At 40.9% G+C, this 72,089-nt stretch overlaps 2 protein-coding genes and 1 long non-coding RNA gene across 6 annotated transcripts in view; 2 read left to right on the top strand and 1 right to left on the bottom strand.

The window, feature by feature from the left end:
• The first annotated feature begins 749 nt into the window (after window positions 1-749).
• On the top strand, window positions 750-32,819 carry LOC116056903 (multidrug resistance-associated protein 9-like). Of its 3 annotated transcripts, none has more exons than XM_035999110.1 (32): window positions 750-803; window positions 10,427-10,483; window positions 10,757-10,908; window positions 11,046-11,192; window positions 11,442-11,589; window positions 12,025-12,261; window positions 12,674-12,847; window positions 13,381-13,528; window positions 14,689-14,837; window positions 16,495-16,602; window positions 17,067-17,285; window positions 17,552-17,623; window positions 17,856-17,980; window positions 18,258-18,330; window positions 19,339-19,542; window positions 19,972-20,106; window positions 21,214-21,313; window positions 22,726-22,776; window positions 23,743-23,835; window positions 23,978-24,081; window positions 26,057-26,239; window positions 26,441-26,667; window positions 27,069-27,206; window positions 27,430-27,619; window positions 27,725-27,814; window positions 28,534-28,723; window positions 29,175-29,334; window positions 30,285-30,363; window positions 30,651-30,764; window positions 31,136-31,300; window positions 31,382-31,509; window positions 31,972-32,819. In XM_035999110.1, exons 1-31 carry the CDS (start codon window positions 765-767, stop codon window positions 31,472-31,474), a joined length of 4,164 nt encoding a protein of 1,387 aa, XP_035855003.1. In that variant the 5' UTR covers window positions 750-764; the 3' UTR covers window positions 31,475-31,509; window positions 31,972-32,819. The 3 variants fall into 3 exon arrangements, 2 of the variants coding, with proteins under 2 accessions (XP_035855003.1, XP_031165179.2); XM_031309319.2 differs by lacking the exon at window positions 750-803 and adding an exon at window positions 5,448-5,806; XR_004896791.1 differs by lacking the exons at window positions 31,136-31,300; window positions 31,382-31,509; window positions 31,972-32,819 and having other exon boundaries at window positions 28,534-28,631.
• A 16,285-nt stretch (window positions 32,820-49,104) lies between these two features.
• Window positions 49,105-58,593, bottom strand: LOC118494668. The gene is made up of 3 exons (XR_004896793.1): window positions 58,582-58,593; window positions 53,663-53,668; window positions 49,105-49,234 (listed from the first exon to the last, which is right to left on the bottom strand). It is a non-coding gene; the product is annotated as an uncharacterized LOC118494668 (long non-coding RNA).
• A 4,095-nt stretch (window positions 58,594-62,688) lies between these two features.
• Window positions 62,689-72,089, top strand: part of LOC116056913 (multidrug resistance-associated protein 9-like) — a 36,975-nt gene continuing 27,574 nt past the window's right edge. The window contains exons 1-13 of one of the 2 annotated variants that reach the window (XR_004896792.1): window positions 62,689-62,860; window positions 65,071-65,127; window positions 65,401-65,552; window positions 65,704-65,850; window positions 66,100-66,247; window positions 66,684-66,920; window positions 67,650-67,823; window positions 68,180-68,327; window positions 69,466-69,614; window positions 69,853-69,960; window positions 71,084-71,302; window positions 71,568-71,639; window positions 71,872-71,996. Coding sequence is in view for 1 of the 2 variants with exons in the window: in XM_031309337.2 (XP_031165197.2) it covers window positions 65,077-65,127; window positions 65,401-65,552; window positions 65,704-65,850; window positions 66,100-66,247; window positions 66,684-66,920; window positions 67,650-67,823; window positions 68,180-68,327; window positions 69,466-69,614; window positions 69,853-69,960; window positions 71,084-71,302; window positions 71,568-71,639; window positions 71,872-71,996 (1,730 nt within the window). In the remaining variant the exon portion in view is untranslated. The remainder of the gene's footprint in view (window positions 62,861-65,070; window positions 65,128-65,400; window positions 65,553-65,703; window positions 65,851-66,099; window positions 66,248-66,683; window positions 66,921-67,649; window positions 67,824-68,179; window positions 68,328-69,465; window positions 69,615-69,852; window positions 69,961-71,083; window positions 71,303-71,567; window positions 71,640-71,871; window positions 71,997-72,089) is intronic. The other variant, XM_031309337.2, reaches the window with a different exon arrangement.

A 72,089-nucleotide genomic window follows, 5' to 3' on the forward strand; every position in this document is an offset into this window, starting at 1 on the left:
GTAAAATTTGTATTTGGTTAATACAACACAGAGATGCCTGTAATTTATTTTCACAAGGATCAATAAATGCCAAACTGATGTTTAAAGATGCTCTATTTTGAATTGACTGCAATGCGTAGATGAGGACACAATTCAAACATTTTTTTTTAATTCCCTTTTTGAGATAAAATTCTGAAATTTTGCACACCAAATCTACAGTGATCTTCGGATGTTGTGAATGTTTTAAAGCACTGTGGGCTCCATTCATGATGAATTGAAAATCGGAATACTATTTTTGTTGAGAACAGTCTGAAGATGAAGTTGCCCAAATTTGGTGTCAATTGAAACAAAAATCTGGGAGGAGATAAGACGTTTTGCAGTTTTTGCAAAAAGTAGAGTGATGGACTTCAAAATTGCCTCTAGGTAAATGCAGAGTACAGTTTCTGCTCTACTGGGGCTACAGTTTGGCATAAGTTGCGACGAAGTTGAAGAAGTTTAGAATTTTAAATGGCTGTTGTAGTGCCACCATCAGGACAATTAGCACACAAATCGCACTGAATGCATGTGGCATAGGACTGGACTTGTATGCAAAGTTTGGTGAGTTTTTGTGCATAGGAACATGGATTTCTTAGGAAGAAGAAGAATAATACAGGCAAATACAGCTTTGCTAATCGGCCCCTAACAAGAGCTAGGCCTGGAGGTGAGGGGGAGGAGATTGTCCAGAGGGGTGAGTAGTGGTGGCACTTTCAGGAGATAGGAGAGAGAAAACACAAGAGAGGGGAGAAATGAGTGAACAGAGGAGAAGAGAGCAGAGGTTAAAACGGGTAGAGACATAGTGGGCTGGGGAGGAGAGTGTATGGTTTGGGGACCTCAGTGTTGCTTCTCTGCTTTTTGCAGACCATCTGGTTCTGTTGGGTTCATCAGACCCTGACCTTCAGCATGCACTGGGGTGGTTTACAGTCAAGTGTGAATCGGTCAGGATGAGAGTCAGCACCTAGACAGAAAGCGAGTAAGAAGAAAGAAAGAAGGAGAAAGAGCCTAAAAAAACTTGTCTTTCTTTTTTTTTTGCTGTTGTGGCTGCATTAATACGATAAGCCCATCATTAGTAAAGTTAAATCAAATTAAATCACCATATCATCCAATTTTGTGTTAATTTATTTTGCCAATATAACTCAGCGTGCCCTCTTGTCCCAGTCACTTACACACACGCAAGGAGCACTGCATGTGAAAGAGAGGGAAAGCCCTTCCGGCTTTGTTGGAACCATTACACAAGTTTTTTTTTGTTTGTTTATATACCACGTTGGTTATACTAATTAATCTTCAGTTTTATGTTTGAGCACTGGGTGGAGCATTGCCTTTGGGAAGGCATATAGGTAATTAACAGCCAGGGATACACAGGTGTGTGGCTAAGGGGAAAAGCAGACAGCTTTTCACCGTGTCAGGTTTGTGTGTCATTATATGATTGCTCGATTGTGTTTTTTGCCTTCCAGGCAGCTAACCCTAACCTTAACCCTAAACATAACCATTGCCTGGAAGGAGACGCTGGGGGCAAAAAACACCAAAGACCTATATGATTTGTGTGCAAAAGAAAATGAATGGAACTAAACCAGAAATGAAATGAACTTGACTGTATTGCTTGTGCTACGGTGAGCAAGCCTTCAGGAAAATAAATGGGTCACAGCAACTTGTGTACAGTAGCGTCCTGGGCTGGACGGCTAATTTGGTTTAGTGTCCAAAGTTTGGAAGTGCTACTTTGGAGTAACGTCCTGGTTAGATGGTTACTGTTGTGTATGTTAGCTTCCTGGGCTGGACGGCTAATTGTGTAGAGCATCCAAGGCTTGGATGGTTGTTTGTGTTTTTCAGCAAAATAATTGTTGTTGCCAGTTGGGTAACATTTGGTTCACATAACCATTGTCTATGTCTGTCAGTCTATACATTGTGATCTATTCGTTTTTTGCAAGTGCTAACAGTATAACATGGCAGACTTTGAGGCAGAGGAGTTACTGGGATACTTGAGTAACCCTTGAACGTTTGGTTATGTTGAATAGACAGGAAATATGGAAATTGTTTGAGGATTTTTGGAGTTAGAGGTTTCAGAGGAGGCTAGGAAAGCAGAGATCATGTGGATTCTTCTAAGTGTCTGCACTGATGAATATGCAACTAAAGAGTGGGAGTGTCAGGAAAGAGACGAAAAGAGGGAGTATGAAATTAAAGAGCTTGAGTTGAAGATGGCTCAGAGTTTTTCCTGCTTGTCTAGTCACCCAGTCTCAAGGAAAAGTTGTTCTAGACCCCACAGCGAACCATGATGTGGTCGCTCCAGAGTCCGCTGTGGAGGAGCTTAGTCCAGAGGACCCACATCCACTTGATTTAGCCAACACTGTCTTTGCCAAATGGTGTAGATCAAAGGTTCCACCTCCAGTGGATTTGGCAGACACGGCCTTTGACGAATGGTGTTAGGGTGAGTGAGCTGCCCATGTGGAATCAAGACACACTGATTAGCACAGAAACAGGGTCTCACTTTAAATCTTCTGAGAGACAGCTTGTACTGATGAAGGGAGTGAAAACCTAGCTGAGGGAGTTTACCTCACAGATGTTGTGCAAATGAAGAAATGGGGACATCCTACTGACGAGTGGAGTGTGCATGACCAGGTTATAGTGCTTCATGGCAATGTAGAGGAAAGTCGTGCGCATGCGTTGCTATTGGGCAGGTCTTGGGAGAGAATAGTGGAGAAGCAGCAGCTGAAGCTGGATGGTAAGCCAATACAGGTGCCATCAGAGTGGCTGGTTGAGGTTCAAGTTTTGAAAGCGGAGTTCTTCACCTTTTTCCACAATGTCCCAGGGTGCATGGCGTTAGCTGACCAAGATATGGATGTAGGCCATTCTATCCCAGTTCAGCAACCTCCATATAGGTTACCACTCTTTAAGCTAAGGATCCTGAGGGAGGAGTTAGCTTATGTACTCCGTATTGGAGCAGTAGGAGTGTTGGGTATGTGTGGTTTCTACTGGAGAATTGTTCCTGACTTTGCTGTTGTTGCTGAGCCCTTGACTGATCTCCTTTAAGAGAGAGGCGCTGTCACGGATGCCATTTTGGGAACCTCCCTGCAAATTCACCTATGTCAGGGCTCGACAGTAACAGTTGCCCGGTTGCCCTTGGCAACCAGATTGAGTCAATTGCCAACCGTTTCGTGGCCTCTGGTTGCCCCCTGACAACCACCTCTTCAATTTTTGTGTTTTTTTTTAATATATAAAAACTAACCAAAACTGGAAAATCTTATTTTAAAAAAAAAGTCTATATTTGATTTGGTTGTCTCTGTAAAGTTTAAACACTACGTTCATGTGCAACACAACATTTCAGCTGTTGTGCGACCGCTTTCCACACACAAGCATTTGCCGTGAAAAGATACAGGCAAATCAATTTTCTGTTCACGTTAATGGCCCATGTTAAAATCCGATGCCAATATATCCACCAGACGGAATAGCAACGTGGATTTCGGTGCCTCATTACGGTGCCACTTAAATGTCTGCACTGCTCTCTGATGCTCCGAAACAGACGTCAAAGGCAACAGAAACATCGCTGCATGTCAGTGCTACTAAAAACTAATAACACGTTACACTTGGCAGCAGGTAACGTTAGCCTACCGTTAGCTGCAGTAGTAACTGGATTAAACACAGTTAAAATGCTGACAGCTAAACGGTGTAAAAGTGTCTGTATTTCACTGTAGAGGGTCCAACAGCGGGACGTACAACAGTCTGCTGCTAAAGCTATGAGCTAAAAGACACAAACTAGCACTGGGGTCCGTTTCAGAAAGCAGGTTTAGTGAAAACTCTGAGTTAGTTAACCCTGAGATGAGGGAAACAGAAAGAGAGGTTAATCAAACCTGAGAGAGAGGGGGAACTCCAGCCCTTCAGAAAGAGAGGGAACTTAACCTCAGAGTCAGTTACTATGGTAACTTAACCTCAGAGTCAGTTACTATGGTAACTTAACCTCAGAGTCAGTTACTATGGGAACTTAACCTCAGAGTCAGTTACTATGGTAACTTCACCTCAGAGTCAGTTACTATGGTAGCTGAGCCTGTGAACCTAACCTGGTCAGGAGCAGGTTTTCTTCTCTCAGTCTCCTCCCTCTGACACAGCTCTCTTTCATTTCCTCATTCATTCATTCAGTCTGTATCAGGCTCATTTTAGACCAGTTTGTTATCTGCATTAATAAATAAACAGGGTTGGTTTATTAACCATGTTAGGCAGATTATAAAACGTTTTTGTTCCGAACATGGCATGTCCTTGTGTCGACGATCCCGTTGATGAAGAAGCTGTATTACTTCACAGGGAGTAAAACATACGTACGTCGGGAGATGATATTGAGGCCCCGGCTATAGATGTATTTTCATTTCCATATAACTACCTATTTGAGCGGTATGGTTTTTCTTCCCAGTCTATCAGTTATGTATCCTACATAACCTTATCCATCCTCATATCACTAACGTCACCCATCGTGGACATGCTCTACATCCCAGCAGATTATTTGTGTCGCATTACGTTTTTTTGCAAACGGCAGTTTTCTTTACATGGCTCCATTCATGCTGCCTTTTTATTGTGGTGGTGCATGTGCTTAGCTCTGAGTCAACCTACTCTGAGTTGATTGAACCAACTCGAATCAGCTGTTCAGGAACCCAAAACTCAGAGTTTCCATCTCAGGGTAAATCAACTCAGAGTTCAGGGTTAGACTCCTCCTTCCTGACACGGGCCCCAGGTCACTGGTCACTGCTGTTGTCGGAAAAACAAAACAGACGGGACTAAATGTTGCGTTTACTTAAAACTAGTAAACCTCGTAGTGCCTTCAAAGTTATTGTAAAATACCCTTTTCTCATCTGTTTTTGTCTTTTAACAGCAATTTACTGGTGAAAGAAGTAATTATTGTTAAGTTAGTTATTGCATTTTTAATAATCATTTAAATTCCCCCCTTTTTTGTGCTGATCCGAAAATTGATCAGATCCGGGACTCAAAACCGTGATCCGAACCGTGAGTTTTGTGATCCGTTGCACCCCTATTTGAGAGGGATGGAAAATTATATTGCAAGCCATTATCTCATTGTTTCATTATTAAAATGTTTGGTATAGTTACATAAGAAATGAATTGCTCCAAATATAGGCAGTTTAAAACATGGCAACCAAAAGCTGATGCCTGGTTGCCAAGACGGCAACCACTTTAAAAGTTAGCGTTGAGCCCTGTATGTGAGTTTCCGGTGTACTTTTGGACACTCTTGTAGTGTTTCTTTTCCTGAGAGGAAAATTTGATTTTTGATAGTTCTGCTGTTGTTGCAGGTTTTATCAAATTGTGTAAACAAGTATGTGTAAGTACGACTATGTAAAAATGGTGTGGAAATAAAAAAAAGAAAAGAGAAAGAAAAAAAGAAAAAACATACAAAATGGTGTAGGTGTCATTTAGTTTTCTATGTTTTTTATTATATTGGGGGAGAGATGTTATGATATTAATATTAGTCTTCAGGTAGTGGGCAGGGTCAGACTGAAGTGACATGAGGGGGGAGTGGTTGTGTGCTGATTTAACCCGGACAGTCACAGGTGTGTGGGAGGATTGCGATTTTGGAGAAGGCTACCTCCCGCTGGGTAGCAGAGGTCACCAGCTGAAGAACAGTACTGAAGACAAAGGACTGAAAGACCTGATTGTTTCCCCCACCACAAACTTTTGTACATCTTTTAAAACTCTGAACTGAGACAGCAAAGGAGGAGCGGAGGAACAGAGCCAATTAGGCTCCGGAGTGGCAGAGGCAGTCGTCGTCTCCCGAACGCTAAACTATGCAGAGCCTGAGGTGAGTCAGTGACACCACGTAAACCCCTCCAGAAGTAGGAAAGAGTTTCACTGACCTAGTCTGGTTAAGTCTCACATTGAATGCAACACGTAGGGAAAATGAGATAGAGGGATTTGTTTTGTTACCGGCTAGGCTAACCAATAGTAGCAGTGATCTTTGTGGTTTTAACGAGTCCGGTTAGTTTAGCACGTATGTAACAGCTCTAACGCATATATGTAATGTTTACGGAATTTAACTGAAGTAGTGCTTAAAGCATATGTAATTTTTACAGCTTTTAACTGAAGTGCTTAAAGCATATACGTCATATTTACATGATATAACTGAAATGCGTAGAATAGAAATTAGGTGTTTACATGATTTAACTGAAGTGCTTAAAGCAGAAATGAGTTATGGTTACATGATTCTGAGTTGTTTAATAAAACAAGCAGAGAAGTAATCTGGAAACACACTGGACCTGCCGCATCTTTAAATTGCTTCTTGTTTGTACCTGCTTTCATATAGGAATCTATAATCTGTTCACTGGGTACCAGCAGGTAGCCGTAACATAGTGAAAGATGATAGAAGTCACCCTGGCTTTGTTATGAGATGATAAAAGAATGTCCTCCTAATTGGTTAATGTAATACACTTTGTATTGTATTGTTTGATCATACCTACAGATAAAGTAATATATATATATATATATATATATATATATATATATATATATATATATATATATATATATATAAATATAAATAGAATAGAATGTGTCTTTTATGATCAAACAAAAGAAACTAAAACATTAGATAATCTATTTATATACTATATTTACATACCCTATACAACAGAATAGAAATAGCCCAAAACATGTCATTTTACAGAGTGACATGACATGTTATGCTACTGTAATGCAATTTATATGGAAGAATAATAAAAACATAGCATGTAGTCCAGGGGGTAACTGCAGGCCTACCCTCTTCCTCCCTGTCATCTTCATCTGCCTCCTCCTGATCACTCTCTGCCTCTGTCCCTCTCTCTGAATCTGCAGCCTCCTCTTCATCCTCATGGTCAAGTCTTCCTTTCCCTCTTCTCTTTCACTTATTTCTGCATCTCCTTCTGTGGTCTTCTCCTGCTCTGATCCGCCTGGTGTCTCCAGTTCACTGCCTTCTCCTTCATTTCCCTCCTTCTCTTCCTCCTGTGTACTACTCAGAATTTCTTGGCTGGCAATATCCCCACTTTTAGGCTCCAGCTAATATCTCCAGCTACTCTGGCCTGCAAAAGTCAAGCTGTGAACATCTCTGGTTATCCTTGTATTACATTACACTGTAGGGCCCTGTAGCTAATAAGTAGCCTAACAAACATAAAATCACAAGAGATTTATTACATGCACACAACAGTTATGTTTAGACTAGCCTTGTTAATCCTATTGTATTTGTTGTTTTCCCAGTTTGACAGTAAAGGATGTCACCTGGTTTCATTTGTGCAGCCTTATTGCCGTGATATGTGAGAGGAAGTGGATTCTGCTGCTTAACTAATCAAATAAAAATGAGCAAGCACTGTGTAATGTGTAGCCTACGTAACGCCACCGAAACGGCGACTCGCTGTAAACGTTATGAATTCAAACATGCCAGGTTTTAATTTTTAGTTTTTAGCTCAGTCGCTCCAGTCTTTGTTGGGATGCAGGGCCCCCACACCACAGCAGACTCGCTCTGCGAACGCCGCTCTGTACGTTTGACGCAGGGACGTAGCTAAGTATTCTTAGGGGCAGAGGGCTAAGATTACATCCACAGTTATTTTTTATGAATTATAATACATGTATTGTTTGTTTAAATGTTTTGAGAAGCTTGTGGACATAGTGGTGGTTTGTTTTTACAAGTACAGTTTTTGGAACAGCAAAGTTAGGGTGGCAGCTGGGGGGCAAGGCCCTACAGTGGGGGGGTCAGCTTTTAACTTTCAGGCTTTTAACACAAAATGATGTGCAATGGTTCAACCAGACTGACAATTAAAAGGGTAAAGAGACAAAGATACTTCTGAGCAACAGTTAAATAAGAATAGAAGAAATCAGTAGTCATTGGTAAAAGTGTTTGTTTTAATGCCTATAACAAGCTGGAAGGTGCATTGCTTTAGCAAAGCTATCCTTCAAACGCCACAATAGAAATAGAAGGTTAGTTTGGGGTTGGCACTATTGGAATATCAGCTGAACATACTGACAAATCACAGTTCAAACCTATTCAATTTAACTGCTGAGTGGACTGCAGAGTGCTCAAAGTAAAAGAGCTTTTCCAAAATATTTAGAGCCCAATTGCGCCGTTGTAGTTCAATAATGACCGATGGCCACTTACCCTTTTCTGGTCTCGAAAACAAATTCAAAATCAAACTTCTAACAGTATTCTGTCCTGTCATGCAACACTGTGTGGACCAATGCTGGGCAAGTTACTCAGGAAGTGTAATACGTTACTTTTTACTTATTACTCCTTAGTAAACTCCTAGTACTAGTAAAGTAATTATTACCTTATTACTTCAGGGTTTCCCCCAGTGTATTTCGAGCCTGTTGGCCCACCGGGCCTAAGTTGTCCTCCACCAGGCCTAAGCCACCGGGGAAAACAACTTGAATGTATTTTTAAGAAGTTTTTTAAAATAGTTACAGTGGGGCGGCTCGGTTGGAAACCCCCCCCCAAAAAGAAACTCACAACCTATTTAGCCAGCTCCTTTAGAACTCATTTCACCTTATTCAAACAATAATTAACCTTACAGGAGGAGTCAACAATTAACTGCAAAACATTCTCCATTTAGCCTTCGTTATGTTACGAAGACTATCACACACCACATTCACACATTTTATTTTGTTGAGTTTCACATAGGGTTACATTATGAGAAGGACCTGGCGACGCAGATTCCCATCACCATAGTAACTTGCTGTGCCTGCGTGCACACGGCGAGAGAGGAGAGGGACTCTGCTCTGCTCATCATGTTGGATGTCATTGATGTTCCCACCTATATCAAAGCCTTTATATAATGACAATACTTCCAGCTGTTTAAAGTAGCCTATTCCTCTCTCCGTCAACCTCCAACCTTTGTTTATCTTTTTGGCTAGTAGCCGACGTGACCTGCCCTGGCTTACACGTCATGTTATCAGAAAGGCTACCAAAAACAAATCACATTTTGGTAATGCAGCGTTACTTGGATTAATAATATAATCACTGTTTTGGAAATTGTAATCTGTTACACTACATGTACAGGTGTCTGAATTAAACTGTTTGTATCTATGTTAAAATAGCCATTATTGAAGGAAAGAACAACATCATCAATATGACAGCAGTTATGAGCAGCTGATCCCAGACATTAGAACAGTAGTGTACGCTACAGGTGCTATATGACATTCAGAATCTGGGCCTGGATTGCCTGCACACGGCTCTCACCTCTTCTTCTTGTTTTACTGCTGTCAAGCATTGGGGAATAAAAAAAGATGTTTTTTGTTATAAAAGTAGCAAACACCTTTAAGGAAAACTTGTGCAACTAGTGTGTAGGTTGTGTGTGTAACGAGAGAGAGAGAGAGAGAGAGAGAGAGAGAGTCCTCATAATACATTATAACACATACAGGTGTTACACCTGATCAGAAATACTCCATGCAGTACATTTTGCATGTAAGGTTGTAAAGAATTGCTTTTTCAGCGCTTTTTGTATTTTACTGTGCAGTAAGGGTTATATGGACTCATCTTTATGAATGTGCATTTCATTTGACTGTAGGAACTTTGACACAGTATGAATGGAGGTGAGAGGCGATAGGAAGGGGATGCTTGTAATTCATTGACACATTGGATTTTCAAATGTTATTTATGAAGCACGAAAGACTGGACGTTATGTTTTGTCATATGTTAATAATAATAATAATAATAATAACAGTTGTTAAAGAGAAGCAGTTGTCAATGATAATCTTCTCAGGCTCCCTACAACAATGCTCATTAACCCTCCTGTAAGTTTGGATATACAGAGATGTAAAAAGGTGTTAAAACACTAAGTAAAAGTATATGAAGGTAACGTGTCAAGTGATGAGCTCAAGAGTTCAACAGTCTCGGGCCTGCGGGGTGAAGCTGTCCCTGAGCCTGGTGATGTGGTACCGTCTGCCAGACAGCAGCAGGCACCCTGCAGACCCAGTATAAACACTTTGTTAGATTATATTTAAATAATGCTGTTTTTATTTCCTCTGTGACATACACCACTGCTCTCTCAAAGTTTGATCAGTATTCTGCCTCTGTGTTTTTGATTGCACCATGTTGTTAGTTACATTTGTGATATTTGACCAAGTCAAGTATCTGGACTGCACTTGTAATGCCTTGAGACTTGTCACAACATACAGTTATAATACATAAACACATCCTAAAACATCCTGAATGCCTACCCCAGCTCTTATGGTTACTGATGACTCTGTTGTGATGTATTATGAAGTTTCAAACACATACATGTAATAATCATGATGTTGTTACACTTGTTACATAGCAGAATGATTCCAGCCTCCTAAATGCTGTTAAAAAAGTTAAAAAAGTATCTGATAAATTATTCTTCAAGCAATGTTTGTACTTGACCTAGCCCTTGTTGGCGAGTAAAATAGTGACTGTGCATGCTTGCTGCCCTCGGTACAGGACAAAATGATGAAAGGCTATTCTTTGGAGAAGATGGATACTCGAGGAGTCTCTTTTGTAAGTATAGAACAAACAGCAGCTTCCACCAGAACAATCCACCTCTTCACATGTTGCTTTCACTGCCCGAGGCCTTTCTCCTCTCCTATTGTTTCTCTTACATCCTGTGTTTTTGTTGCCGATTTGTTTGATCCACTTTTTGAGACTCTTTAGCTGGAATATTGACAAAAGGCACCCTCGCTCTCTAGCTACCATTCCGTTTTTCTATTCGTTTCAACTCTGCCTTTCTGTCTGATTCCTTCACTCGGTCTCTTTGTGTTTATGACTCTTAAGAACGAAGATAGTTTCCGACGGAGAACTGGATCTGTGGCCTCCAGTCCAGAACATACCGATATGGACAACGGTGGAATAGCCTCCCCTACCCTGTTCGGAAAATACCACCAGAGCCTTCAGACCCTCAAACCCTTCCGCTGGTCTTCATCCCAGTCAGTATCATGTCGGTTTTGATGCAATTATAAATATTATGATAAATCATTTTAAGGTAACATGTCTACAAATACTCTACTTGGCTGATTCTACATATTTTTACCCATTGCATTTTGGGTGATGTTTCCATGTCTAGGTCCCACCCTTTGGACAATGCAGGTTTCCTGTCCTTTACGACCTTTGCCTGGATGACCCCCATGATGTGGGCTTTGTTCAGGAATAAGCTGGACATGAGCTCTCTCAACCTGTCTACTTTGGATGTAGCTGAAGCCAGCGGAGAAAGGTCTGACACTCTTCTTGCTGATTCATGGCGGCCCCCACGTTTCTCTTCTGCCATTTCATGCAATTAAAGTACCGATTATGTATAAACATAAGACCTGGCAAGCCTGGTTGCTGAAATTCACGTCTAGGAAAGGAAGCATGACAATGCTATGAAATGATCAAGAACAGGGGACCTGTGTAGTGTGTTTCAGGAGTTACTGATTTACTTTAGTAATACATTAACAAGGCTGATTGTGTGCGTTGTATACAGGCTCCACAGGCTCTGGGAGGAAGAAGTGGCAAAGGTGGGCCTGGACAAGGCCTCTGTGTTTCGAGTGGTCCTTCGCTTTCAAAGAACAAGGCTGATTCTGTCTGTCATTGTTGCTGTCCTTGCCATGATGGCAGCGTTTCTGGGCCCGGTAATTTTCTTTGAATTTGAATATTAATAATACCAGTGCTTCCTCTGTTGGCCGGATCCAGTGGCCTTTTCTCAAGTTTGTCCTAATATCACATTCATTGTAAATGTGTCGGAAGAAGTGTTTAGATCTTTTTCTTAAGTACCAGTAAAACACTTTAGTAGTACTCCACTACGTGGAAAAGTCCTGCATTTAAAAAAAAAACTTTTTACACAGTACACAAGTATAATCAGCTAAATGTTGTTAAATATAAAAAAAGTATCTGAGTGCTGAGGGGAGGTGATGGTGGGTTGAGAGTGCTGGGAATTTACAGTTACAGAGCAAGCCAAAAAATTCAACTTTAGTCTTTATGGCTGACATCACAAAGGTTTTTTTGTGACTGATCAAATGAATGGTTGTTGAATGCTTAAAGCGTTAAAAACCTCTCTGTCCTCTCAGGCGGTTCTGGTCCATGAGATCCTAAAATACGTTGACGGCCCGGAGAAGTCCACAGTATTCCATGGTGTTGGTCTGTGCTTCGCTTTGTTCACATCAGATTTCTTCAAAGCCTTCTTCATGTCCTTGATGTGGGCGTTGAACCTGCGCACTGCAGTCAGACTGAAGGGTGCCTACTCTGCATTAGCCTTTCAGAAGGTCATCTCTCTGCGGATGCACAGCGGCATTTCAATGGGAGAGGTAAATACTGGGTTACAAACATAAGGGTCAATGATTATTTAATGCAGGATGCCTACATTTCTCTAGGAAAGCAATTGTATACATCGGAATCGCTTTGTCCATCATTTGTGATATAATCTTCTATGTAATATATCTTGTGGACAGTAGAAAGTAGTGTAGAATTTCCATGGAGTTTAACAAGTAAATGGAGGTATTTCCAAACAATGTATGGTAGCAGTTTCCTGCTGCTTGGTAAAGCCAAACTTCTTTGCTATAAATATCTTTAACTCACCTACTCTGACAGTTGGTATAAGAAACTTTCCTTGGTAATGCAATCTTGGCAAATGTGGTTTACAGTGTCTCTCTCTCTCTCTCTCTCTCTCTCTCTCTCTCTCTCTCTCTCTCTCTCTCTCTCTCTCTCTCTCCTGTCCAGATTATTAGTGTTTTGACCAGCGATGGCCACAAATTATTTGAGGCAGTATTGTTTGGGAGCTTTCTAATTGCCACCCCAGTGCTCTTTATTGTGTGTACCATCTATGCCTGCTACATTCTGGGCTACACCGCACTGACTGGAGTCAGCATCTACCTCATCTTCCTCCCTGTACAGGTCTGTACATTACAAACTGCACATATAGTTCACAAAGAGACATATTTTCATAAGCAGTGTAAACTAAATCACAATCAGAGCTAAAAGGCAAATATGATGAGCAAGAAATACACTGAATTATTCATAATGGTCCAATATAGACCATGACTTATTTGTAGCGTGTGGACTGGTAAAAAACATCATTACATAATTTGATTATAAAGTTTTTCTTTACCAGGTTATAATAATTTCCAACTAATCTTTGTTCACTGTCATCCTGACCAATACCGAATTAAAGGTATGTGGTATTTAAAGGCAATGACTATGTCTAATTTCAGACATAAAGGCAACAAGGACAATAAATCATGTGAGGTTCTCAGTCCTCTATGTCTCGCCTTATTTTGCTGCTAGTTGGCAAATATTTCAAGCTTTCCATGTTACATGTGAGGTATTTTCCTCAACTACTTTAGCCCCAAGGACAACCCTAAAATAACCATATTTTGTGGCTTGTTTTCCATTGTCACTAATATTAATACATTTATTTCTGCTTTCAGTTTGGCTTGGCCAAGCTCATTAACATATTCAGATCGAAAAGCATATTGATAACAGACAGCCGTGTTCGTACAGTGAATGAGATTCTCAGCAGCATCAAACTTATCAAGATGTACGCCTGGGAAGATTCCTTTGAGAAGAAGATCGCAGGTATGAAGTTAAGCAGCTGCATGTTAACTTTGTCTTCCAGTCAAACACGTTTTTAATCTCTCTTGTATACCACATATCAGGGGGCATCAATTATACTGTCCCATTTGTGAAAACACAAAACCAATCTTGAAAGATGTGTATGCTGCTTTCTATGATTCATTGTCCATAAGTTGGGATTTCTAAAAGCAAAGTTGAAGGGAAAGTGTGTGCACCTTTACAGGATTCTGGAGATGGTGGAAAATGCCAACACAGATGGCAAAGTAGTTTAATTGAAACAGTATGTTTTAATTAGTTAGGCTGTAGGCACCAGGCTGGAGATGAGGCTGCACATACTTGCCACCACCTTCCTACAGTAGCTACCTCACCCATATAGAATGGTCTGCTATATAGATTCAAAACGCGTGCTCCGTGGGTGTGCAGCAATGTGCTTCTTGAAATGTAGCTTCATCTTAGTGGCATCTTACCACTTTGTTTGAATTTCAGGAACTCACTACATTAGAAGTTGCTGCAGCCATCAGCCTCTTAAACCTTTGTTTGTTTGTGAGACAAAGCTACAAATGTATACATTTTCTTTTTTTGTAGTTGGAAACTTTTGTATTGGTTTTAAACATTAGTACAGGTTACCAGTGATGACCAGATATGAAAATATTCCTCACACAACAAACATAGGGCAACCCATGCATCAGTGCATGCATACACAATATATGCCCATATAGACATACATTTTCATCACAAGCACCTATATTGATTTTCATAATCATAAGGCATTTAGTTTTGATCATGTATGGTCAGTTGTGGGCTTGTAGCGGGCGGGATATGGGGCTTGTCCATGTGTGCACATTGTACAGTTGATATACAAATTGCATGTATGTGTCTGTGCATGCAGTTTTTTAAATCTGATCTTTTGGAATGGACTCCACACAGCTGTGTTTACACATTTAAATGTTTTTAAGTGAAATTATATATAATTTAAATTCTATTCTAAATTCCTATTCTAAATACAATCTAATACTTTTGAGCAAATAACATATCCCCAGCTGCTACAATGAAGGTGCTCAGTGGACAACTGTGGGCTGAAATGTGATTGCACTGGAAGATCAGCTAATTTGCAACAAAACATATTTACCAAATATATGTATGTGATGTTGCCTCTCTTACAGGCTTAAGGAAAAATGAGAAGAAGGAATTTCAGAGGACCAGTTACGTCCAGAATGCCAATAACAGCATCACCAGCATCGTCCCCGCCCTTGCCTGTATTCCCACCTTCATTTTACACACTATGTTGGGTTTAAAGCTCAACACGTCTGATGTAAGTACCACAGTAGTACAGCACATACTGTAAAACAACCTTTGCCGGTCTGAGGCATAAAATCAATGAGTTAAGATGATAATCTTTCAGTTTTGTCGCCACTGATTCATGATGACTAAACCGGAACAGGCTACAGACAAGTGCTGCCCACTATAGCATTGTGATCCATTTAAAGGGGTGATAGAATGATTATATAGGGTATTTCACACTGTTCCTTAAGGTCTCCTAATAGGGTATGTAACATTGGTTGGGCTGAAAATGGCCGGGTGCTGTTCTATGCTCCCTAATGCAACCCTATGAAATGCCCTTGATTGAAAGTAGAGGTTTTCTGCCTTATATGGTATGCTCATGAATATTTAGATGAGCTCTGCGCTGATTGGTTGGTTTACAACAAGCAAAGCTCCAGAGCACAGACACATGGGGGGGGGGTGAACAACGCACAGCCCAGCAACACCATCCCTTTTCTTCCTTTTGAGTCTGACTTTCTCAGCGCCACGTTTCCCTTTTCCTTTTTGGCTTTCCATCATTAGACTGTCTGTTAACATTACCGATAGACTTTCAAAGACACACACACACACACACACACACAGACACACCGCTGCCTGCAAAACACACACACACACACACACACACACACACACACACACACACACTGCCCGGTCTTTTTCCAAACTGCGGCCGCTGCCAGCGGTCGGGAAGCCCGCGGCGGGCAGCGGGGCAGCGAGCTGCCCGGTCTTTGACTTCCAAACATGCGGTCGGGAAGCCTGCGGCCGCTTCCCATTTTGGAAGTAACGTTAATAGAGAAGTGTGTGTCTAATGAGTCCCGCTACTGCGGCCTGCCGTACGGGTTGAGCAGAGGCTGCACAGTTTAACCGGCCCTCGCGGCCTCGAAACACTACCGGGCCCACCGGGAAAAGTCCCTACTCTCCCACTCGCCACTCCGCTACTGGTTAAGCGTATATCGGGGAACATGCCTGCCACACTCGCAGTTACCCGGTAACTAGACCACCAACTACGCTGACCTGACGGAGCTCCACTATCGGCAGCTCATGGTTCTCTGTACACAACGCACACTCATCTTTTCTGGGGTAACTGGAACAACAACTAGGCTACCGCTTACCTGGAGCTCCACGACCGGCAGCCCGCGATGAAATGTGAAAAGTGTCAACATTCCCTGTACAGCCTGGAATACTGCAGTTCATTTTCAATATTCTTGAAAAACTTCCAAACTTTCTTCTTTGTAATTCCCGTGGCAATGCTCAGCTCGCAGCTAAATTAGTGTGTCAGATCTGCACGAGCTACATTTAGAACGCCAGCTGGTCTCAGAACAGTGGGTCTGTAGCTATGTAAATTTTGGGGCGTGACAGAGGTAGAGACCAGAGCCAAATAAGGTACGGCCACCGAGTTAACGTCAACTATGAGCTTTGTTGAGATTCGCCCGTTTTCAGCAGCAGTTTCAAGTTGTGAGATTTGCAGAGAAAAGAGATGTTAATGGGACTTTGAGGTTCTATGTATGTCCTATTTACCCACCAAAGTGTTGTTATTCAACTATGACAAGGTCAACTCAGTTTTGCATTCTATCACCTCTTTAAAACAAATGTACAACCAGTACATCGGTGTTGTATAGTGTTTGAGCATTATTTTTTGTTATTGCCAGGCCTTTACCACCATCGCCGTCTTCAACGCTATGAGGTTCGCCCTAGCTCTACTGCCCGTAAATGTGAAGTCCTTGGCTGATGCTGCTGTATCACTAACAAGACTCAGGGTAAACTTCTCTCTTTGTGTCCCGCTCAGCAGTTATGGTAACGGTTGTTAGTACTATGTCAATTTATTTATATAGCATGTTTAACGTTTACTAGTAGTAGTATTCATTACTGCTCTGATCTTACATAACGTTATTTCAATTAGGAGAGACTCATTAGAGGGAACCATTACTTATTAACACGTGCACAGATAAAAATGACAGTCAGACTTGGCCTCAATGCTTCTGTGGTCATTGTCTTAGTTTTACACTTGCCTTCAAAAGTGACTACTAACTGTTTCTTTTCTAAAACCAGATGGAAATTATTTTTATGTCATTGTATTTCCATTTTTCTGTGTGTGTGTGTGTGTGTAAAAATTAAAATGCCAGCATTCATTGTATTTATCACTGTTGCAGATCTCATTAGAGGTAAACATTGTCCTTTTAAATACCTTAAAGCTTTTGAATGCAATGTGTGGCTGTTTCAGAAAATATTGGTGATCCAGAATCCAGAGAGCTACCTGATCCAGAGAAAAGACAGTGACTCAGCCATAGTGATGAAAAATGCTACATTTTCCTGGAGCCAGCCAGAGTCCCCACCTAGCTCAGCCAATGGGGTGAAGGGACACAAAGCGGAGGAGTTGTCCCAGAATGGGAAGACTGAAACCTTGTCAACCCTGAGAAACATCTCCTTCACACTGCCTAAGGTGGGCTTCTAGTTTAATTTACACTGGGGTGGGGTGTATGTCCCCACTACTTTTGTAAATGCAAATTTGTTAAAAATGTTCTAAAAAATGTGCAATTTTTTTTGAACATGAGCAGAAATCTTGCTGAAACACATCTGAGCTATTCAAGTCCAGGTTTTTTTTATAAATGAATTAAAAAGCATTACATACAGAAATGTGTTTTCACCTGAGCACTTATGTCCCCACCACTTTTCAACTGTGAGTTGACTGTGTGTTATCTCCTGTAGGGCAACCTGCTTGGTGTCTGTGGGAATGTGGGGAGTGGAAAGACGTCGCTGATTTCCAGCATTTTGGAACAGGTTGGCTCCTCCTTTTGTCTTTTTGTCATTGATTCACTTTTACAACATTTGCAAGTCTCACATCAAGTTTGACATTTTTATTGGCTGTTCATTTTCAACATTTTATTGTCTGCCACTCTGTTACGTAAAAGGACACTTCTTATTTACATTGTGTTACCTCGAAACCTGATTTAACTGATGCTATGTAACACACAGCATTTCTCATGGTGGTCTGCTTGTTTTCATATCTTAGATGCACCTCCTGCGGGGCTCCCTCACAGCTGATGGGACGTTTGCCTACGTTTCCCAGCAGGCTTGGATATTCCATGGAACTGTTCAAGAAAACATCCTGATGGGGGAACCCTTTGACCAGTCCAAGTATATAATCACTTAACCCACATACATTGTTAATTATGTTAATTATGAATGTGGAAACAATAGGAGGTATTATGAACTAAGAGGATGCTATTTATGATGTTCATACGTTACCACTGTATCTCATTACTGCATTGACACAGACCATTAAAACCAGGTCAAATAGACCATTATCTCACAAATGTTTAACTGGGATAAAGTTCCTCTTATCTCTGTTAGTTTGCATCAGGTAGTCAAACAAGAACAGAGGTCATCTCTCTGACTTTGTCTTCCTCCACAGATACAACAGAGTTGTGGATGTCTGTAGCCTCAGAGCTGACCTGAACATCCTCCCATATGGTGATCAAACTGAGGTAGGAGCTCTCTGCTGAACTCTCACCTCTCCAAACTAATAGTTTTTTTATGCTTTGCAATGGTTTCTTACAAGCGTAGTGGAACTCTTAACACTTACACCCTTGGATGTGTGATTAAAAAAAAAAAATAATAATAATAAATAAGATAAAGACCACCAAACTTAGTACAGATTTTGTCTGTGGCTGTGAAGTTAGTATTTTTCAGCAGCCATTTGATGATGTCCTAAACATGAATAGGACATCATCAGAGATATTTGCACCTTGCTCACCAAGTCAGCTAGCTCTAGTGACCATACACAACATAGAAATCTAGAAGAAGAAGAAGAAGAAGAAGAAGAAGAAGAAGAAGAAGAAGAAGAAGCTCTGTTTTGTCTCAGACTGACATCCAATCAGCGACGAGGAATCATTTGTCCAATACGTACCTACATCCAATCAGCGACGAGGAATCATTTGTCCAATACGTACCTACATCCAATCAGCGACGAGGAATCATTTGTCCAATACGTACCTACCTTTTCCGGTTTGAGTCTCATCAAACGCTGTTGTGTTTTGTGAAATGTTTTGTTAACCTCTGCCAATGATTTGACTTTACTCCTACTGCCACTCTTCCATGGAAGTAAAAATACAACTAGATGTTCAGGGAGACAAAACTATCATCTACTGTGCAAAGTGCAGAACGTTTACAAACAAATCGTATTGTTCACGTCTGAGTCATAACTTTATTACAAGTTGAATACCAGGCCTATTATTTAGGCAGTTTGAATTGGGCATAATCCAACTTGCAACTCAATTTGGGATTAGGTCCAAGTCTGACTGGTGTTTCTGAGTTTATTTGAAGCTGGGAGTACTTTGTTGTCTTCACTGTCAGTTTCTTTATGCACTTGCGCCATCTTTTTTTGTGTTTCTATCTTTATTTATTCTACATTGTTGTAAACATTGATTGTGTGATGTACCAGAGCCTGTTGCCAGTGTTCTCAGTAGCTTTCTGCTGTGCTGTTTTGTTGGCAGATTGGAGAGCGAGGGCTGAATCTGTCGGGGGGACAGAAGCAGAGGATCAGCCTGGCCAGAGCGGTCTACTCCAATAAGGACATCTTCCTTTTTGACGATCCACTATCTGCCGTCGATGCCCATGTGGGGAAACACATTTTTGAAGAATGCATTAAGAAGGAGCTCCAGGGAAAATCTGTCATACTGGTTACACACCAGCTCCAGGTGGAACATGGACTTATTCATCATTTCATTCTCTAGCAGATAATGAATCCTAAATAGCCTATTATTAAACATGACATTTCTCATTCAAATGTGCACACTTGTTTATACTTATAGTACATTCTGTCTAAGTTTTAACATCAACATATTTAAAAATCATTTTACATTAGAAGATCTATAGCATCCTATTGTGGTAGACCCCAAAGTAAAAGTAAATCACACACCAGGAAGTGGTGTCTGTTTGCTGCCATTAGTATTTCCTTCATCATGAATTGTGAGCAGTATTGTAAACCACTCTAGATAAGAGCGTCTGCCAAATGCCATAAATGTACAGCATATGTACACATGCTGTTTAGATTGTGTTGGTGAGACCTCCGACCACGGTGCTGGGATGATTTTGTTGTCATGGTTGTCCTCGCTTGTGTTTGCCAGTATCTGGAGTACTGTGATGACATTTTAGTTCTGGAGGATGGCGAGGTGCTGGAGGCTGGGAACCACCGGGCCCTGATGAAAGCCGACGGACGCTATGCTCAGCTCATCAGCAACTACCAGATGGAACAGTCCCAAGTAAGAAAGCTGCAGTACAAAACTCAGATGTACTGTTAGCTCTGCTAGTATGTGTCTTTCCTTATTGTTTTACTAGCTGTGAACCTGTTTTCCCAGTTATTTATTGTTTTACTAGCTCAAACTGCTACATGTAAGCTGTTAATCAAATATTGAGATGTCAGAGGTTTATAGAAGGCAAGAACTTCATGTCTTCTTAATGGGCTCAAGATAACGGTTTGTCTACTTTAAGGTCAAAGTGAGTTATTTTGAACTTGTCCAGACGTAAGAGCAGTCACGTGCACACATAGACATCAAAGGTGGCTTGAGCACATGCACTTTTTCATCCTCGAGAAAAAGTGGTTATTTTAAAAAAAAATTTAAACAAATGAATATATATATATATATGCCAGTTTGCACACAGCTTTCCTGTCAAACAGATATATTTATTGAATAAAACAATCACCACATTGATATGCAAATTAGGCATTAACTATTTAAAATGCAAATTTTTAATTAAAGTGCTAATTTGCATACATATGCCAAGGCACTGCAGGTGACAAGGATAAACCAAATAACTGAAACATATCCGCACAGAACTTCCCCAGTTAATGACTTACATCAAGAGTCTTTTCCCCTGAAATGTTATGTTGAAATATGCAGAATAGCTTGTTTGGTTAATTTAAAAGAAATCTATATATGCAAACAGGCGGAGGGGAGTTGGCCTAAAAACATCTAAATGTGTTTTTTGGAAGTTTTCTTTCCACTATAGTATAGGAAGACATGGAAGCAAAATAGACCAAAATCGCTAAATTGACCACAACATGAAAAAGTGTGCATTAAACAGTAATTGTTAAAAAGCTATGTCCTTCTCCTTGGTGCAGTCAATTGTTCTAAATATATACTTGAAACTAGTAGCATAGAAAACAGTTTCCTTTGCTGTAGGCTACTCTTGTGATACACCTAGTGACTCTGTGTGAACTGATTATTTTGTAGAAATCTGCGTGAGTATATATATTTAACTTGTTTAATTTATAAATTATTTGCCCTTTTTCACATGAGCCCCCATCCCCACAAATGTCTGTGCATGTCCCTGCTTACTATGTCTGTGTTTTTGCTTGGTGTTTACAGACTCAGAATGAGGAGGAGGAGGAAGTGTCACCCAAACACACTGCCCAGCTGAAGGATGTTGGGCTAAGAGAAAGCACAGACGGCGGGTTAGTGAACCCAGGTATGGAACCCAGGAAAAGATGTTTGTTAGTGTAGTGATCTAAAATAGATTATATGGGTTAATTTCTAATGCCTCGATTCATCAGAAGAAATCTTAAAGCTATAGTGCAGAGTTTCTGTAATTCCTACTCCTAATACGTTACGAAACCCATTACTAATCTGTTCAACAGCAGTAAGGCAACATCCGTGTCTGACCTCAGTCCCTTTTCTTTTTTTAGCACTCCAGCTAGGAAAAGCCCCACCAATGGTTATCTGTGTTTGTCTTCATCGTCGGTCACTTTCTTTTTTGGATTTTAGTCCTTCTGCTGAACGTGTATAGCCTGGGAAAACCCTGACAAATTTGAGATTTGCTCTGCAAGTCCGTCTGGCCAAGAGCCCATTCAAGCACATTTCAAATTTTTCCAAATCGAGGCACCAAATTACAACCGTTGAGGCGGGCTTTACACGATGACGATAGCACAGCGACGTTGAAGCACGTCGCTCTGATTGGTTTTAGGTCTATCCAATTACGCCCAGAGGCATTTGAGCGGAGTCTGTTGGTGACGCCCCTTTGGAAATGGGCTATGAATGAAGCTTCCCCAGACCCACTCTCAGTTACAACTGAGAAGGGTCTGGTGTCAACCAGGCTAGAACGTGTAGGTCTTATCAAAGCAATGCAATCACTGACTGAAACATTTCGTGGCCGCTTCTTTGGGTTTTCAACCATGCCTTCACCTGTTGCAGCCGTCCTCTTCATCTCCAAAGTTGAATGCGGCTATTATCCTTTCTATCACTTGAGCTTCTGCGCCCAAAGTCACCAGACTACACCATTTTGTAAACATAGCCATACTGAGAAATACAGAGATAGTTTTGTGGAGCTGATAGGCTTAGCTAGCTTTGTATAAACTCATTTGCCAATAGCTTAATGTAAGAGACGTTCATTAATATAAAATAGTCCCCCACTATAGCTTTAAAATGAATGAAAACAAGGCTGGATTTCAATATAGAGTTTAATATTAAGACACGTGTAGAACATTCAATTGTAACTGGTGGAAATGGATGCCTAAAAGCAGTGTACAGAGCAGAACCAGTCAGAACACAGTGTTGGAATATTGTAGGATAGATGCAACATGTTGCTTTACTTTTGGCACAATTCTCTGTGGAGCAGAATGTAATTTGAAAAGTAAAGTCTTGTTAAAGAGCCAATATATAACCAGGAGGAGGTAAGGTAGTGCCAGCAGTTGTCGAGGTAACAGAGAGTCTATGGATGACGTAAGGAAGGACAATGAACAGGCAACAGTCCTATACTCAATATATTGTTGTTATTGCATTATTTGGGCATTTATGTCTTTATTACAGTCTACACAGTATGGAGATAACAGGACTTTCTTGTCATTTTATTTACATTCCCCCCACATCTGTGCTTCCTTTCAGCATTTGACATGTCAGACGAACAGGATGATGGGACAACAGCTGACCAAAAATGTGAGTCTACAAAGTCCACTCATTAAATCATAATTCTGATGTTGGTGCAGGGTCAGCCATTTCAGATGTAATATATCAATATAATCAACAAAGGTTTATCTTATCTTATCCAGTCTCTGCACTGGTGTGAGACTTATGGCTCTTACCCGCGGTGCCCCGTCCTCCATTTTCCATTGCAGATTTACTACCGCCTCATGCGTGAGGCGAGCGTGGCTGGTTGTCATAGCGACACCGCAGGAAACTGCCGTGACCTAAAGCAACACACACAGAACGTGGAAGATGTGTTATTTCTGATTCTCAGCATAGGCGAGTAGAGTCGAGGCGAGTCGAGCAGATACCATGTAATGGAAAAACACCATTATATGGTTCCATTTTAATGTGGGAACCTGAAAGACAAAGGGTGCTTCACAGCTTTGGAAACCCCCTCCCCCCACACCTTTTCTCTCTAAAGATCTCTATTTTCAAATTTTTAGACAACTATTTTTGTCACCTTTAGCACCACACTATGAATGCCTTCAAGGAGAGACTATGTGTGGCGCTATTCCCATATTTCAACAATTATCATGTCACGGCCCTTTCTACGATGGTTTTCGAGTGTGGCTGTTCGGAAGAGCTATAAACACTTTTGTCTTCTGACATGTCATACATACTATTTCTTTTTTAAGCATATGAATTCAGAGAATTATTGAGTGCAGCTGTTTTAAAATCCAGACAGATGGGTTGTTTTATCATCCTAGAGTGTGTATAAATAACGTAATTATGATATCTATGTAGTGTGAATTCTAGACATATTGTGTTTACACTATTGTGAATGTAGCAAATGTCTGAGTCTTCAGTGAAGCTAGTGTACAGTTACACCTTTTTTTAAATATTCCTTATATCCAATCAGTCAGGACACAGGCTGATGCAAAAGAAAGTCACTTTGATCGTGCTATGGTTCTACGAAATCCTTTCCTTCCTCTTAAGCTGCTGTCAGTGATCAGCTGGTCAGTCAGGAGTCTACCACAGAAGGTTCCATCTCCTGGAGAGTCTACCATCAATACTGCAAAGCAGCTGGAGGTCTGATACAGCACACACACACACACACACACACACGCACACGCACACGCGCACACACACACACACACATTGGCATGATTCTATGCAATACACAATTCACACATGGACAACCCAGTTGATGATGTTGGATGTGCTGCTGCAGGCTACATCGTCTGCTTCCTCACCATCCTGAACATCTTCCTGATGATTGGCTCCACAGCCTTCAGCAACTGGTGGCTCAGCTTCTGGCTGGGGCAGGGTAATGGGGTGAGAACTCTCTCTCTCTCTCTCTCTCTCTCTCTCTCTCTCTCTCTCTCTCTCTCTCTCTCTCTCTCTCTCTCTCTCTCTCTCTCTCTCTCTCTCTCTCTCTCTCTCTCAGTTGAAATGTGAATATTTTGAGTGTGTGACTTCCCACAGCTGAAAACATACGATTCTTATGCTCCAACAGCACTTTTTGACAGTCTGCGTATTAAATCTCTCTCACCATTCTGTGTTACCCATCTTCCACATGGTTGTCGGTGTGCAAAAACGTTTCTTTTTCCTCACCACTTCACTGTCTAGTTTACGGCTGCCCACCGTTTGGTGTGTGTTGGCAGCGATGGAGGAGTGCCTTTAGAGAACAGACAGAACTAAACTGTCTGTGACTAGTTTCAAGTTTTATTGGTCATATATAGGTTAACACAGGGTCAACGGTGCAATGAAATGTATTTGACGAGTCAGCTCAGCAACAAAAGCATGAGTCAAATAAAATAATATAAAATCACAATAAGATTTTAGACAAGATGGGATGACATAAATAAAATATAGTACTTTACATATATGAAAATGAGTATAGTGTGTAAAAGTAAGTGACAAGTTTATCCAACAGTATTGCACAAATAAGAAAAAGGAATGCGATACAATTTGGGATATGAGAGAATGGAGTGAGAAAACAAATATAGCACTATTTACATGCATGAAAAAGAGGATATGAACAGATATAAACTCTTTCTATACTATACCTACACTCTGTTTATTTAATTGCCAGCTCACACAGCTAAACTCAACCATGATGATGACCACCTACGAAGAAATTATCTTTATTAAAACTGTTGACGTTAACTTAAGAACTAAGAAATAATGGTGGTCAGTCAGATCAAGAGAATATACATGGTTGAGTGGACTTGGGCTCCTATGTGATGAAAAGTCATACACCATCCAAATGATTCCTGCAGAGGGAGACAGGAAGTCATTTTACATCCCTAAGCACAGACTTGGCCATCTCCTCGTTGTCCGGACATTACTGTCCTCTGCCTGCCAGTCCTCTACAACACAGCCAGTCAATGAAATTCCCAAATAACAGTTGGCAGGCCACTTAATATTGTAATCTGACCTTAACAGTGTCAGATGGCAATGTTTATTCATAGTGAATATCTGAAGAGAACCTCTTGTCATCTCACATTTGTTCTCTTTTGCAATGAACTGGCATGGATCCAAATCAGACATTTGAGTTTCTAATGTGTTTATATTACCCGGTACTTACTCTCATAGTAACCTCACATAAATGGACATTGCAACACACAGATTGTCTCTTTAAACAGTCATTATACATTGACTTATGTATACTGTGATCCACAACAGTGTATTGACTAGTCACACGAGCAGATGTATTTTATGATGAAGTATGTGTTATTTCCACATATCTGCACACTATTCACAATAGGATAAGAAATAATTTCTGTAGATATAAAATGTAATGTGTTGATAAATGATCTCTCTGGTCCTCATCTCGTTTAACATCATATATCCCTCACACGCTACGAGTTAAAATTGGTCTCACAGCACGCATCCCCACACCACATCTCAATATTCTTGGACAATTATGTACAATAATTCCTGCAATAGTTATCAGCTACATGAACAAAAGTGTTATTTATTCACTGTTGCTACTTGTATTCATACTGTACACTGCACTACAATAGAATTCGTGCAATTCATTGAAACAATCTTTTCAACCTAACTTGTAACCTAATCTGACTTACTTCTACTTTTTATTTATGTCTGTAAATACTTAACACTTTTATTATTTATGTCTTATTGTAGATATGTTACTTATTTACTGTATATACTAATTGACTTGCTCTTTTCTTACTCTTATTTTACCTTGAATGTGACTGTGAGCAACTGCAACTAAATAATTTCCCTGAGGGGATCAATAGAGTATTGTGCTTCTGATTCTGATATGTTCTCTGTGTTTTCCCAGTCATCCAATGGGACAACTTCAAACCAGGGCGACATCTCAGCAAACCCAGACCTGCACTTCTACCAACTTATTTATGGCGTGATGGGTGTTGTCATGGTGATACTTGCCGTCATCAAATGCTTCTTCTTCACTTGGGTCACCTTGAAAGCATCCTGTAAACTCCACGACACCATGTTCACAAAGGTACTGTTGAATGGCTGACCCCCAGCCATCTATATACTATCAAACATAGATAACCATATTTACTCATTGTGAGTAAATTAAATATGATAAATTGAATATGATGAATTAAAAAAAATCTAACCATATAACAACTTGGTTGGGGTTTAAAAAGGATTACTTCTTTCAGACCTGGTAGAAGCTCTATAGTTTTCTTTTTTTCAGATTTTCTCCAGTCCCATGAGTTTCTTTGACACGACGCCAACAGGCCGCATTCTCAACCGCTTCTCCAAAGATCAAGAGGAGGTGGACATTGCGCTTCCCCAAAACATGGACCCTTTCTTTCAGTTTTGTCTCCTGGTCACCTTCACCATTATCATGATCTCGGCTGTCTTCCCCGCCATGCTGGTAGCTGTGGTTGTTATGGGAGCTTTGTTCACCCTCATCCTCTTGTGAGTTGATACCTGTTAAGTCTTAACATGATGAAAATAGATTTCTACAGGGACTATTGGAAATAACAATCGTTATTCATAATCTGGTATCTGCTAATTATACATTTAGTGAATTTAGTAACATTCATGTCATTTGCAATTATTTAGATTTTTATTGAAATTGTTGCACGTCTTAAAGCAGGCACCGCCCACGTAGCTCACCGGGTGTGTACCATTATGGCTCAGTCGTAATCGCAGTGGCCAGGTTTGAGTCCAGCCCTGGGCCCTTTGCTACATGTCTTCCCTTCTTGTCTCTCTGTTTCTGTCGAAATAAAAGCATAAGATGCCTATAAAATATATTTTGAAATTTTTAAAAAGAGATGTTTGAGGTATACTGAATATCAGTTGTGATTCGTCTGCAGTATATTCCAGAGGAGTATCCGTCAGATGAAGAAGATGGAGAACATCAGTCGCTCTCCCTGCATCTCTCTCACCACCTCTACCCTGCAGGGCCTTAGCACCATCCATGCCTACAACATAGAAGATAGCCACATTAAACTGTAAGATACCAGAGTTCCTTAACATAAAATACTCTATATTTTTGACATTTCAGGCTCGCTGAGAATGTTCTGCTCTGCTTTCCATCCATGCAGTGCAAAAGCAGCAGGTTGTTTTAGCTGCAGTGGCTCAGATCCTGGTCTGCATTAGAAACAGTTTTACAGATCGTTGTGTTTAGGCAGTGCAATGTTAACAAACCGTTGCATGTCCTCTATCATGTTGTAGGTTCAAGTCACTGAATGACATCAACTCCAACTACTTTTTGCTGTTTAACTCCGGGACACGTTGGCTCTCCTTCTGGCTGGACTTCATGGCCGCGACCATGTCCTTGTTGGTGTCTCTGTTCGTAGTGCTCAGCAGTAACGACCTCATCAATCCGGCTTTGAAAGGCTTGGCCTTATCCTACACCACACAGGTACATTTGGACAGCAAATAGTGAACATTTGGTTTATTTTTTGTAAAGACTCATTGCAAGCGACTGCAACATGTGTGTGTTACAGACTGTTTATGTGTTGTCCAGCTGACAGGCATGCTTCAGTACGTAGTGAGGCAGTCGACGGAGGTGGAGGCCAGATTCAACTCGGTGGAGCGGCTGCAGGAATACATCACGGTCAGTCTCTAGACTTCTCTGCCGTAAAAAAATAATGATTGTTTATACACAGCAGTGTTGTAGTCAAGACGTCCTAAACCGAGACCATCACCAAGACCAGAGTGTATCGAGACTTTGAGGGCTTGAGACCATGTCAAGACCAAGACCCAGGCAGGGTGAGACCTAATCAAGAAGATCAAGACCAGAGACACCCACAGAAAACAAAAGACCTCCTTATGGTTTAGGTAGCCAAATGTTATTACCGACGATTTGGCTGACATCTCCCAGACAGCCAGAGCTTCTTCTCCTGTTTCTTCCGCATTCACTTTCTTGGGAGTGCGTGTTAAGGGGGCTGGGAGAGGGGGTCAACAGTTACAAGTTTCAAATTAGTAATGAGTCAAGTTATTGGTTGCATTTGAAGCAGGATGTTTTACATTCAACCACAGTAATGATGTTAACACAAAATTAGACAATGCACAGGCAGTTCAGTGATATCCCTCCAGTTGTGGTCTTGACCGGTCTTAAATTAAAATACACAGTCCTCTTTATCTGAGACCGGTCTCAAGACCAAGACTGATCTCGGGTACTACTGATACACAGGTTGTTTGGCTCCATCCATCTGTCCTGGTCGTCTTGAAACTGTCCTTTAAACTCAAGAAGGGCAAATGCTAAAGCAATTTGTGCTTCCACTATGCAGTAAATTATCATATGACACATCTGTTGTTATTGATTGTGTACAGGATTGTAAGCCTGAGGCTCCCAGACACATAAAGGAGGCTCAGGTCCCAAAGGACTGGCCAAAGAGTGGAACCATCACCTTCCAGGACTATAAGATGAGGTACAGAGAGAATACACCCATTGTCCTGAATGGGCTCAATTTTCTCATCCGAGCTGGAGAGAAGCTGGGCATTGTGGGAAGGACAGGCTCTGGTAGGACACTGACTCCAGCTCTTTTTAATCATAACTTTGTATATCATACAGCTTAAGTTTGGTTTGTCAATAAAATGTCAAGATAAATATAGATGATTGATTGATTGATTGAAGAAACTATTACTAATTATCATAGAGTGGAATCTTGAACAGTCCTAAACACACACAATTTGTATTTGTATCACATTTAACTATGTCATATTACATAGTAAACATACATACGAACAGTAAATCACAAAACCTATAGTCTATATTGCTCAATGTATCTAATACAAATGTTGATGGCTCTGTGTTGCAGCAGCATCTTTGGATTTAAATGTGTAAATGAAAGAATTTACTGGGATTAGGGTGTTGTTTTGTTAAGCCATGACTATACGGTGCTGAGGGAAAATGTACCTCTGTAAAACATTAAGGTTACTATTCTTATGTCCTCTTTGCTTTTTGACTGCAGGGAAGTCCTCTTTAGGCGTGGCTCTGTTCAGGCTGGTGGAGCCAGCAGCAGGAACCATCCTGATAGATGGCGTGGACATTATGGGCATTGGTCTGCAGGATCTGCGCAGCAAATTGTCTATCATCCCCCAGGATCCTGTGCTATTTATTGGAACAGTCCAGTAACTATAGCTAACCCCTAACTCCACAGAGCTCTATGTTTACACTATAAACTGTAGAAACAATGGGCGTAGCATGTAGCATCACCCATTGGTTTGTGGACTGCTGTTTTAAAGCCTCCAGTTAGTCGGTACAATCGCCGCCATCTTGGTTTTTTGCAACCGGATGTGACGATTATTGACAAGAGGGTTGAGCTGGGGAGGATGACGCGGCCAAGCCAGTGTTGTTATTGGTTCCAATGGTAGTGCGTTAGCTAAATGCTATGGTTGCAGATTATCAATTGTGTATAATAAGTGTTCCAATTAACTTTAATGAAGTGAAAACATACAGTGGGAATTCCGTTTAAGACGAAAACTAGGACAACACCCAAAACAAGTTGACAGCTATTTTAATGTACTTATTGCAATGGATACACATTGCTAAGCCTCTATATTGATTGACAGGTTGTTGTGTAGCCACGCCCCTAAAGCTTCCCCCACTTTATCGGAGGATAAAATAAATGGGACCATAATTCATAAAATGAACATCATGTTGTATTGAAGAGGACTTGAAAGTAGCGATTGAGGCAATAAACTCAATATGATAATGTTTAGTGAAGTAGTTAGTCAAGTTAGAAGTAGGATCATTTTCCCATAGACTTCTATGGAAACTGACTTCTTTTTGCAACCAGTGGCCCCTGCTGGAAATTACGTAGAATGCAGGTTTAGGGAACTTCCACGTTGGCTTCACTTCTCAGGCCTGGAAGCTTCGTCCAATACTTTTTACAGTCCATGGTTTACATAAAAACACCCACTGTTCTCACTGTGGTGGGTTAGTCACTGACTTATCAACTGTGATAATGTGTGTGTGTGTGTGTGTGTGTGTGTGTGTGTGTGTGTGTGTGTGTGTGTGTGTGTGTGTGTGTGTGTGTGTGTGTGTGTGTGTGTGTGTGTGTGTGCGCGCGCGCCTACAGATACAACTTAGACCCCTTCAATAGCTACAATGATGAGGAGATCTGGAAGGCACTGGAGAAGACCTACATGAAGGACTCAGTATGTTCGCCGTACTCTATGAATCACAGTACATTTACAGTTTAATTACAGTGTGTGGTCATTTATCCAGAGTACAAGTACCTCAAATGTAAGGGTAGTACCTAAGTAAACATATTTAGTTGCATTCCACCACTGAACTCATGTAGTAAAGGATCTTTTCATCTAACTCTCAGCTCATGAGTGTATTTCCCAAAATGTCAATCTATACATGTAATGCACTGTTTATCGAGGTTACTTTTAGAAGTGATAATAGCCATAGTATTATGAGTATTATTTTGTTTCCTCAGATCTCCAGACTGGAGGGGAAACTACAAGCACCGGTGCTGGAGAATGGGGAGAACTTCTCCGTAGGAGAAAGACAACTAATATGTATGGCTAGAGCACTACTCCGCAACTCCAAGGTTTGTACATGCATCCGCCTCTTCTGATTTCTTTTTCTTTACACACCTTCCAATTTTACTGCTACTGAACAGCCACTGGATTAGTACTGCCACATATCTATGTGTTGCAGCTCCAATCAAACTGGTAACTGCTTGCCATTTCCCTATTCACATTTGCATCAATGAATGCACCATGATCAAAATATTTGGCCAGTTTTTTACTCCTACAGTATGTCATTCTCAATTGTGTTCTTTTGTTCTGTATGTCAATTTGTGCAATTGTACCTCCCCCCCCCCCCCCCAAAACCCTCTCCACCCTATGCCTTTGTAACTCCCCCACTTTCCAGCAATTCTATTCGTCTACACTAACTATCCCTCCTGTTGTCCAACAGATCATTATATTGGATGAGGCAACGGCATCCATCGATTCAGAGACAGACGCCTTGATCCAGAACACCATCAAAGAAGCCTTCCAGGACTGCACCATGCTCACCATCGCCCATCGTATCAACACTGTGCTGCACGCAGATCGTATTCTGGTCATGGACAACGGAGAGGTAACAAACAAACCCTAATACACAAAAATAAAGTGTGTGTGATCCAAAACCTAGACTTACAGTAGGTGTTCTGTCTGACAGGTGGCAGAGTTAGACCATCCAGATGTGCTGAAGCAAAGACCAGACTCTCTGTTCTCCTCACTCCTCATTGCTGCTAACACTGTGAACACCTGAACTAAAGAGGCCCTGTGGCAACACAGCACAACTACACACTAATAACTGTAAAATATTAATGTTGTTTTTGGGTTGTCTGTCTGTCCCATTCTTGTGAACACAATATCTCAGGAACGCCTGAACAGAATTTCATTACTCATTGACTCAACGATGAACTGATTAAAATGTGGTGGTCAAAGGTCACTGTGACTTAAAGGCATACTATGTAACTTTTCCCTCTTTGGTCCCCCTACAGATTGTCTCATTGGAACTACAGATTGCGCGGCTGTAGTTCCAATGAGACAACCTGTAGGGGGACCGAAGAGGGAAAAGTTACATAGTATGCCTTTAACCTAAAACATTTTTGCCCATAACTCAAGAATTCCTACGCTAATAATGACAACATTTTACACAAATATCTACTAGGACAAAGTGATGGCATTTTGTACCCAAAAGGGCAAAGGTCAACTTCACTGTGACATCATAATGTTCTATAAATATGTTCTATAGTTCTATATAATTATTTAACACCATAATTCAGGAACAGAAGGCGAGACATTTGGTCGGATACTGAATTGGTGACACTTAATGTGTGTGCCCACATTGAAACTGTGGTGATGTATAGATCTTCTGTGCTGCCGGGTTAAAGATCTGTGTGAAGCATCTATGTTTAGGATTAGTAGCTTATTTGCAGCAACATCCATGTTTGAAGCAATGTCTATGGTCATGGCTACAACTTTGTGTTCTATCAGAATCAGCTTTATTGGCCATCATGTAAACACATACAGGGAATTTGAATCTGTTTTTGTTTCTCTGAATGAACTGAAACACTAATAGACATACAGCAGAACAAGAACAACAAAGTTTAACAAAACTGGTCTCAATCGCTAGTCCTCTTTATACTGCATGATTTTAATTTTTGGTCCCATTTTGGAGTTCTCAGTCAGATCCACAGCTCGCTCCTCCCTAGCTCCACCCTCTCTTCCAAATATGGTCACTTTTGGCTCCATAAAACCAAGACGGTGACGGCAAAAAAAACAACTTTAGGCTTCAAAACGGTAGTCCACAAACCAATGGGTACCATCACAGTGGCTATGCCCACTTGTTTTGATAGTCTATGATATCTCCCTATAGCACAAATCCAAAATTTGCCTCAAGAGGCTTCACAATCATCCTCTATCCTTAGACCCTCGGCTGAGAAATAACTCCCAGGCTTTGATCTTGTTCTTCTGTGAAGACTTTGTTTATTCACTGGAATCATACATGTCAATATAGTGATAACTTCCTTTCACCAAGAAATAAATGTATAGCTTTTATAAATACCTTCAAAGCATTTACTACATATGAATCTGGACAGATATGGATGTAAATGTAACTTGAGTGGTTGGTGGAGGCATTCAACCACAAGACGGTAATCCTGAAACAAATACATGAACAATGTTATTTCATAGGATTTTTATAGGAGTGAATATGAATGTATGTTTAAAACATTATTTATTGATTTTCTATGACTTTGTTTGCTGCGTCTTTGCAAACTTCTGCATGTGAAGTTTCAATCTGCTGGGTGAATATGCCCTACATATTCAATACATGTTGAAATGGTGATGATGATGATACTCATGTAACATAAAGTGACTGCAGACAATGTTGCAGCTGGTAATAAATTATGGAAATGTGTAAGTTTCAGTTCTGTGTGCTGTTTGCGGTAATCAGTGACACATTTTTCTTCTTCCTTGTTGTTGCAGCCATTACATAACTTTGTTTTGTTTTGTTTATATACCACATATAGGTAATTAACAGCCAGGTGTGTGGCTAGGGGGAAAAGCAGACTGTGTCAGGTTTGCGTGTCATTGTTTGATTTGTGTTCAAAAGAAAATGAATGGAACTAAACCAGAAATGAAATGAACTTGACTGTATTGCTTGTGCTACAGTGAGCAGGTCGTCAGGAAAATAAAGGGGTCACAGCACCTAAATGCAGACATATTGTGGACATTGATTATTGGCACGCAGAACACGCGTCCAAGCAAGTTCTTACCTGGTCCCACCTCATTGGCCTAATGTAGGGGTGGGTAAAAGACTCTACAGGCTTCATGTGAGTTTTTGAAGTTATGGAGATAATGACAAATGAAGCTCAGCGTAAATTCTTTCAGGAAGACGTCATTAACCCTATCACTACTCTTTCTTCTTAAATCAAATCAGCTGTTTAGAAGCGATAATTTCAGTTAAACCAATCAGACATGGCCACGAAATTCAAGGGCCAATCACAGCATTACAGGTCTGCTTTAAATCTTCGGTCACAGCTCATCCTCGCTTCTCTGCAGTCTCTGGCCAGTTCGATGCAGTCCATGGATACACGGCTGCAAGCTGTTGAAAGCAATTGCTCCGCTACTCAGAGTCCGCCTGCGCCGCACTAGCTCTTCGTGACTGGATCCGCCAGTTCTCAGCCAGCCCTGTTGCCGGCTGAGGCTTACTATTTTCTAGTGATGGCGAACTGAAGCTTTCTGAACCAGTGAAGCTTTCAATCCAATTGTATCGAAAAAAGGTTCAAGACTCGAAGCTTCAGAACTCTATGAGCACATCTGGTGGTGGAAGTTAAGGATAGCATTGTGTCACAAACGTTTTCACAGATAATATCCATGAATGTCTTTGAGTCAAAGATGAATACATTTTGAGTATGAATTCATGGATAAATAATGACATAAATAACTAAGCCTATTTGTGACCTTGCATAAATAAAAATGTAATTGCCTTCTCCACAAACAATAAAGTTAGGATTTTGGTTGTGAACTTGTCTTGTGTTCGTAAACAAATACATCAATTTGGGCGGGAAATGAATGAAGAACACATTGCACACACATTTCTGTGATTATATTGAGGACGTAGCCTAGAGCAACATTGTCTCCTCAGCCAAATAGGTGAGATAGGCAGTGCAGAAGGCGTACGCTATATGAGCAATCTAACAGTCTGACATGTAGTCAACTGCCAGTGTGGTGTTTATAGAAATTGTATTCGTCAATTGATTGGGGCAGTGCTTTGACAGTGGCAAGGACATACTTTGGGACAGTGAAAATGCTTGTGGACAGTGAAAGTGCTTGTGGACAGGTCAGGGGGATATTATTGTGCTTCTGCTACATCAAATGTCATTTTTATTCAGAAACAGAATTTTCTCCACTGTTCCAGGGCTGAGCCGATTTCTTTTCTTACTGACCACTTCGCCAGCTTTAGAGAACACCCGCTCACATGGAACAGAGGAGGCAGGTGTACAAAGGATATTACGGGCCAGCACGTACAAATGAGGGTACACATGTTTGTGTTGTGCCCAAAACTGGAGGGGGTCTTCTGAACGTGGTACGTTCGGCTCACTGAGGTACCGCTGCACCTCTACGGTGGCATTTGCAGTTGCGCTTTTCACCTTCCTCGTCTCTGAAACATGTTGGTCCAGCAAATCCCATAGGCCACTTCCTGAATAGTGACAAAAAATGCATTAGGCTACAAAAATACAATATAAACAATTGACAATGACAATATAGACCATAGATTCATACCTGAGGATTCAGCAGGCTGTTGTGTTGCTGGTTCAGGTGGAGTGCTGCTGTCTCTTAAAAGAAATGAACATTCTGCTGTTAGCCTTTTCACAGCATTGTCAGAATTCCCAGGATTGCAAAACCCCATGGTTTTAAATCGGGGATCCAGGAGAGTGGCCAGGGAGTGTTGACTGGCTGTCTCGTAGTGACTCAGTCTCTCTGTCATGAGCCACGTGAGGTTGTTGCATAGCTGCTTAGCCATCTGTTTGGCACTTATGGCATGCCTCAGCATTCTCACAAGGGGAACTATTTTGGAACCAGAGACAGAGAGTTTTTTCTGCTGACTGCTCCACTGTTGCTTCCTTTATGGGAGACAATGCTCCAAGGCATTCAGCTATGGTTTGGTATTCTGCTGAGGTCAGAGCCACCAAATCGGTGCACAGTGACACCACTGCAGCACTGACTGGTTCCCTCTGCTCATATAGCCTGGCCATCATATATGAGCACTTCCTGCACGAGCTTGTGAGTAGGCGCCCCCATCTGTTGCTGGATGTTGAGGAGCCGCTCTCTGGCAACAGTGCTCGTCCTGAAATATGCCGCTAGCTTCTTTGCCTTGCCCCTTATTTCTTCCAGACCCGGAGTCTGGTCAATGGCTTTCTTGACTTTCTTGATTTAAAGCATGGGCAATGCAAATGCTGTGTCTGACCTGCAAAATAGTCCCACAAGCTATCATGTTTGCCGCACCATCAGTCACAAGGCATCTCACCTTTCCCTTAATCCCCCATTCCTCCATGATAGAATTCTTAGTAGCAGCTATGTTGGCTGCCGTATGCCTCTCTGGGAACTTCCCCACAGATGACAAAATAGTGGCCAATTTGTCATCACCATCAATAAAATGGCAAGTGATGGCAAGATAAGCATCCATATGGATTGATGTCCACATGTCTGAGGTTAGACTCACAGCTGTAGCCTTCTGCAATTCTTTCTTGGCCTTCAGCGTTTCCTCCATAAACTTAGACTCCACCATGCCTTTCGGAGTTTGTCGTGACGGCAGAATATAGCACGGATCCAAAAGGCTCACAAAAGCTCTGAATCCAATATCATCCACCATTCTGAAGGGTTGTGAGTCTTTTACGACCATGTTGACAAGTGCTTCATCTATCCTGTCCTTTCGATTTCCTACAACACAACAAATGTACATTAATAATTGCATGCATGTAGGCCTACTGAAATGTGAAAAACACAAACGATTAAGACAGAAGTATATTGAGAGAATACTGAGTTCACACTTGAAAAGGAACAAATGAGTCAGAAGAAAAACTCACCCTGACTGCTGGATTCAGCTTGTTCAGAGGCAGTGGCACGATCATGCTTGGCACGGAAGTGCCTCAACATGGATGAGGTATTGTTATTATAGGCCAGCTTCTGGTCACAAATCAAACACTGGACCTACAAAAAAATCACAATAAGTATCCTTATTGCCTATAGTCATAAACAATTTAATTTGAAGATATAACTTAGGTTGTAGCTAATTTAAATGCAGACTTATGCACACCAGCGTATCCCATAGAAGCAATAAAATAGCATAGGCTATTGCCAACCTTGTTGGGCGAAATCAAATCAAAGTGTTCCCACATCTCTGAACGGCCTCTCTTTGCAACAGGTTCCATGTCTAATCCTCGCTAAACTCTAGCAATAAACTCTACACACGGTAGAAAAACTTACCTCAAATAAACTACTCGCTAACTTACCTCCAATAAACTCTACACTTGCTATAATGCTCGCTATAATAATCTCTCTATATTCACTAACTCTGTTGACTCTCCTACTGCAACAACCCACAAATACGCGCCCTGTGTCGCACTATTTTTAAAGCTATGAATTCAACATCGAAGCAGTCACGTGAGTGTGTGTGAAACGAAGCTTCGGACGTCACTGGTCACGTGACCATCCCAAAACGAATCAAGCTCCGATACAAAGCTTCATTCCAAATTGGTTCATTTCTTCGATACATGCTTCGAAGCAGGAGGTTCACGGGTAACATCACTACTATTTTCTGGGCATCGCCATCTCTCCTCCGTCCCTAGGTAGGCTTACATCCCAGATTCCGGTAATTATCGGCCTGCATGCGGTCTTAATTCCGCAAATATGGTTTGAGCTGCGGGTGCTGTGAACCGTAGTACAGGCGCCGTCTAAACTCTGGTTCTGCCTCTGCTTCACCTGTCTTTAATTACCATAATTTCCGTATTAGTACAGCTGGCGGGCATTGTTTTACTCCTAATACAATTCGTCTGGTTTACACGTGCACTTTGGACAGGCCACATTCTTCATTAGGGGGCATATTAGGTAGGCTGCTTCTGTATCTCAGACATTTGCTTATATTAGCATGCTCAAATATCTAACTTTTTATTCTTGGTGGTTTACGCCACTTACAGTTCCTGTTAAACCGAAGCCCCTATAGCGGTTCATTCCGTCCATGCGAATCACAGAAAGCTGCTCTTTATATATATATATATATATATATATATAAAAAAATAAAAATTGTCATACAGCAAATGGTATGTGTTTCAGACTCTTCAACATGCTAGTTTTGTTCATTTATGTGATTGCGAGGAGTAGTTCTAGGCAGTGTCATGTGCTCGTGACATGTTTTGGAGTTAATCCCTGTTCTAGTACCTGGGCAGGTGTATCGCCGTTTCTTTATAGGGAAACAACATGCATGTCTAAAGTCCTTTTCGGAGCTATCGCATCTTATCAGTAGTTCATTGCTGTTGCAGGCAGCTTTCATGGGGACTTATTCTGCATCTGTATATTTATATGTATATCTTCATCGCTTCTGCTGACCTGCTTATGTCTGCTTCATGCCTCATGCTTCTTCATTGGCAAATGGAGCAATATTCATCGTGTCTGGTAGGTGGTCTATCTATACGAAAGTATTCTCAGCACTAATTGCGCTATTGTGTACTATGACGTCGTCATTGTTTCAGGTTAATTGACAGTTTGCTCGATATTTATTTAATTTGTCTTATAAAGCAGGCTGCAATCGCTCGCATCGCTAACTGCATCTCATCACCTTATCTGTGGGGGTCTCATTGTGCTCCCTTGGTTCTTTCATTGTAACAAGACGTCTTTGTCAAGCAATTTATCCTTTCAGCGTATTCTCAGATTTTTAGGATTCATGTGTTTTGCTGCATCAGGCATTTCATCTACGTCCCTGCAATGCTGGAGTGTTATCTATCTCCCGCTATTCTTTGCTTTAGCCACATATTTGCATATTTCATTCTGAAATCTGGCTATCTCTGGTATGTGATGCATGAAACCGGTAGTAGGTCCAGTTTATAGTCACTTCACTGTTTTATCACCTTTCGGTTAAGGCTGACCTCGACAGCAGTTAGGCATCATTCCGGGCATGGATTGGCTCATGGCCGTGTCACTCGGTGTAATAGGCTACATGCATCATGGTGACCTCTTTGCTGTCTCATGGCGTTCGCGACCTCATTTCATCTCTGTTCGAGCCTAACTATAGTATCTGTCTAATTTCTATTTCTATATCTGCTGCTGCTGCTATGGTAGGTATTTTGTTCTATTTATCTGGTCACATTATATCGTGTTTTAAAAAATACTTTAGCCTATATTAGCACTTTATCTTCTGTTGATTGCTGGTTCGATGTTCACTTGCTTCTCGTGTGCTCGTAAGTGAATGCTCTGTCTAGCACGCTAGTATCAGCTAGTCATGAGTACTACAGCAGGTGCTTTAAAGTTTAATACTAATGGAATATGTGCTGTTTTATTTTGCTTGTCTAGTTTTGGGGGAGTCCCCATACTAGCTACGTTGGTGGTAAATCAGTCTTAACTGGCAAGCGTTGATTATTCATTGTCTATCATTACATGTTTAATGCAAATTCATCTTCGCAGCAGGGCGACTGGGATTTTATCTCTGCATCGGCAACGGTAAATCATCTTCGCAGCAGGGATTTCATATTTGCTGCACTTCTACAGGATCTCATCAAGTGCGATGTCCTCTTAATCGAGCACGTTTTGCATGATGTCAATGCAGCATGGTCAAATAGACCATCATTTCAGCATGTCAAAATGTCCTTTTCTCTGCAGCATGTTTAATCTGTTCTTTTCTTGCAACACGGTTTATTGACCTCTATTTTAGCATGCTCATTGTAACCTCATCATCTTTGCAGCGTTATTAACGTCATTTACCATGGACGTTGTATGTGGCTACCTTCATGACACCTGGCCTTTCATTCCAATCATTATTGCTTACTACTCTATCATTCTAAAACGCAGAGGCACTGCTCCATTTATTTCCCTCACTTCTGCCTTTTAATCATATAAATATATTTACTAAGCTTATTAGATCCCTCGCTATATTTTTCCTACTCTGGGGATTTCCCTCCGTAGGAAGCTTGGTTTGTGCTTCATCTGAAGCTAGTTATTCTTAAATCTAATATTTCACCTCAGCAGCATTCAGGCTCTCGTTTAGGATAGGGGCTGCGACTACAGCGGCTAATCAGGGCATATCTGGTGCTACGCTGCAATTGCTGGCTGGTCGGTCATCTTCTGCTTACTCCTCTTATATTTGTCCTGACATCGACGACGTCCTTACCGTCCAAAGATCCTTGAAGCTTTAATTCTGGTAAGCATGCATATAACTGGTGGTGGTGTGTTTTCACGGTCTCTGTTATTATGTCTCTCATTTGCAGAGTTATCCCGCTTGTATCACGTTTATTCTTTCTATGTCGTGGTTTCATGGCCAGTATTGCCATTCCGGCCACGTACCGAGGATAATAAAAAATGGTTAGGGTTTTTATTTTGCTTTGTTTGCTGGCCTGAATTGCCACTCTGGCGGGTATGCTGTGATTTATTTTGCTGGCCTGAATTGCCACATCGGCGGAGATGCCGTTATTTCTTTTGCCTTCCTGTCTTGTGGTCTGTTTTCCACCCTGACCGAATTGCGGGAATTATTTACTTCTGTTTTGGGGGCTGTATCACTACACCGACGTTTCTATTTTCAGATCCGTTGCTGCAGGAGGTAAGTATTAAGGTGTATATGCTAGTATGTATGTATGCATTTATGAAGGCATGTTACAGTATACATATTAAATATTTTATATCTTCTAATCTATAATTCCTGTCACGTTTTGGGGGGGTTATGTTCCTGTTCTCTACCCCTTTAAAAATATCATTAATTTGATGGAGTCTAATCTCCAAAAACATTGTACATTTTATCATGCAGTTGTACAATAAATATTTTTGCATATCTGCAAACGAAGTCTCTCTTGATTGAAATGCCCTGTGAATACCACTTGTGCCTCGAATAATGTGCGGCTTGTAATGTTTGCTTCACGTCGTGCAACATTGCCTTATATTAACGTATCATTTTTAACTAAACAAACCTTATTCTTAATTGTCATATTACAATGTAGTGAAATTATATTACTGCATTTTAGCCATAGATGATTTTAACCACTCCTATGTATTAGCGGGAGTGGACGGCATACAGCATCAGGGGAGCATCTTGTGTATATTTGCGTCCTGGGCTGGATGGCTAATTTGGTTTAGTGTCCAAGGTTTGGAAGTGCTACTTTGGAGTAACGTCCTGGTTATATGGTTACTGTTGTGTATGTTAGCTTCCTGGGCTGGACGGCTAATTGTGTGGAGCCAACCCCCCTCCGTCTTCCTGCCCTTGATGGACACCTCCTAACGGAGATCACTCATCAAACCGTCCCTGTTACGTTAGTTTTGTCTGGTAACCATCATGAAATCCTTCGTCTCAAAGTCATGTCTGCCTCTACCACCCCACTTATCCTCGGTTTCCCCTGGCTGAGCCTCCATAACCCTCAGATCGACTGGAAACATCACTCCATTCACAGTTGGAGCAGTCACTGTCACTCCGAGTGTCTTGGTTCGGCTGTGCCTCCAGCAAAGGGTAGGCCTGCGCCTCTTGTTGTTCCTTCCGACCTGTCATCAGTAACCGGAGGACGACCATGACCTAGCTGAGTTATTTAGTAAGGACAAGGCGCTTTCATTCCCTCCCCATAGACGATTGTGCCATTGAGTTGCTTTCAGGGGCCCCTTTGCCATCAAGTCGTCTGTACAATCTGTCTTGACCAGAAAGAGAGGTGATGGAGAAGTACATTGGTGACCCTCTGGCTGCAGGCATCATCCGTCCCTCGTCGTCGCCTGTTGGTGCTGGGTTCTTTTTGTAGACAAAAAGGACAAGACTTTACGTCCATGTATTGATTTTCGGGATTATAGTCAAAAATAAATATCCCCTGCTGCTCATCAACTCTTCAACGCTTTCGAACCCCTTCAGGGCGCCACAGTTTTTTCTAAACAAGACCTTCGGAATGCCTATCACCTCATTAGGATCCAGCAGGGTGATGAGTGGAAAACTGTGTTCAACACACCACTAGGCCATTTCGAATATCTAGTCGAGGGATTTTTTGAACCGTTTTGTTTGTCTATCTTGATGACATTCTCATTTTTTCCAAGTCCCCCGAGGAGCTGGTGTCACATGTCCGTCAAGTACTTCAACGTCTCTTGGAGAATGAGCTTAATGTGAAGGTGGAGAAATGTGAGTTCCACAGTCAGTTCCTTTTCTCGGCTTCATCATTGAGAGTGGACAGATGACGGCAGACCCCGAGAAGATCAAGGCAGTTACAGAATGGCCCACGCCTACTACTACCCGTAAGCAGCTACAATGGTTTCTGGGCTTTGCTAACTTTTACCGGCGGTTCGTTAAGGATTTTATTCGGGTGGTAGCCCCTCTCACGAGATTCACGTCCCCCAAAATCCCCTTCCCATGGTCCCCTGAAGCTGAGCAGGTTGTTTGTGTGCTTAAGAGACTGTTTTCCACCTCCGCTGTATTAATTCATCCTGATCCAACTCTGCAGTTTATTGTGGAGGTCCTTTCCCAACGCTCCTTCTCAGATCAGAAGCTTCACCCTTGCGCTTTCTTTTCCAAGAAACTGTCTCCCGCTGAAAAAAACCGAGAGCTACTGGCGGTGAAGCTGGCGTTGGAGGAATGGCGGCATTGGCTGGATGGAGCAGAGCAGCCGTTTGTGGTCTGGACCGACCATAAAAACTTGCCGTACATCCACACCACCAAAAGACTCAACTCACATCAAGCCAGACGGGCCCTGTTCTTCAGCAGGTTTAATTTTATTTTGACCTACAGACCTGGGTCCTGTAATGGTAAACCTGATTCTCTGTCCCGCCAGTTCACTGACTCTGAAGAGACCGGCGAGCCTGAAGCAGTCCTATCCTCCTCCTACGTTGTGGCTGCAGTACGGTGGGAGATCGAGTCACTAGTGAAAACGGCCCAAGCTACGGACCCTGGACCAGGAGATGGACCACCTAACCTGCTCTTTATTCCTGAGGCGATACGCTCTCAGATGCTGCATTGGGTTCACACCTCCCGCTTCACATGTCACCCTGGGATGTCTCATACTCTGACATTGTTAAAGAGACACTTCTGGTGACTGTCAGTGGAAGCTGATGTCTGGGCTTACATGGCGGCTTGTTCTACCTGTGCTCGGGGTAAAGCCTCTCACCAGTCTCCCTCGGGTCTACTGCATCCTCTCCCAGTTCCTAGTCGCCCCTGGTCCCATGTAGCTCTGGACTTTGTCACCAGCCTGCCTAAGTCTGAAGGTAATGATTCTATACTTACCATTGTGGACAGATTCTCTAAATCTGCCCACTATATAGTATTACCAAAATTACCGACTGCCAGTGAGACAGTGGACCTCGTAGTCCAACATGTATTCCGTCCCCATGGAATACCATACCGTCCCCATGGACCAAACATCTCCTGTGGATTGAGTATGCCCACAACTCCCTGATCACCTCCGTCAACGGCCTCTCACCTTTCGAGGTAGCCCTGGGATACTAACCCCCTTGTTTCCCACTCAGGAGAGAGAGTTGGCTGTCCCCTCGGTTCAGGAGAACCTTCACCACTGCCGCAAAGTTTGGAGCGACGCCCGTGAGGCCCTGCTTCGGACCACCGAACGGAACAAGAAGGTGGCGGATAGGCACAGGACCCCTGCACCCCTCTTTCAACCTGGTCAGGAGGTTTGGCTCTTGTCCAAGAACATGCCTCTTCGTACTGAGTCTCGCAAGTTGTCGCCTCGGTATTTGGGACCTTTTGTGGTAGAGTCAATTGTTAACCCCTCTGCTGTCCGGTTGAAGTTGCCACAGGCGATGAAGATTCACCCTACGTTCCACATTTCACAACTGAAACCCGTGTCCTCCAGTCCTTTATGCCCACCTGTGGATCCCCCGTCACCCGCTCGGATTATTGACAACCATCCGGCCTACACGGTCCGGAGGCTCCTGGATGCTCAGAGGCGGGGTAGGGCCTCCAATATCTGGTCGATTGGGAGGGTTATGGGCTTGAGGGGAGGACTTGGATTCCTAGACGCTTTGTTTTGGATCCGCAGTTGATTAAAGACTTTCATCATGACCATCCGGACAAGCCTAGCGGGACGCCAGGAGGCGCCCGTTGAGGGGGGGGGGTACTATTATGGGGGCAGCTGTTATCTCCCGTCCTGTGTGTCTCTCCCCTTTTCCCTGTTGTGTCTGTGTGTGGTGTTGCTGACTCTGCCTGGAAGTAGGTCAAGGGACGTGGCCGGTCGATCTTTCCTACCTGCACAGCTGCTGTATATTCCGCTAACCACGACCTGCACAGCTGCTGTCTATTCCACTAACCACTCCTGCAGTATTTATACCCGGGCGGAGCTCACCATCGGCGTCAGATCGTTGCACCTACCAATGTGGTAACTAGGCTCTGAGTTTAAACTTTGTTCGTTTCTAGTTTTGTCCTAGTCCTGTATTCCTCGTGCTCATGTTAACTTTCTGCTTCTTTGTTCAGACCTTCGCCTCAAGACCTGCTGCCGTTGTCCACTGTTCCGCCAGCTCCTCACCTCTCAGACGTTGCCATCTCCCTGTTCGGATTCAAGAGAGACAGTTTGAACCCACCACTGCCTGCCCGCCTCAGCTTCGATCCAGTTCGGAGTCCTCCAGCCCTGTTCTTTCCGTCCTTGGTTGCTATAAGTACAGACTCTCATTAAAACGTTTGAAATCGTTACTGTGTCAGTGTCTGGTTTCTCTGTGTTCTGGGTCAGAACGTCGTTCATAACATTAATAAGATCAATTCAGACAAAAAAAGCAGGTGTGATCTCTACCACAAGATATTTAAAGCACTTGTTGACAATTCTTTTTTGGGGGGATTTTTCTACCTTTAATTTTTGACAGGACAGCTAGGTGAGAAAGGGGGAAGACATGCAGGAAATTGTCACAGGCCAGATTCGAACCCTGGACCTCTGCGTCAAGGCATAAACCTCTCAGTATATGTGCGCCTGCTCTACCCACTGATCCAACCCAGCCACACTTGTTGACAATTCTAAATGGTAAATTGGAATGCAGGGATTAGATTGGCTGCCGGATTAGGAGGAAACATTTCACCATTTTCAAAATAGATTTTATAGCCGGAGAGATTTCCGAATTGAGCTAGGATATTAAGACTGGAGGGGACATATCTTAATGGATCCGTAACATATAAAAGAATATCGTCTGCATATGGGGATAGTTTGTGTGTGAGACCCCAATGCTCTATATCCTGGAAGTCCTTAGACTTTCTAAGAGCAATGGCCAAAGGCTCCATGTCGATGGCAAATAGTAAAGAGGACAGACTGAAGCTTTGACTCATGCCTCTGCCGAGAGAGAAATTCTCTGATTGCAGTCAATTAGTAATTATTGTGGCTATTGAGGGGGGAGAGGGGGAGAACGCTTTTTCAGTGCCAAGTGATATAACCATTTCCAGGGAGCGGGATGGGGGGGAATAAACTATATTGAAAAGCCTTCTAAAATTTTAGCTAGAGTGTCTATTTAGAATGAAGCCTGTTTGATCTGGCGCAATTATATATGAGATAACCGTCTCCAGTCTAGCTGCAAGAACCTTGGATTCAATTTTGTAGGCCACATCAGTTTCCCAAATAAATAACTCAATTAAGTCAACTTAAAATAGATTGTAATGACTATAGGACAACTAAGAATCTGAAAAAGTAATGACAATCATTAGTACAAAGATTAGTACCGCCATAGAAAATCAGTGTACCAAGTTGTGTCTATGATGATGAGTGAGATAGTGAGCTAGCACTAACAAAAAAGGATTAATTTGAATTATTAGCGAACCTCTTGCGTCCTGGGGGGTGGTTTGGTCAGTAGATGAGATTCCTCCAAGGATGCCTTCAGCAATAGGTCGCCCACTGTTTTGACTGAAGACCATCTCTTCAGCCTCTGTGGGTGGTGGTGGTGGGGACCCGCTCCTGTTTTTTGGGCTTCAGCCTTTTTTCTATTGGCTATAATGGAGGTTATTTGACCATTGACCACGAATTTGGAGACTTTTATGTATAATGACATTTAATGTTACTTTCAAAAACAATATTAAATACGAGCAGTTTTGGGATGGCTGAACATTTTTGTTTGATTAGGAAATTCCACTACTATAGGGTAGGCTAAACATCACAATTGCTTAAAATTTATTTTTACCTGTTTGATGTATATCTTTATATTCTATCTTCAAATACTGCTGTGGTGTCTTAAATAGTAATGCTGTGATGCTGTATGAAGAGGAATCCGCCGACACTGTTCTTGATTATAAAAAGGTTTATTACAAACAAAGATTCAGCATCAATTTTACAAACTCCTGCAGAGAGCTTGGAGAACGACCAACCCAAACCTCAAAATTTGTCGCTCTGCCTTTTCTTTGTGTGGACAACGTATATATCTCAATGCATTGTATCAACATAGGACGTAATTTTGTAAGTATATCATTGGACGGATAACTAACCAATCAATGCCTGTTATCTGGCACAACTCCAAAAAAGGTCTCTTCTGTCTTGGGGGGACCCCTACTCATGTTAACAATTTCCAGATGTTCTCAGTAAGTGTAGAGTAAAGTTCATAGGACTCCCTTATAACAAACCTTTAAGCAAAGTTTATAGAAAGTTATAGAATGGTCATATACTACATTTCCCCCCTTCGAGACTTAATAAAGTCTCGAAAAACAAGAAGAGTAGGAATAACATTTCTCATTATAACATGTTCCTTATAATATAACTTTCGAGGTGTAAACAACCTTATAGAGTGTAACAAAATGAAATCGTTGGAGTGTGAGAGCGAAAAACCCATCTGGCAGCTGTCTTTTCAAGTAACCATCAATCAATCAAGATAGGAAAATTCTCTCACGGTCCCTCTGCCTAGGCGACCACCTTAGTACTCCAGATCAATTAGAAAATAAATCTTTATCAATTTATGTAGAATTATGTTTTAAGCAAATACATGTAAAAACCTTAGAAAATGAAATAAAATCAAAACAATGTCCAAATTCAGGCAGGTCGACCCTTCGGATCCGAAAAAGGACTTCTATTTACTAGACCCCATTTTCCTAAGCGTCAAAAAAAGAAAAACATCTGAGGTCTCCATATATTCACTTCATGACAAAAAACATCATTCTTCAAACAATTGATGCAAGAATATTATACAAAGTATGTATTACTCTGCAAACATGTATATATATATATCAGACAACCACAGGAATGTAGTCCACTACATTGCAGCTTCTCAGTAATGTTGATGTGGTGAAATCTGAACAGATCCACACCGTCCTGGTTCAGAAGTCTCCTAGTTCCTTCATATTGTCCATATTTGTATCTGAATCTCCCTCTGCACATTACCCCATATGCTCTGGAAGAAAAGAAAACACTGACCAGTATCGTTTGCAAAACAACACATGAAAATTAAAAACATCAAATAAGAATAAAAAATAATAATATCAAAAATAATATATGATAATATGAATCACATTCCATTTCCATTTCCCCCCTTCGATTAATAAGAAGACACTAAATACCCCTACAAAATCCAAAGAAATGTGAAAAAGCACACAGTAAAAAACTAAAAAATTAAACCAAACCCTCATTTTAAATGAAATTTAGCCAATCATTTTGTAGCATGTAATTACTTGCTTTTTACAAAGTACCACACAAAAGTCTCTCTTCACTGTTTGGTTACCAGATAGTGGGTGTAATAAATCTCCTCATGTCCAACTCTGTCAACCTCATCTATGTGACATTCCTGTTTAAATTAGACACAAGACAAACCAAGTCTGCTTGCTAATGTAATATGCAGAACAATCGTTCCTCTCCAGTAAATTGTAATCACTATCAAAATTCAATAAACTACAGAGCTTCACTCTGGAGTTTTTGTAAGTTATTATTATTTGGTTTTTACCCTTTAACTCTACAGACTTCATTAACACCACTGCAACTCATGCAGACTAGTGAAATTCAAATCAGATTTCTAAACCTCTATATAAATGACAAAAGATGCTGATCCATCATTGGGCTATAATAACTGATTTCCATTCGCAAATCTTAGAGAGAAGTCATGAACAAATGACTGGTACACTATAAACAACAAATAAACCAATGCAAACAACTTTTAATTTGACTAAAATATATCTGTGATTGGGAGTTGTCTTATCCTTTCTCACATTATCACTGCTAATGTTTTTATGCATTCTCTATGCATCCCTGTTTTACTTATAGTTACACAATTGTTCTAAGCTTACTTTTAACCAAATTTTGAGAACAGCACTCTCAATCTGCTGTTTATAACAACTTTACATCAATCCAATTCAAATTCATACATGAGATTACTTCCCAATAAATTATCTGGGCAACACTCAAATAATAGAAACATCTTCAAAAGTTGCCTATGTCATTAGAGCACAAAAATAAAACAGTGAAATGTTCTTTTAACATTTCCTGACACACTAACCAAAGTAACATATTTGTCACTAGTCTTGTTAGAAGCTGTCACAGGAAAATCATTACAAATTTAACAGAATAGATTTCACCAGATACTGACAAAATGTAAGGTTTTCATACCAAGTTGCTTAATTTAGATGGCTTAACCCTTCACATAGGTGTGTTCACATAGGAGTAACTCTATTTTAAAAGCAAAAATAATTACTTCTTTAGAGTATGTGTATTTTCAAATTGTGTGTTTGTTGGTGCATTACCTCCTTTTTATGTGTTGGTGCGTCAATGCGTCGATGCGTCGATGCGTCGATGCGTCAGAGCAAATCCGATCTCTCTCACTCCTCCCTCTTTCTCTGGTCAGTCTGCTGATGTTAACGCTCATCTGTGCAGATCTGTACCAACTTGTGACTGTCCTTGTCCTTGAGCTCAATTGTTGGATCTCTTTCTGGTCCTGATGACACCAGCTGACACCCCCTTTCAGATCTTCTGGGCATCTCCAGAAACCTGGTTCCGGACCCCTGTAAGGGTTCACCGGTCCTCCTCTGTAATTTCCTCTGGAGTTTCTTCCTGGTCTATTACAATCACGGGCAAAGTGTCCATCCTGTCCACAATTAACACACGCTTGTGGAGATTGCATAGAGTATGAATCAAATCTTCTTCCTCTTCCTCTCCAGTTCTGTATCTGTCCAAAAACTGGCTGTGGATATAAAACAACTGGAACCACGAATGGTGGTTGGGGAAACTGGCTTGACTGGAATTGTGGCGGTGAATGTTGATTTGGTGGGCATTGATTCTGCACAACCAAAACCTGCTTCTTGTCCTTCTTATTCTCCACCAGCTGCATTCGATTGAGTTTTCTAAGAGTTTCTCGGTTCTGTTCTTTCACTTTTTGGGACCCTTTTTTCAGCAATTTGTCCCTCTGTATCTTCAGCTTCTCCAAGTATGACACACATTGCTCCATGTCTCTTTCAATCTCTTCTATGCTAATCGCTGCAGGATGAAATCCTGTAGCTCCTCTGCTCTCCAAATCTTCATCGCTGTCTCCATCTTCACTTTCATAGCACTCTTCTGAATCACTCTGATCATCATCATCATCTTTTGTCTTGCTAAACCTCAGTCTGCCCTTAGTTTCCAGATGTTTCATTTTCTTCTTACTTTTGGAGCTTGGATTCATCTTTATGGTTGTTTCAGCTTCTCAATTATTAGTTCATCTGTGAATGTTTCACCAAAGTACTTTGTAGGCATGTGTGACGTTACTTCTTTAATGTCAGTCTCTGGTCATGCCCTGAGAGCCATCTGGGTGTCCAATTCAGTCACTTAACCATGGACAGTTGTAAATCTGTCGCCCCTCCTTCTCTGCTGCTCCAGCTCCAGATGCAGTTTCTGGTGCAAGTGGTGGGGGATGGGGCCAAAGTTGACTACCAAATCAGCTTGTAGAGGAGTGAGACAGGTCTGCTCTGACATCCATCGAGGCACACTGAATAAACACAAAACACAACACCTCCGAGAAGCATTACTTGTACTTTAACCATACTCATTTTAGTTTTCTTGCTTCTAACCTATGACATAATCGATTCAAAATGTTGCCACAAAAATATTACCTAAGTAAGAAAAGTATCATAACAATATGTTCTCCAAGTATCAAAAGTAACAATGTAGAAAAATCCTCACATTTCTAAACTGGAAATGATCCCAACAGTCCTGTCAACTAACTGAGCATTTAAACAGCTAATCATTTCAACTGGACTTGTAGTCCTATATATTTGTTGGACAGTTTAACAACAATAAAACATCATATTTTATAAACATATGTTTGTTCTACACAAATCCTAATTCATTTTTTATTTATGTCAGATTACAATAATATCCAAAAGCAATTTGTCTTGGAAATTACCACTAGTCATTCCTGAAAATTACATAATTTATCTCTTTTCCCTAAGTTTTGTGCTTGTGGTATAGCAGTTTTTACTATTTTCATCTAAACATTTACCCTCCTGTAGATTGTAACCCCAATGCTACAGTTGTCTCTGTAACAACAATATTAGTATGAACTCCAGTATCCTAATTCAAAAGTACATTTATCTCTTTCTTTGTCTTTCTGTCACTTTCACAACACTCTCTTTCTGTCTTTAACCACCTTAGTACCTTATTGTACCCTTAACTTTCTCTTAAAGTCATGCCTTTTTTCCCTTGTCCCATAAAACTTTCTTTTCCCTTTCTACAGCATACACTTAACATCTTCTCTCAGCTTTCCTGACCATCTTTTGTAACAATAGTTACCCATTATTAACTCAGTCTGTTGTTTCATTAGGATTGAATTGACTCGCTGTTTCTTCACAGGAATCAGATTCATTCATTCTGTTTTCCACCTTCACATATGTCACTCATTTCCTTGGTGCAATGACATAACCACACGTAACAGCGGAGAACCTTAGCAAAATCAAAAACCTTATAGTATTATCAAATTTTGAATTGTTTTATTCAAAGTAAAATCATTTTAGATGCCTCACCACTCAAAACAAGTGGTCCAACATTTTAGAATAGCAGCGGTGACAATCCTGAAGCCCATCAATCAGTCCTCTCATCTCTTACTTTCAATAGAGGTATAGAGGCTGGAATTTTCTTAATCCAGGGTGATCAATCACTGATTTGAGTTCCAGCAAATCACCTATGCCAGCTACTAATCTCTCTTTTTTCCTTTTTCTTTCAGGCCTGAGCCTTATTTATCCTACTTGTATCCTCAAATCTTTCTCCCAATTTTTCTTTTCATGCTTCAGAAGCAAGCATAGTTAAGGCTTCCTAATTAGAAGGACTTTTCAAATTCTAATGCCATTTCTCTAGGTGTTTATGACATTTTCTCTCTCTTTTTTTTATCTATCAACATAACTCATTTATAAATTTGATGGATCCCAATCAAATAGTTACATAGTCAAGCAACATCCACTTTAATGTTTTACTGAGCTGCACTCTACCCCCCTTCTCCTTTAGCCGCTCCGTCTCTGCCCTTTAGTGCAGGTAAGGAGTGGCCTAAACTTTCTGTGAAAACTTGAATTCCTAGCATTCTTGGGCATGCGCAGATCAGTCAACAATGTGATTTCACAGTGAGAGGAACTCCAGCTCACACTTAACCAAGAAGAATAACTAAAGAATCACTCAGCTTACTTCAACATAGAATTTCTTAATCTTACTAATTTCAAAGCAGCAGATAACGCAAATAGCAATATGCTATCACAAAGCAGTTTAAACGATCTCAAAGAAATCAGAGAAAACAAATTCTCTCAACAGACAGACCTATTGTCTCTCCATTTTTCCCTTCAACAGACCACATTAAAACAACAATGACACAGGACAAAACAAACCAACACAACACATAAAGCACAAATACTAATTTGAAGCTTCTTAAGTTTACTATAGTCTAGTCTATTTTCACGTCCTCCAAATGGGCTCATAAGTTTTTATATGTTTTTGAAAACGTTCTCCTTCGAAGAAGACTCATAAGATTATTAAACAAAAGTCCTCCCAAAGAAGGCTCATACATTTTAACACTTTTGAAAACGTTCTCTTCAAAAAGAGACTCATATTTTTAACCATAATGAACAGAATATCTTAACCTTACAGATAACTAAAACTCCTGTTCTCAACCAAAACATATATGTATATATCTATCTAATATAGGATCCTTATGACGCATGCACAGCCTATCACACACAGCAGAAACACCACTGTTCACACATACCGCTGTTCACACACACTCTCTCTCATACACACAAAAGTCGACATCATTCATGCATGTAATTCGTAAAAAGAGTCTGCTTTCCGCCGTATTGTTTTTTTTTTTTTTTTTTAGTTATTTTGCTACCTAGATATAGACGTCCAATGGGAAATCTGCTTCGGACATTATTCGTCAACAATGAATCGATTGGGAAACCTACCATTGAACTGTTAGTCTACACCTCAGTTCTCAGAACTGGCTCAAACTTTTCATCTAATAAAAGTTCAAGACTACGGCCCATCCTGTGATCGCCTTTTTTCAAAGGGCTTTTTTATCAGATTTACGGCGTTATCCTGTATTCTTTGTTCCTGTTGTTGTCTCTTTATTGTTCCTGTTATTTTCTGTATTCCTTTATTTTCTCTTATTTCCTTTTATCTTCTCCTTATTACTTCTTGTTTTTATTTTCTCTTGTTTCCTTTTTCTTTCTTTATGTTGTTTAAGCCAAATTGCCCTGGCCAGGGTTAAACTGTTTTCTTTAATCCAATTTGCCTATTCCTTAAAATCTTTTCACATTGTCTATGTGAATATTCCTTAATCCCTTACTTTTTCTCCCTTTTCTCTATTTCTTCACTTAAATTTCCTTTTCCTCTGTTTCTCTAACTTCCTTAAAGCATTTGCTTCATTTGTCTCATATTTCTTTTTCTCTATTTCTCTATGTTAACTCACACTTCCCCCTGTCTGCGTTGATTTTAACGCAAATAAATTTAGGACGAACCTCCCCCTCACACAGCAAACACTACACAAAACACACACAGGTTCGACACGGTGCAATCCCTCAACGCACACACAGAGCCACACATGAACTGACCAGCGCCCAAATCTGTGAGAAAGCTCACCTCATAGTCGACCAATGAAGCGGGAGTCAGTCCCTGAGTGCCCATGATGAAACGATGACCTGGGAGATGCAACCGATCCCATCCTCGTCACCAAAATTGTGGTGTCTTAAATAGTAATGCTGTGATGCTGTATGAAGAAGAATCCGCCGACACTGTTCTTGATTATAAAAAGGTTTATTACAAACAAAGATTCAGCTTCAATTTTACAAACTCCTGCAGAGAGCTTGGAGAACGACCAACCCAAACCTCAAAATTTGTCGCTCTGCCTTTTCTTTGTGTGGACAACGTATATATCTCAATGCATTGTATCAACATAGGACGTAATTTTGTAAGTATATCATTGGACGGATAACTAACCAATCAATGCCTGTTATCTGGCACAACTCCAAAAAAGGTCTCTTCTGTCTTGGGGGGACCCCTACTCATGTTAACAATTTCCAGATGTTCTCAGTAAGTGTAGAGTAAAGTTCATAGGACTCCCTTATAACAAACCTTTAAGCAAAGTTTATAGAAAGTTATAGAATGGTCATATACTACACTGCCAAGTGCATGATCGTGTTATCTGGATTTCTATGGGAAAAAACAGATTTCAGACAACAGGGAAGAACTACAGGAAAGGAAGGACCGGCTTAAATCATGTAAGAGAGAGAGAGAGAGAGAGAGAGAGAGAGAGAGAGAGAGAGCAAACTCTTGGAAGACATGTAAGTAACCCTCCGGGGGCTCTCGAGCTCAGGAGGTTAAGTATTGTGTTTGCAGAATACCATATATGATGCTAGTTACAATATGAGGATAAAATAAACCATTTGTCATGAAACATTTCTAAGTGAGATAGCTACATGTCACAGACATCACATATTTGGGGACTATGTCTCATATCACCTATGTCAGGGCTACAACTGGCTGAATCAAACCTGTAGTTAGTACAGTGCTAATACATTTTACCCTTTATTTACAACTGAACATCACTATTATAGTGTGCCGTATAGTTAGTTACTGCTGGACTCAAATTTCACCTCTAATCATCAGCTTGAAGTTAGGAAGTTCAAATGCACTTGAAATACACATGAGTGACACCAATCTTGTCATCAGACTGTAAAAAAGGTTTGTCACACATAATCAAGATGCATAATTTACGCCACCTCATAGATCCTACCCATCGCAAATATTTTGTTGTGCAAATTGTGAAAAAGGTCAAATGTTTTATTTTACATCACCAAGTCAGTAAGCCTACTTGTAACACACTGCTATACGGTAAGTATTTTGAGTCATATTTCTGTATTTATTGTAGTTAGGTATCTCTCTCTCTCCCTCAACCAACCGAATATTAGAATTTTTTATGACAGGGTGGAGCTGCAGAGGCCAAGTCAGTGTTTGGGAAATGTTGCAGATTTTCAATCCTTCCTGATTTATCTGCGGGTGAATGCGGACCTCCGGGTATTGCTGCCATTTATCTGCATGTAATGCAGTAGAGAAAATCTGCAAACTTTCCCTTAAAGGAGAACTCCGGGCAATTTTTACGGTAATCTTGATAACTATAAATATGCAAGACCTGTCAATAGAAAAAAAAAACGAGCTGCAGCTAATGCCCAGAGCTCCCACTTAGTTAAAACGGCAGTTATGGGGACATAAGATAAAGAGTGCCTTTGTGCCTCTTAACAGACACAAAATGCTATTAAAATGTCTGTGCAACATGAACAGGGCCCTTACATGACAACAACATGCGTTTTCAACTCAGACATTGTTTAAATTCACCTACCCTGGTAGCTGGTAGCTGTAGACCGTTCATGCCTTCGCGGTGATAAATTGTAGTTTATTTCCCCCTCAAAAATAGGTAATTGAGCACTGTAGTGGTGTTAGGATGGCCGCATAGCGGCTGGATAATTACAGCAGGAGACTTGAGGCAGAGGTACGGTACAGATCAACAGGTGTTTATTTCCCCAACAATTAACAAAACATGGAAGCCATGATGGCAACCAACAAACTGAGCACCACAGGCAGCATGTGGTCCAGTCAGCAGCCACGCTAGATGGAAACTGGCAGCCTTTTATAGCCTGCCACTGACCTTATCTCGACCCTACCATAATATGAGGATAAATCTGAAATGTACTCAATTCAACAATTATACAAAATACAACAACCACATCAAATACATTTCTACTTCTCTACTGTTATCTCAATTTACTTGCATTATGTTACCCAATACAATCAATTCAATTCAATTCAATTTTCAATTCAATTTATTTATAGTATCAAATCATAACAAGAGTTATCTCGAGACACTTTACAGATAGAGTAGGTCTAGACCACACTCTATAAAGCCCCAACAATTCCAATAGTTCCCCCAAGAGCATATATTAGCAGTGGCTATTGCGACAGTGGCGAGGAAAAACTCCCTTTTAGGAAGAAACCTCGGCAGACCCAGGCTCTCAATCAAACATCTTAGTTTAGCAAGTACAGTCAATTAAAGTACTCAAACACCCCTTCTCTCCATGAAACGTGGTATCTCCCGGAACCTTTAAAATGGGGCTCATATGCTGGGGACTCTTTTAGCCTGAACACTCTGGAGAGGAGACACAACAGAGGTGAGTTACTTGAACACAAACTTTACTATTACACAAGCAGCAACTGTTAACCTGCATTCAATTATTTAGGCAAAGACTATACCATACTACACATGTTTAGGTAACCAAACTAGTAAACTGAGCACATGTGTTTCTCTTGACAGGGCTGGCCTCCAATCAACACCAGCTGCAACCTTCACCAAACAGATTGTTAATATTTTCCAATAAACATTAAAAACTTTTGTGCCTCATGTTATTTACCCATAACATAATGAACTACAGTGTACTAATGCTGCAAAATATTAGTGATGAAGAGGACCTTCATTACGTAGTTATGACCATATTAGTGACTATGTAACTACATGGAAATGGACCAAATTATGTCTGTGCCTTGTACAGTAAAATAGTGTTACAGAAGGCTAGGTAGCTCACTCTTGAAGCAGCTGCTTCATCTGCCTGTTGCCCTGTCTGTCTCGTTCTTTTTAACTCTTGTGAGGCTAGTTCTTCGTCTGTATACTCGGGTTTGAATAAATAAGGACGACCATCAAACTCAAAAGGCTCTTCTGTGTGTTGTATATCTGCTATATTCTCCATAGTTACGTTACTCCAAGCTTCTTCCCTTGTGAACACCTCCGCTCTTCACTCTTCACACACTAAGCTCCGATCTGGCAATGCTACGTACCATGTTTCTTGCAGATCGGTTGCACGGCCTAGGAGAAGATAGAAAAAGTTGGTTTTGCGCATTGCGCAATATTGCAAAAAAACTTCTTAGCGGCCTATATCATCAGATACAGCTCGATTCAAGGAACACTAGAATGTAAGGTTTTCTAATGTGCGATGTGTAATGTGGAAGTTATAGGCAAAAACACGTTTGACGTCATTATAGCGCCCCCTAGTGGTCCATGTGTGTAATGTTTGGTATGTGAGGTCCATGAACCATTGTACATCTACACTGTAAATTTGAAGTTGCTCACATTACTGTAAGTGGTGAATCCAAACCTGGGTCGCATTGGCCATGCCCACTTTGACAAATCAGTACCCCACTGTAGGCGTGGCCTCAGGGGTGGCCCCAGATGCTACCATCCAAATTTCATAAAAATCGGATGAGCCATTCATGAGATATAAACTTTATGTACTTATAGCGCCCCCTAGTGGCCAATTTCCGTAAAATTTGTTTTGGAGGCCCATGTCATGGCAAACAAGAATCTAAAGTTTGGCTTTGATAACATTTATTTTAATCGAGATATGGTAAAGTTCGTGTTTTCGTAGCTAGCTACACAAATTTGTTTGTATGTAATTTGTGCAATTTTTATCCGATAAAAAACATTTTTATAACTTTTTGTCAGGTCGATCTGGAGATGCTACGTACCAAGTTTTGTCCAGATCGGTCGCACAGTCTAGGAGGAGTTAGAAAAAGTAGATTTACGATAAATAGGCGGAAATGGGCGTGTCCTATATCAGGAGATTCAGCTGAATTCAGGGAACGCGTGGATATGTGTATTTTTAATGTGCAATGTACAGTTTTGGAGTTATAAGGCCAAACACGTTTTTTTTCTGTTATAGTGCCACCTAGTGGTGGAAGTGGCTAAATTGTTGTGTCCGAGGTCCTTGCAGGGATCTAGACCACTCCTCAAAATGGCACTACCCCACCATGTACGGTTTAGGCTGTAGCATCAGTTTTAGGGGTGGAAGCAGTTATGACGGGGTCTGTTAGAATATATTTTGTGAAAGTGTTAAGAAAAGGTTTTAGAGTTCATGGTGCTGACCTCAGTGCCTCTGTTTCCCTGGGTTATGAGAGGCCATCTAGTTTTAATGTGATTAGACATTAAGGGAGTCTGAGAAAGATCCTCTCTGATCGGGGGAGGGAACGAGGCAAACGATGGTCAGCACCTTGCAAGCGCGGGATTTGTGACACTGTATGGAAGTGACCTGGCTCTCATGAAAACTCCTTAAACTTAAAGTTTGCTGGAGATTAAAACACAGGTGTTCAAAATCCAACAATAGCGGCTTGCTTCTTCTGAGCTGAGAATTGGAAGTCAAGGTCATGTTTTTATACAGTGTTACAAATTAGTCAGGAGCCGGCTGGAGCCAGAAGATCTGGACTGGATCCAAACTGATGAGGGCACCACCAGGGACAGAAATGGATAAATAGACAGTATCTTAACTTAGCAGCGCCTGATGCTAGGGGAAACGCTCTCGGTCCGTTAGGAGATAGACTTTGCCTTGTATCGGATCCATGTACATGTACTTGTATTCTGCAATATCATTCACTAAACTTGTTATTAACTTTAACTGGACGAATCTTGGTCTTGATTTGATTCCTGAGTTTTATTTCTCTGATCTACCAGTAAACGAACACAAAATAGTGACCAAAGAATTGGAGTCAGATTAAGTCTGGCCTTTTTAGGGCCAGACCGATCAAATCGGTCACATTTCAGATTAAAATCCTTTAGGTCCAAGCCTCCCGGCGCCAGTCGCCCCTGACGCCAGTCGCCCCTGACAACCCGGGGAGCGTGCGGAAGCGGGACCCAAAGCGTAACAGTGGGGAGCAAACGTCAGGAAATATCGAGAGGTACAAGCCGCAAGGTCTGCGGTACTTTGCCGTTGCAAATATCCCATTAAAGGGGTGATAGAATGCAAAACCGAGTTTACCTTGTCATAGTTGAATGACGACAGTTTGGTAGGTAAAATGGGCATACATAGTACCTCAAAGTCCCATTGACATCCCTTTCCTATGCAAATCTCACAACTTGAAACTGCTGCTGAAAACGGGCGAATCTCAACAAAGCTCATAGTTGACGTCAACTCGGTGGCTGTACCTTATTTGGCTCTAGTCTCTACCTTTGTCACGCCCCAAAATTTACAAAGGCTACACCACTGATCTGAGACCAGCTGGTCTTCTGAATCTAGGTCGCGCAGATCTCAGAAATTGTATACATTGTTTGTCTGCTATTTCATTACTAAATTCACTTCTGAGACTTTTTTTATGCGAGAAATCAACTATGTAGAGCTCAAATATGGGCCGTTTTATGAAAATGTATGGCTAATTGCAAATTTGGTACGACTGTGTCGGACTTGAGAAGCTCCACAGTCTGACGTGACAGCGGCCAGTGCCTGCTGGGATTGCTGCCTTGCCGGTCGGACTGTCCACCTTCACAGACCCGCTGTGAGCTGGCTGGAGCTCTATCAGGGTCTCACACACAAGCTTAGCTGCAAGCTGCGCTGTGTACTTTAGAAAGAAGAAAGTTTGGAAGTTTTTTGAAAATGAACCACGGTCGTAAATGCAGTGTTCCAGGCTGTACAGCGAAATACTGGCCCAGAGAAAAGTGTTTAGAACGAGTAGATATCGGACAGTGGAGCTGGACTTGTGGATCTAACGCAGTGGCGCAGAAGACGTGCCTGTGGGCTACACTCTCTGCTAAATGTCCCCGTGCTGAGACACTGAACTACAGGGTGAGTTGTGATTCCTTGTCTGTGTGAGTTTTTTTATGTCCCAAGGGTAGTAACGTTACAACAACACTAGTTGTAATGAAAGTGTCGAAACTTTGCATTTGTGTGTGTGTGCGTGACACACTGGAGGAAGACTAAACTGTAACAAAACTGTGTCTCTAGTGCTTTGTACAGTAACATTAGTTGATGAGTTTATGTGTCGGGGCAGAAATGAAGTTTGAAGCCAGCTGGGGATATTTTCTCGGCGGCTGAAAGAAGAAAGAAGCTAGCTGATTAGCTTACAACGCTAGTATTGGGGCACAGGGAAAGTAAAAACAAATCGCTATTTTGTACCACTAAAAAGGCTCAAAATATCACCAAACTTCAACGGTAGCATAATGAGGATCCTTAAATGTTAACCAAAGCATTAAGAACTTTGTACGCATTGTAAGCTAATCAGCGGTCCGCGCTAGCTTCTTTCAAGCTACAAACATATTCGATTAGCATGAAAACATGTCCCAGAGAGCGATCGAGTGGGTACACATCTGTTAATAACTCCTAGGTTCGTTTTGCGCCGGAATTGTCCTTTAAGGAACAGTGTGAAATACCCTATATAACCATTCTATCACCCCTTTAACATTGATTGAGTAAAAGGGCCAAAAGTGGTCTACGTTGACTTTAGCGCCCCCTAATGGCTGATCTTCGCCAAAAAAGAACGAGCATCACAAGTTTCGTGTTGATAGCAATTACTACGGCAGATAAATTGCATTTGCAAATTTCCCATTTAAATGCATTGAGTTATTTGCCAAAACACAAACGTTGATTAAAGCGCCCCCTAATGGCCGATCTTTGCTAAATCTGGTAGAGAGCATCGGAGTGGGATGTTGAACAATAATCTCTAAGTTTTTGGCTGATAGCAGATCATTTGGCTGAGATATGATAACGTTTGTTTGGTAGCTAGCTAGGGAAATTTGTTTGGTCGTCAAATGCGCATACTTTAACGTAACAAAATTGTTTACATAATTTTTGGTCAGGTCCATCTGGAGGTGCTACCTACCAGGTTTCGTGCAGATCGATCGCACGGCCTAGGACATGTTCAAAAAAGCTGGCTTTGCACATTGCGCGATATTGCGAAAAAACTTCTTAGCGGAAATGGGCGAGGCCTACATCATGTGATTCAACTTAGGGACCGTTCGGTATTTATGGAATGGACCACTAGAGGAAAATAGGGGAGGGTCATGTCTTTTTATTTTTTTGCTGAGGGTAGGGTCATCCAACATTTTTATTCATGAAAAGAGCAAAATTTCAAAGTGGCTTGTTTGGTGCATATTTATCCATGTAGCTCTCAGTCTCGGCCTCCTAGCAGATGGGTCTGACTGCATACGCGGAGTTTGCTGGGGGGCCAGGAGGAGCACTGTCCCCCTGGTGGCTCAAACAGGTAATTGCATTGTTTAAATAATTAGTGGAATAATTACATCTGGCATGACCAGATATTAAATAAATATCTTAAATAACACAAAACAACTAAATGGTGGTAGGTAATACATCAGATTTCATATACTGCTTTAGTAAAAAAAATATTACCTGGCTGACGATGGGAGCAGCAGGATGCAAAAAACAAAAATTACTGTTGCACTAGTCTGGACATCTTGCCGTGCCAACCTTGCAATAAAGGTTTCCTAAATGCCATGTATATAAATGTCATGTCAGCTTACTAATTGATTGCGGGTTTTGTGTAGATTTGGACTTTTATACGTTTATTCCACTTTGTTTAAATGGCGAAGTGGAGAGGCCTCGTATGTGACGCTCGTATCGGCCTTGCTGGATACACCGTATCATTTACCTTTTTGTGGATCTACTGATCGCTGTGGATTACTTTTTTTCGTATGATTGGATTACGGCAAAATACGGATCTTTTTTCTCAACGTGTCTTAACGTTTTATGGTGTGACTGTGCTTGGTTTCTACGTTTGGAGAGGCATCTCAACAGACTGTAGGTCCAACACTGATTGTTCACTGTTACATTTTAGTTGAATTTAAGCGTCCGTCTATTGCGTTCCAAGACAGCCGTGCCGCGATTGGATTTCATAAGGGCGAATTGTTAAATTGTTACAATGTAACTTAAAAACTTTAAAAATAAACATATGTGTTTTGGAATATTTTATGTGCTAAAATATACAATGACTGAGGAAGCCTAGTGACAAGTCCATAGCAACCAGTGTTGATTGGTTATATCCCAGTGTCCTTTGCTGAATGGTCTCAATGTTTTATTGTTTTATTTCATATGAATACTAGTTTACTAGAGGAGTAACTTAGTATTTGAAGTAATGCAGTAATGCATGAAGTGTGCATTTAGTTTCCATGCTTATTGTTTCCACAACAATGTTAGTGAGTAAATCTACTGAAATGGCCCCCACACCATAACAGAGGAGTGGGATGTGTAAGATGAGAATGCAGAGGTTAACTCCTGTTTGTCATGGCTGTAAAAGTCAAATGGTATTTGTGCTTCTTTGCTAAGTGCAAACTTGCATGTGAAGGGAGGGTCATTCCTTTTTTTCAAGTCATTTTGGAGGGTCATAGGAAAATTATTGTTGATGAGGGGAGGGTCACGTCTTTTTAGATTAGAGGCCACAAAATTTCTCTGGTGGCCCCTTAATTAAATAATGAACAGTCCCTTAATACAAGGAACACATGGATGAAGGGGTTTCTAATGTGCAATGTGTAATGTGTAATTTTTGGTAGGTGTGGTCCATGACCCATTGTACATCTACCCTGTAAATTTAAAGTTGCTCACATTAGTGTAAGTGGTGAATCCAAATGTGGGTCCCATAGGCCACGCCCACTTTGACCAATCAGTACCCCACTGTAGGGGTGGCCTCAGGAGTGGCCCCAGATGGTACCCTCCAAATTTCGTAAAAATCAGATGAGCCGTTCATGAGATATAAACTTTTTGTACTTGTAGCGCCCCCTAGTCGCCAATTTTTGTACAATATGTGGGGCACCTCCAGAGTGTCATGGCAAACAAAAATCTAAAGTTTCACATTGATAGCATTAATTTTGGTCCAGATATGGCAAAGTTGGTGTTTTCATAGTTAATTACACAAATTTGTTTGTGCGTAATTTGCCCAATTATTATCCTATAAAAAATATTTTCATAACTTTTTGTCCGGTCGGTCTAGAGATACTACTTGCCAAATTTCATGCAGATCGGTCACACAGTCTAGGAGGAGTTCAGCAAAGTAGGTTGTCGATAAATTGCTTTAGCTCACTAAAGTTCCAAATAGCTTGCCTAATATTAGTAAAATAAGCAATATGACAATTTGATTAACATAATGGTATGTTTGTTTCTAAACAACTGCTAGTATTTTGACAGCAATCTACTGGCGAGCCGAGCAGCGCTATGCCATGTTGTGTTTGTTTACTAGAAAGTGTGATTTTTGGGGTGATGAGATGATGTATGGCAGAATAGTCTCAAAAAAAATAAAAACTGGACCAAACATTTTGGATTTCAAGCCCACAAAAGAGGTGAGCTGAAAAAGCCCTTATCAAAGAGGTTATTCATTTATTAGTCTCCAGACCTTCCTCCACAGCGCTGCGGAGCAAGGTCTGGCTAGTCAATATAGCATTCCGGGATGGGAGAAAAACGTGCTCTGGTTTATTGGCATTTCTTTAAACCAATCACAATCATGACAGAGCCACGGTGCCGCTGCAAAATAGCATTGGGAAGGAACTTGTTTTGGTGGAACGTGTACGTGCAAAAGTAGTTTTAGTCGTGCAACAGAAAACTCAGATTGGACAGATAGTCTAGCTAGCTGTCTGGATTTACCCTGCAGAGATCTGAGGAGCAGTTAACCATAGTCCTCACAAATCCACCAGAGTTTAAAATTACAACACAAAGAAAGCAGAAGGTGACGGACATCCGGCCGAAACGAGGGACATCCGGCCGAAACGAGGGACATCAGGCGGAATTTCTGGCGGCACCGGAGCAATCCTGGAAGTGGAACATTGTGGATATAGACTGTTAATTTATAAGCTCACTGCAGGAAAAAAGTCTTGGCTCAGATGTGCATTACTGCCCCCAAATGGTCTGGAGAATGGTCTACATTCTCATTATGGGACTCTCATCAGTCTTACTCAGGAGCAAGAGACAAGTGTGACACATCGTGGTAAAATTGGGTATACCGCTCTGGTCCAGTGTTTTGCATGATATCAAACCGATTTGAAAATGTTTACAGTGGCCCAAGCCTACGCCCAGCAAGAGCCAATCTGGCAGTTTGACCACATTGTTCTCCAAGGAGAGAGAAGGGCATTTGCTTTACCTCTGAACAGGCCAACCTTTGATCTCTATAAAAATGACTTGTGTAACACAGAGTAAAATGCTGCTCCGGTGTTGCTTTAGATCAGTATCAACAAGCTGCAGTGAGTCTTCGTCATCCCCCACACAGAGGTATTGTTCCAATTCACTACTTTACATTTTCACTGAACTCAGTTTAAATTAGTTTTGATCAGTTTTGTCACTTTATTTAAGATCTAGTATCTGAAGTTGTTCAGTTCAATTTGAGTTTAGTTTATTTTAATTATTTTTTAATATACATACTTTACCACACACGTTTTTACATCGCCTGCCACAAATGATTGATTGTGTACTGTCAAATGGCTGTCAGAGGACTACTATGTATTTTTAAGGTCTTTCAGGCTTTTAACACAAAATGATGTGCAATGGTTCAACCAGACTGACAATTAAAAGGGTAAAGAGACAAAGATACTTCTGAGCAACAGTTAAATAAGAATAGAAGAAATCAGTAGTCATTGGTAAAAGTGTTTGTGTTAATGCCTATAACAAGCTGGAAGGTGCATTGCTTTAGCAAAGCTATCCTTCAAACGCCACAATAGAAATAGAAGGTTAGTTTGGGGTTGGCACTATTGGAATATCAGCTGAACATACTGACAAATCACAGTTCAAACCTATTCAATTTAACTGCTGAGTGGACTGCAGAGTGCTCAAAGTAAAAGAGCTTTTCCAAAATATTTAGAGCCTAGTTGCGCCGTTGTAGTTCAATAATGACCAATGGCCACTTACCCTTTTCTGGTCTGGAAAACAAATTCAAAATCAAACTTCTAACAGTATTCTGTCCTGTCATGCAACACTGTGCGGACCAATGCTGGGCAAGTTACTCAGGAAGTGTAATACGTTATCACTGTTTTGGAAATTGTAATCTGTTACACTACATGTGGTGTCTGAATTAAACTGTTTGTATCTATGTTAAAATAGCCATTATTGAAGGAAAGAACAACATCATCAATATGACAGCAGTTATGAGCAGCTGATCCCAGACATTAGAACAGTAGTGTACGCTACAGGTGCTATATGACATTCCGAATCTGGGCCTGGATTGCCTGCACACGGCTCTCACCTCTTCTTCTTGTTTTACTGCTGCCAAGCAGCTGTTAAGCATTGGGGAATAAAAAAAGATGTTTTTTGTTATAAAAGTAGCAAACACCTTTAAGGAAAACTTGTGCAACTAGTGTGTAGGTTGTGTGTGTAACGAGAGAGAGAGAGAGAGAGAGAGAGAGAGAGAGAGAGTCCTCATAATACATTATAACACATACAGGTGTTACACCTGATCAGAAATACTTCATGCAGTACATTTTGCATGTAAGGTTGTAAAGAATTGCTTTTTCAGCGCTTTTTGTATTTTACTGTGCAGTAAGGGTTATATGGACTCATCTTTATGAATGTGCATTTCATTTGACTGTAGGAACTTTGACACAGTATGAATGGAGGTGAGAGGCGATAGGAAGGGGATGCTTGTAATTCATTGACACATTGGATTTTCAAATGTTATTTATGAAGCACAAAAGACTGGACATTATGTTTTGTCATATGTTATTATTAATAATAATAATAATAATAATAATAATAATAACAGAAGTTAAAGAGAAGCAGTTGTCAATGATAATCTTCTCAGGCTCCCTACACAATGCTCATTAACCCTCCTGTAAGTTTGGATATACAGAGATGTAAAAAGGTGTTAAAACACTAAGTAAAAGTATATGAAGGTAACGTGTCAAGTGATGAGCTCAAGAGTTCAACAGTCTCGGGCCTGCGGGGTGAAGCTGTCCCTGAGCCTGGTGATGTGGTACCGTCTGCCAGACAGCAGCAGGCACCCTGCAGACCCAGTATAAACACTTTGTTAGATTATATTTAAATAATGCTGTTTTTATTTCCTCTGTGACATACACCACTGCTCTCTCAAAGTTTGATCAGTATTCTGCCTCTGTGTTTTTGATTGCACCATGTTGTTAGTTACATTTGTGATATTTGACCAAGTCAAGTATCTGGACTGCACTTGTAATGCCTTGAGACTTGTCACAACATACAGTTATAATACATAAACACATCCTAAAACATCCTGAATGCCTACCCCAGCTCTTATGGTTACTGATGACTCTGTTGTGATGTATTATGAAGTTTCAAACACATACATGTAATAATCATGATGTTGTTACACATGTTACATAGCAGAATGATTCCAGCCTCCTAGATGCTGTTAAAAAAGTATCTGATAAATTATTCTTCAAGCAATGTTTGTACTTGACCTAGCCCTTGTTGGCGAGTAAAATAGTGACTGTGCATGCTTGCTGCCCTCGGTACAGGACAAAATGATGAAAGGCTATTCTTTGGAGAAGATGGATACTCGAGGAGTCTCTTTTGTAAGTATAGAACAAACAGCAGCTTCCACCAGAACAATCCACCTCTTCACATGTTGCTTTCACTGCCCGAGGCCTTTCTCCTCTCCTATTGTTTCTCTTACATCCTGTGTTTTTGTTGCCGATTTGTTTGATCCACTTTTTGAGACTCTTTAGCTGGAATATTGACAAAAGGCACCCTCGCTCTCTAGCTACCATTCCGTTTTTCTATTCGTTTCGACTCTGCCTTTCTGTCGGATTCCTTCACTTGGTCTCTTTGTGTTTATGACTCTTAAGAACGAAGATAGTTTCCGACGGAGAACTGGATCTGTGGCCTCCAGTCCAGAACATACCGATATGGACAACGGTGGAATAGCCTCCCCTACCCTGTTCGGAAAATACCACCAGAGCCTTCAGACCCTCAAACCCTTCCGCTGGTCTTCATCCCAGTCAGTATCATTGTTGAAATAATTTGTCGGTTTTGATGCAATTATAAATATTATGATAAATCATTTTAAGGTAACATGTCTACAAATACTCTACTTGGCTGATTCTACATATTTTTACCCATTGCATTTTGGGTGATGTTTCCATGTCTAGGTCCCACCCTTTGGACAATGCAGGTTTCCTGTCCTTTACGACCTTTGCCTGGATGACCCCCATGATGTGGGCTTTGTTCAGGAATAAGCTGGACATGAGCTCTCTCAACCTGTCTACTTTGGATGTAGCTGAAGCCAGCGGAGAAAGGTCTGACACTCTTCTTGCTGATTCATGGCGGCCCCCACGTTTCTCTTCTGCCATTTCATGCAATTAAAGTACCGATTATGTATAGACATAAGACCTGGCAAGCCTGGTTGCTGAAATTCACATCTAGGAAAGGAATCATGACAATGCTATGAAATGATCAAGAACAGGGGACCTGTGTAGTGTGTTTCAGGAGTTACTGATTTACTTTAGTAATACATTAACAAGGCTGATTGTGTGCGTTGTATACAGGCTCCACAGGCTCTGGGAGGAAGAAGTGGCAAAGGTGGGCCTGGACAAGGCCTCTGTGTTTCGAGTGGTCCTTCGCTTTCAAAGAACAAGGCTGATTCTGTCTGTCATTGTTGCTGTCCTTGCCATGATGGCAGCATTTCTGGGCCCGGTAATTTTCTTTGAATTTGAATATTAATAATACCAGTGCTTCCTCTGTTGGCCGGATCCAGTGGCCTTTTCTCAAGTTTGTCCTAATATCACATTCATTGTAAATGTGTCGGAAGAAGTGTTTAGATCTTTTTCTTAAGTACCAGTAAAACACTTTAGAAGTACTCCACTACGTGGAAAAGTCCTGCATTTAAAAAAAAAACCTTTTTTACACAGTACACAAGTATAATCATCTAAATGTAGTTAAATATAAAAAAGTATCTGAGTGCTGAGGGGAGGTGATGGTGGGTTGAGAGTGCTGGGAATTTACAGTTACAGAGCAAGCCAAAAAATTCAACTTTAGTCTTTATGGCTGACATCACAAAGGTTTTTTTGTGACTGATCAAATGAATGGTTGTTGAATGCTTAAAGCGTTAAAAACCTCTCTGTCCTCTCAGGCGGTTCTGGTCCATGAGATCCTAAAATACGTTGACGGCCCGGAGAAGTCCACAGTATTCCATGGTGTTGGTCTGTGCTTCGCTTTGTTCACATCAGATTTCTTCAAAGCCTTCTTCATATCCTTGATGTGGGCGTTGAACCTGCGCACTGCAGTCAGACTGAAGGGTGCCTACTCTGCATTAGCCTTTCAGAAGGTCATCTCTCTGCGGATGCACAGCGGCATTTCAATGGGAGAGGTAAATACTGGGTTACAAACATAAGGGTCAATGATTATTTAATGCAGGATGCCTACATTTCTCTAGGAAAGCAATTGTATACATCGGAATCGCTTTGTCCATCATTTGTGATATCATCTTCTATGTTATATATCTTGTGGACAGTAGAAAGTAGTGTAGAATTTCCATGGAGTTTAACAAGTAAATGGAGGTATTTCCAAACAACGTATGGTAGCAGTTTCCCTCAGCAGAAACATGTTTACAGAGTTTTTCTGCATTTGTGCATACATCATAAAATCATACTACCCAAGCATCATACGTGCACATGTAATTGGTGTTTCTTTTTTGCCAAAAAACCCTTCTTGAATAATGCGTTTTGTTATCCAACATTTAATTTGATATTACTGCATTTTTCTTCTGGTTTTCTGCCTAGTTGTTAATGCTGCTTGGTAAAGCCAAACTTCTTTGCTATAAATATCTTTAACTCACCTACTCTGACAGTTGGTGTAAGAAACTTTCCTTGGTAATGCAATCTTGGCAAATGTGGTTTATAGTGTCTCTCTCTCTCTCTCTCTCTCTCTCTCTCTCTCTCTCTCTCTCTCTCGCTCTCTCTCTCTCTCTCTCTCTCTCTCTGTCTCTGTCTCTTTCTCTCTCTCTCTCTCTCTCTCTCTCTCTCTCTCTCTTTCTCTCTCTCTCTCTCTCTCTCTCTCTCTCTCTCTCTCTCTCTCTCTCTCTCTCTCTCCTGTCCAGATTATTAGTGTTTTGACCAGCGATGGCCACAAATTATTTGAGGCAGTATTGTTTGGGAGCTTTCTAATTGCCACCCCAGTGCTCTTTATTGTGTGTACCATCTATGCCTGCTACATTCTGGGCTACACCGCACTGACTGGAGTCAGCATCTACCTCATCTTCCTCCCTGTACAGGTCTGTACATTACAAACTGCACATATAGTTCACAAAGAGACATATTTTCATAAGCAGTGTAAACTAAATCACAATCAGAGCTAAAAGGCAAATATGATGAGCAAGAAATACACTGAATTATTCATAATGTCTAATTTCAGACATAAAGGCAACAAGGACAATAAATCATGTGAGGTTCTCAGTCCTCTATGTCTCGCCTTATTTTGCTGCTAGTTGGCAAATATTTCAAGCTTTCCATGTTACATGTGAGGTATTTTCCTCAACTACTTTAGCCCCAAGGACAACCCTAAAATAACCATATTTTGTGGCTTGTTTTCCATTGTCACTAATATTAATACATTTATTTCTGCTTTCAGTTTGGCTTGGCCAAGCTCATTAACATATTCAGATCGAAAAGCATATTGATAACAGACAGCCGTGTTCGTACAGTGAATGAGATTCTCAGCAGCATCAAACTTATCAAGATGTACGCCTGGGAAGATTCCTTTGAGAAGAAGATCGCAGGTATGAAGTTAAGCAGCTGCATGTTAACTTTGTCTTCCAGTCAAACACGTTTTTAATCTCTCTTGTATACCACATATCAGGGGGCATCAATTATACTGTCCCATTTGTGAAAACACAAAACCAATCTTGAAAGATGTGTATGCTGCTTTCTATGATTCATTGTCCATAAGTTGGGATTTCTAAAAGCAAAGTTGAAGGGAAAGTGTGTGCACCTTTACAGGATTCTGGAGATGGTGGAAAATGCCAACACAGATGGCAAAGTAGTTTAATTGAAACAGTATGTTTTAATTAGTTAGGCTGTAGGCACCAGGCTGGAGATGAGGCTGCACATACTTGCCACCACCTTCCTACAGTAGCTACCTCACCCATATAGAATGGTCTGCTATATAGATTCAAAACGCGTGCTCCGTGGGTGTGCAGCAATGTGCTTCTTGAAATGTAGCTTCATCTTAGTGGCATCTTACCACTTTGTTTGAATTTCAGGAACTCACTACATTAGAAGTTGCTGCAGCCATCAGCCTCTTAAACCTTTGTTTGTTTGTGAGACAAAGCTACAAATGTATACATTTTCTTTTTTTGTAGTTGGAAACTTTTTTTTTTTTTTTTTTTCACCAGATATGAAAATATTCCTCACACAACAAACATAGGGCAACCCATGCATCAGTGCATGCATACACAATATATGCCCATATAGACATACATTTTCATCACAAGCACCTATATTGATTTTCATAATCATAAGGCATTTAGTTTTGATCATGTATGGTCAGTTGTGGGCTTGTAGCGGGCGGGATATGGGGCTTGTCCATGTGTGCACATTGTACAGTTGATATACAAATTGCATGTATGTGTCTGTGCATGCAGTTTTTTAAATCTGATCTTTTGGAATGGACTCCACACAGCTGTGTTTACACATTTAAATGTTTTTAAGTGAAATTATATATAATTTAAATTCTATTCTAAATTCCTATTCTAAATACAATCTAATACTTTTGAGCAAATAACATATCCCCAGCTGCTACAATGAAGGTGCTCAGTGGACAACTGTGGGCTGAAATGTGATTGCACTGGAAGATCAGCTAATTTGCAACAAAACATATTTACCAAATATATGTATGTGATGTTGCCTCTCTTACAGGCTTAAGGAAAAATGAGAAGAAGGAATTTCAGAGGACCAGTTACGTCCAGAATGCCAATAACAGCATCACCAGCATCGTCCCCGCCCTTGCCTGTATTCCCACCTTCATTTTACACACTATGTTGGGTTTAAAGCTCAACACGTCTGATGTAAGTACCACAGTAGTACAGTACATACTGTAAAACAACCTTTGCCGGTCTGAGGCATAAAATCAATGAGTTAAGATGATAATCTTTCAGTTTTGTCGCCACTGGTTCATGATGACTAAACCGGAACAGGCTACAGACAAGTGCTGCCCACTATAGCATTGTGATCCATTTAAAATGGATGTACAACTAGTACATCGGTGTTGTATAGTGTTTGAGCATTATTTTTTGTTATTGCCAGGCCTTTACCACCATCGCCGTCTTCAACGCTATGAGGTTCGCCCTAGCTCTACTGCCCCTAGTTGTGAAGTCCTTGGCTGATGCTGCTGTATCACTAACAAGACTCAGGGTAAACTTCTCTCTTTGTGTCCCGCTCAGCAGTTATGGTAACGGTTGTTAGTACAATGTCAATTTATTTATATAGCATGTTTAACGTTTACTAGTAGTAGTATTCATTACTGCTCTGATCTTACATAACGTTATTTCAATTAGGAGAGACTCATTAGAGGGAACCATTACTTATTAACACGTGCACAGATAAAAATGACAGAGTCTTTGGCGATTAGATCCCATCATGACGTCATCATGTTTAGACATAGGGGAGAGAAGCCATGAGTAGAATTAGATACCCCTCATGGAAGATGGAAGAGAAGAGGGCTCGGTCCTAAGCGCTGGAAATGATGAACGGGAGGGGAAAGGGTTGGAGGAGGGTTGTGACATATGCACTGAATGACAGCTGACTGCAACGGAGAGAAGAGCATTTTTAAATATCGACAGGATGAATATGATTGGCTGAAAGAGATAGTGGCTAAATCTGATTGGTTTAACTAAACTAGTGATTTCTAACAAACAGAGTGTAAATTGTAATTTCCCCACTGGGGATCAATAAACAGTATAAATTATAAATTATTAAATTATAAAAGTGTAACCCTTAATTAGCTGGTGGAGGAACCAGGAGATGAGGGAGAAAGTTTGTGAATGAGTGACTTACATAAGCTAGTCTTCCTCGTTGAATGTATGCTAAGCTGCATTTTGCTGTGAGGTCATCCAGCAAAACAAACTGCGAGGTTGTAATAGAATGATATGTAAATATGGCTTCCCTTGTCCAAAGCTCATCATCTGCCGAACCACAAGATGGAGTTGTATAGAGTTTTAATCTATAATTAATAGATTGTATTGAGTTTTAACATGTAATGCCAACCTGTAGTGCAAACTTGGCTTCAATGCTTCTGTGGTCATTGTCTTAGTTTTCCACTTGCCTTCAAAAGTGACTACTAACTGTTTCTTTTCTAAAACCAGATGGAAATTATTTTTATGTCATTGTATTTCCATTTTGTGTGTGTGTGTGTGTGTGTGTAAAACTTAAAATGCCAGCATTCATTGTATTTATCACTGTTGCAGATCTCATTAGAGGTAAACATTGTCCTTTTAAATACCTTAAAGCTTTTGAATGCAATGTGTGGCTGTTTCAGAAAATATTGATGATCCAGAATCCAGAGAGCTACCTGATCCAGAGAAAAGACAGTGACTCAGCCATAGTGATGAAAAATGCTACATTTTCCTGGAGCCAGCCAGAGTCCCCACCTAGCTCAGCCAATGGGGTGAAGGGACACAAAGCGGAGGAGTTGTCCCAGAATGGGAAGACTGAAACCTTGTCAACCCTGAGAAACATCTCCTTCACACTGCCTAAGGTGGGCTTCTAGTTTAATTTACACTGGGGTGGGGTGTATGTCCCCACTACTTTTGTAAATGCAAATTTGTTAAAAATGTTCTAAAAAATGTGCAATTTTTTTTGAACATGAGCAGAAATCTTGCTGAAACACATCTGAGCTATTCAAGTCCAGGGTTTTTTATAAATGAATTAAAAAGCATTACATACAGAAATGTGTTTTCACCTGAGCACTTATGTCCCCACCACTTTTCAACTCTGAGTTGACTGTGTGTTATCTCCTGTAGGGCAACCTGCTTGGTGTCTGTGGGAATGTGGGGAGTGGAAAGACGTCGCTGATTTCCAGCATTTTGGAACAGGTTGGCTCCTCCTTTTGTCTTTTTGTCATTGATTCACTTTTACAACATTTGCAAGTCTCACATCAAGTTTGACATTTTTATTGGCTGTTCATTTTCAACATTTTATTGTCTGCCACTCTGTTACGTAAAAGGACACTTCTTATTTACATTGTGTTACCTCGAAACCTGATTTAACTGATGCTATGTAACACACAGCATTTCTCATGGTGGTCTGCTTGTTTTCATATCTTAGATGCACCTCCTGCGGGGCTCCCTCACAGCTGATGGGACGTTTGCCTACGTTTCCCAGCAGGCTTGGATATTCCATGGAACTGTTCAAGAAAACATCCTGATGGGGGAACCATTTGACCAGTCCAAGTATATAATCACTTAACCCACATACATTGTTAATTATTTTAATTATGAATGTGGAAACAATAGGAGGTATTATGAACTAAGAGGATGCTATTT

The sequence above is a fragment of the Sander lucioperca genome, chromosome 3 (genome assembly GCF_008315115.2).
Source record: "Sander lucioperca isolate FBNREF2018 chromosome 3, SLUC_FBN_1.2, whole genome shotgun sequence".
Lineage (NCBI taxonomy): Eukaryota > Metazoa > Chordata > Actinopteri > Perciformes > Percidae > Sander > Sander lucioperca.

Coding starts and splice junctions, on each gene's coding strand:
- LOC116056903 (XM_035999110.1), top strand. CDS start 765: ATGAGTGAACAGAGGAGAAGAGAGCAGAGGTTAAAACGG. Junction 17,624..17,855: donor TTTCCAGCATTTTGGAACAG/GTTGGCTCCTCC, acceptor TTCATATCTTAG/ATGCACCTCCTGCGGGGCTC. Junction 20,107..21,213: donor ACCAGATGGAACAGTCCCAA/GTAAGAAAGCTG, acceptor TGGTGTTTACAG/ACTCAGAATGAGGAGGAGGA.